This window comes from Dermacentor andersoni, unplaced genomic scaffold (assembly GCF_023375885.2).
Source record: "Dermacentor andersoni unplaced genomic scaffold, qqDerAnde1_hic_scaffold ctg00000033.1, whole genome shotgun sequence".
NCBI lineage: Eukaryota > Metazoa > Arthropoda > Arachnida > Ixodida > Ixodidae > Dermacentor > Dermacentor andersoni.
In genome coordinates, this window is record NW_027314755.1 from 3,399,955 (window position 1) to 3,472,043 (window position 72,089).

Genomic DNA, 72,089 nt, shown 5'->3' on the forward strand with positions numbered 1-72,089 from the left:
AACTTCACCCTGACTGTCAACCAACCCACTCGTGGTCCCAACATGTTAGATTTAGTACTGAAAACCAACCCTGAAAGAGTTCAGCAAATAACTTGGATGGTTTTAGCGATCGTAATCTAATCCAATTAACCCTTAGTATTCCGTTACCATATACGGGTATAGGGAAAAAATTAATTCGAAACTATAACAAGGGTGACTAAACTACCAGCATTGCTGACCTAGATTTTTTTTTCAACAATGCATTTCTCCCTTCCTTTCAAGGTAGAACGGTCGAGGAAAACCGGGTACTATTTCGAGACAAATTTCAATCATTACCAAACCAGCACATCCCATTAATCACAATATCCAATGATAAATCAAACCCATAGTTCACCTGTTTTCTTCGGCGTCTTCAAAACAAAAAGAAATGTGTATACAGTAGTGCTAAACCATTGGACACCCCATCGGCTTGAGAAAAATACAATGAGTGTTTAAAAAACTACAACTCCGCTTTATCCACTGCTAAAGATAAATATTTTTTACATGACCTTCCATCTCTTCTCAAATCTAACCCTAAAAAGATCTGGCAGATTATCTCTCCGAACCGCGACACTAATAACATTTTTTACATGGTAGCGACCACGTGCCCCTTCCAAAGAATGAGTGTCCTTCATGCTTCAACACATATTTCTCATCTATATTTAGTACTGATGATCACTCCACTCTACCTGATGTTCTCGATTTGGACTATCAGTACATAACGCCCATCTACATTACTATCGACGGCATTGTATCTCTTATAATCAATCTTTAGTTATCGAATTCTTGTGGCTTTGATGAGATTAATTCCAAAATACTAAAGAACACCGTTATTACTTCTAGCAAAATTATATATCACATTCTGAGGCAGTCACTAACTTCAGGAGCGCTCTCGTCAGATTGGAAGACTGCGAAAGCAGTTCCCATATTCAAAAATGGTCACAGATACCCACCAGATAAATACAGGCCAATTTCGCGCACGCGTTTTTGTTGTAAAATGCTCGAGTCTATTCAAGACGATGAATTGACTCGAGCATGAATAAAATGCTCGAGTCAAATTCAAGACGATGAGCAAAACGTGAACAAGGTGAATGCAGGAGCCAACGTTTCGACAAGTGGACTTCTCTTCTTCAAGGCGACGTACGCTTTACTCGCCACAGTATATATAGGTGGGGTTCTTCTAAAGGGGAGAGGGTGTGAGGCGGGAGAATGCGGTAATGAGGGAAGGTGTGTTAGCGTGTCGAACTGAGCGTAAACGAACGCTGTGCGCAAGGTCAAAGCCAGGGGTACCCTCACCCCGGTCTGTCAACGCACGCGTGTTAGCCGGCGTGTCAAGGGCGTCCTGCACGCCGGCTGAAAAAAAAGAAATGCAAAGGGAAAAAAGGGAAGAAAAAAAGAAAATGGGGGGAGATACGCCTAGAAATCAAACTAAGTGTTGTTGCCAATAGTTTGAAGTTTAGCATAGCGAGTAGATTCTAAAGCTCCCTTTGAAGCGTTTATGCCTATTGGTTGCAATGTCTTGAACTTATGGATAAGGTAGGATACACATGATATGATATCCTTTGATATTCTATATTGATATTCAATGATATTGATATTTTAGCATTTCCTTTGATAAATTCTAGAGTCAACGAGGCATTGCCGGAAGCGCAAACATTTGACCCCAGCTCAACACCAAATCCTTAAAGAAGGAATGATAGGAATGATAGTGTAATAAAACCAGCAGACAAAGGCGGCTGTATCGTAATCTGGCCTATTGAAAAGTACAAGAATGAGGCCTCTAAACAATTGAGAAACCACACCCATTACAGAATACTCGACTCTAACGCAACTTCAGGTTACAGCAATATTGCAATAAACACAATGCAAAGCTCCGGTCAAGGGAACTAATCACGCAATCCAAATATCGCTTCATGATGCCCAAGAACAAAACAGCAGGCCGCTTTTATCTTCCTAAAATACATAAAGTTCTGGTCGAAGAAATATTTACACCAGAAATCCCAGGTTGGCCTATTGTGTCTAATAACAATACACCTACTGAGTCACTATATAAATTCTTAAATCAGCACCTGTCAAACATACCCACCACCCTCCCCTCTATCGTTCAAGGCACGCTGCACTTCCCTCTAATTATCGACGGCGTCAACGCCAACCAAATCCTTTCCGACCACGCTATTCTAGTCACTTCGGATGTTTCTGCCCTTTACAACAACATTCCCATGAGTGAAGCAATTGAAGTCGTTTCTAGATCCCTCGCAATCAATCCCCAATCGCACGCTCCTGAAGTTTACTTATCGGTCCTTAGGTTAGTTCTCACGGTCAACTATTTCGAATTCGATTCTGTTCACTACCTGCAAATTGTTGGCACTAGCATGGGTACGCCTTTCGCTCCCACGTATGCGAACATTTTCATGGGGCAGCTTAAAGCAGACCTGCTGAAATCCTACCCTTTAAAATCCCGCACCTATCTTCGGTACATTGACGACATACTTATAATATGGGAAGACGGCACAAGCGCCCTAACTGACTCAATCAGCCATTTCAATCGGTTTCACCCGAGTAATAAATTTACTGCTCACCACTCTCCTTGCCAGATCAACTTCCTGGACACGACAGGGTAAACAGAAAAGGGAAAACTGAGAATGACACTTTACCGGAAGCCTACAGATAGCCAGCAATATTTGGACTACAACAGTCATCACCCGCGACATTGCAAGCAAGGAATTTTTGTCGGACAAGCGAAACGTATCAGAAAAATCTGCAGCGAAGACCACGATTATACCACCACCTATATGACGTTAAAACAACGCTAGCGGAAAGGAACTATCCCCAAGTTGCTCTCGATAGAGCTCATGACGCCGCGTCAAGAATGGGAGACAGTCGGAATTGGAGAAGACACAGCCCACACTGGAATCTGACAGACCGCCCGCCTTTATAACAAAACATTCTAATGCACTCCCCAACATGCACTCCCCAGCCACTATACTCCTCCATAAAGAAAGCAACAAAATCCCAATAAAGAAAGGCGTCAGGCAGGGAGATACGATCTCTCCAATGCTATTCACAGCGTGTTTACAGGAGGTATTCAGAGAGCTGGATTGGGAAGAATTGGCGATAAGAGTAAATGGAGAATACCTTAGTAACTTGCGCTTCGCTGATGATATTGCCTTGCTTAGTAACCCAGGGGACCAACTGCAATGCATGCTCACTGACCTGGAGAGGCAGTGCAGAACGGTGGGACTAAAAATTATTCTGCAGAAAACTAAAGAATGTTTAACAGTCTCGGAAGGCAACAGCAGCTTACGATAGGTAGCGAGGCATTGGAAGTGGTAAGGGATTACATTTACTTAGGACAGGTAGTGACTGCTGATCCGGATCATGACAGTGAAATAATCAGAATAAGAATGGGCTGGGGTGCGTTTGGCAGGCATTCGCAGATCATGAACAGCAGGTTGCCATTATCCCTCAAGAGAAAAGTGTATAACAGCTGCGTCTTACCAGTACTAACATAGGGGGCAGAAACCTGGAGACTTACGAAAAGGGTTCTACTTAAATTGAGGACGACGCAACGAGCTATGGAAAGAAGAATGATAGGTGTAAGGTTAAGGGATAAGAAAAGAGCAGATTGGGTGATGGAACAAACGCGCGTTAATGACATCTTAGTTGAAATGAAGAAAAAGAAATGGACATGGGCAGGACATGCAATGAGGAGGGAAGATAACCGATGGTCATTAAGGGTTACGGACTGGATTCCGAGGGAAGGGAAGCGTAGCAGGGGGCGACAGAAAGTTAGGTGGGCGGATGAGATTAGGAAGTTTGGAGGGTCAACATGACCACAAGTAGTACATGACCGGGGTAGTTAGAGAAGTATGGGAGAGGCCTTTGCCCTGCAGTGGGCGTAACCAGGCTGATGATGATGATGATAATGATGGTGATAACGTACAGATTGGTAGCATATTCTTTGACTTTCCCATGGCGTTAGATCGCGTAGACATTGCCAGATCATTTCAAAGTAAACCGCACTAAGATTGGATTCACTGACACTAACTTTGCTCCCGTACTTTCTTTCTAGTCGCCGACAATTTACAGTCGGTAACAGTCTTTCTTCGCCTTTTTCCTTACGCAATGCCTCGTACGAGGCCTGTAACGACGTTTTAAATCAAATATATCAAAGACACACATTAAGGAGAAAAATTATCAAATATTATAAATGCACCTATTGAAACTGAAAGCTCCTGACCTGAAGCTTTCAGTTTTTTAATAGGTGCGCACGCAGAGTCGCGCTCAGCGCGGCGGTCAGGGGCACTTTCAAGGTAGAACCGCTTCCGAGAAACGTCCACCCGCAATTCAATGAGGGGCGCCGAAAGGCGAGGACCCGAGCACTGCTGAAATCGACCGCCAACTGTCCGGGACTGGTGGCATTTGTAGACGTGGTCCAGTACGGCGCAGCGACCGGTACGCGGCCGTCTCGATACGCTGGGATGGTACGATGATTAACGCAGCATCGGTCAAGGGGGTAACGTCCGAGGTGGCCGAACAGGTGGCAATAGCCATGGCAATGAGGGACCCCGAACGTCCTTACGTATACACAGATTCGCGATCGGCGGCCGAGAGCATTCGCCTCGGGCTCGATATCGCGGAAAGCGGCGGCCGTCCTCGGCAGTGAGGGAGCCGCGGGTCATCACATCCTCAAATGGTTTCCAGCCCACATGGGGGCCGACGTGCACCCCGACTTTCCCAACGCCAACGAGCTGGCACACGGACGCGTGCGAGGATTCACGCACCGCGGCGATCGTGGTGAGCGAAGTGGCGGGGAGGGAGGGGAGCATAAGAGACCCGCTGCTCACCTTCAACGAAATCACAACGCATTATCAGCTGTCGAGGAGGAACTTCCCGCTTCCCCACGCTAAACTCACTAGACCACACTCATCTAAATTCAGAATGCTGCAAACAAGTTCGTTCGCCTCGAGAGGCAGAATGAGCCTTTATTCACCGGACGTAGAGCCGCAATGTCCGGATTGCGGCGAATCTATCGCACATGCTTTGGCAAAGCTCCGCGTTAAGCGGCACCGTGTTCAACAAAGAAGAAGAGTGGATGGACGCCCTGCGAAGCGACGACCACCAGACCCAGCTCCGGGCCGTCCAGAGGGCTCACGAAAGGGCGGAGGCTCACGGGCTTCCTGTCCCAACGTGGGTGCGGCCCGCGACCCCTGCCGACCACTAAACCAAGAGTGGGTGGGAGGGGGTTCCTCAGGACCCAATAAAGTTCTTTCCTGCTCCTCCTCCTCCTGACCTGAATAAGCCTGTTTCTTTTAAAAGCTGGGCCAGCACCCGGTGAGCAACTCGACTTTCCGAAAAAAAGAATCAAGGCAATTATTGAACGTTAATAAGAACAGTGTTAGCGAAAATACATGGCATATGTACTCAGACTGTATCGGGGAGACCGGAAAGTCTTTACCAATGCAATATCCGTTGTTTGTCTAGCGATCTCCTTCAATGAGCCAGCAAGTGAAATGAAATAGAAACATAAACTCTAGTCGAATAGAATTTGCTATTCAAATCGTATTCGACTTCAGAATTCACTACTAAAATTATCAAATAGCCGTTTCCGTTCTAATGTAACGCATACCAGCACAATTGAAGTCTCGAAAATGAGAGGCCGAAGCAAGTGAGGAATCTTATGCCGAATGATTGTGCTGCTGGAGAGTCGTGGATGCTGTGCACAGGCGCAACAGTTCCTGAGAGAGTTAACGCGCGGGTGCCAACCGGTTCTGTTGAACGAGTTCTTATAGCTGCCATTCAATACAACCTCCCTCTTTCGGGCTAGCCTGTAAATCTGCTAACTTGATTCAGGAAAACATTTCTTGACAGTACCACCTTGTTTGCAAGCCATTAAAGCTGGATGCCTCATGTGGTGCTACGCTTACATTCTTCAAGGAACGCAGAAAATCTGCAAAAATATCTACCGGTATGTGAGGCATACGGTTCCTCTAACTATTTCAATATTGTTCTTGTAATATTGCGCCGGGTAACTGAAAGCAGCTTTTTATAATACAGAAGCAGCTTAGTTGAGCGGACGTACACTTGGGAACGGCATTAAATTTTTTTATGAAATTTAAGATAAGCGCAGCATGTTTTTCTCAATCAGACTCGAGAATAGCTTCTTTCGTTTACAACCCCGAAAAAAGCCAAAGGACGCAGCTCTCTCTTTTTCTTGCATATTTTCATTACAACATTGCGGCATTTTAGCTCTGCCGATATGACTAGGAGGCACTCTGTCCTGTTGTCATCACCTGGGATTATTTCATTATGCAAAGAAAGGTTCTTTAAGGCGCACCTAAAGAGAAGGACACGAGTGTTTTTTTTTCCATTTCGTTACCATCGAATTCCGTGACCTCGTTTGAATCCGGGCGCTCGAGTTTAGCAGCACCACAGCATTACAAGTATGTAGCCTCTAATTATTATACTACGCCGCCTATCATGTTTTCCTTGTTGTTAATCATGGACTGGACAAAAAATTACAGACGGCCTACGTGCCAAAGATGAACATATTTAATGGCTACCTACAACTGTTTAGGCGCCCGAGGTTCGACCGCAATAAAAGAACCCGTACCAATTACTTCGCATTGTGTTAGGCGAGGAAGACGGAAGCATAAATCGAATATTGCACTGCAGTATCTTTTTTTTCCTTTTTCTGTAAGAATACTTCCTGTAAATCTGAGCACAGGGCACCGGATGGGGCTGGTACGTTTTATTCGTTTGACGAGGCAAGCAAGACGCTTACATATGGTTTTTTCGTCAGCGTTTCACAAGACCTGCTGATGGAAAACTATATGCGAAAAAATACACAAGAGAGATACATGCTGCTTCAAGAACAAGAAAAATATTCGTTCTCCAATGGGAAGCACACAATACCACAGTATAGAATGAAAGCCGACACTGCGGCCGGAACGCACGCGCAATCACCGTGAAGCATAAAAAATAAGAATGGAATAAAGAAGAGAAATAAAGGCATCTACTCCTAAGGCATAAATACATGTCATATGCAATTATAAACACCGTTTGAAGGGTCTGAACGCATATACCAGCTCGCGAAGGAGTAGAAATGATCCTGACGAGAAGAATCGCCACCAGTTTCCAACGGCGCGACCTGGGTGTGGCTCAAACTTCAATCGCAGCGCCACCACAGTATTTTTCATCGTCGCGCGCCTCACTGCAAGGCAAAATTTTCAGATTAGCTAATCTAAAATCTTCGCTGCAAGGCATGCGCCGCCCCAGCCGCTCGTCCCAATCAATCGTATTCTAGTGTACCAGGCTCGGGCTACACGTTCGTCCTGGTGTGACTGCCTAAGCTGTTGTGCTTTCCCGTCGGCGTCATTCGTGGCCTCCAAAGCCGTGTCGGACTTTGTCAATATCTGAGCAAGTGAAACAAGTTTGAGGAGATGTATACAAGAATGTAAGAAAAAAATATAGATATATTAGGTGCCAAAATAAATCAAAAGGCTAATTCACTATGTCACCACCGCGTTTCAAAGGGGATGCCAGTAAGTCATTATCATGAGCATCGTATCGTGCCACTTGCCTTGCGATGTGAGATGCACGCCGCGTAACGTCTATACCATGCCCTTTACATTGCAGTTGCATATTACTACACCAGGTGGCATTCCATAAATTACCTGCATAGGTGGCGGTACAAGGTAGATAGAGAAGTCTTGAGGAAGAAAAAAAAAAGATTATGGAGATTCATTAATATTGAGGTAATCAAAATATGTATCACATGCCTGATTAATTCAGCAGGCTAGGTGAGTCTTTGTTACTGTCTAGTTTCAAAGGGAGTGACATAAAATCATCTTCATTATGGGCATCATTAGTACCATTTGACACGCGATGCGACATGCGCGCCGCATTGCGTCAGAGACGAACATTACCAGAACGTTGCAACGACAGACGTATTAAACAATTGCCAAAAATTTACTAATTAGCATCAGAATTAGTTACCGTATGACAAAGATTGCAATTTACGCAATATATTCTAATTGCGCATATACTTCAATTTAGACATACATGTGGTAAACACTGTCATTCAGCGAGAACATCTGTGTCCTACTGTAGATGACATCATAGTAGCACTCAATGAAACTAGTCTTCTTGAACCTTGGCTTCAAGAATGGTTTCCACTAGTTGGATCTGTAGATGGCATCAGGAAAGTATACAAAGTTTTCTACAGACGCGGGCTTGCTCCCGCATAAGCACCTAATTTGTCGCAACATCAGTGCAGCTGAGATTTTGATAATACAATTTGTCAAGCTTTAGCAGCATACAGAATTTTCAGAACATCAGCGATGAGCTTCTTGTGTTCGACAAACCAAAGAAGAACACGAAACCTCCTGACAAGCTGTCTTCCGACGTCTACGCCAAGCAGGACTGACACTTATTCAAAATAAGTGCAACTTCTGCCATCACGAAATCGCGTTGTTTGGAATCGTTTTCTGCTCAGCGAATAATCGACCAATCTTTCAGAAAACTGAAAATTGAAGCAAGAAAATCAAGCAGAGTCCCCTCAAGACGTGAATTTTGTCCTTCGCATGCTCAATTATTCAGGTCTAATTTTGGTAACCTTGCAGGTATCACACAGCCACTGCGAGAGCTCGCTTTGAAACATACAACTTAGCAGGCGACCCAGCTTCATCAAAATGCTGTCACAAACTCAAACTATGGGTAATGTATGAGTGTTTGTCTGGTTGATTCCATCGAAGCCTACTGAACTTACTGAGTAGCCGAAATCGTCCACATCGTTCTGAATTTAGCGCCTTGCCTTTCACCCACAGCAGTATGCATCTGAGGTCCGACCCACTTCACTGAACAGCAACCTATCCGGCTACCTCTCGAGGCATGCACTACTCCAGCATGAGTACTGTACTCCGAAAGCGCAAGAACAGACAAAGGCACAAAAGCAATTACTTATGACAGTCCTTCAGCAACCTGGCCAAAGGGACTGGTTATGTCCAGAATTCAGAACCTTTGCCACAGTTCGGGTAGAACTCACAACAACCAGGAAGGCTTTATCCTTCGAGGAACATGCTTAATTTTGCCTTGCACTCTGAAGAAACAGGCCGTGCAGCTTGGGCACCGATGTGACAAGGTATCGTTGCTAATCAAACAACTTCTTCGAGAAAAAACCTTGTTTACTGGCATGGACAGCCTCCACAATGGCGAAGAGTTGTTCTCCATGTCAAGCTACAGTGCGACAACGAATTCAAGAGCCGCTTGCTTTTATTGCGATAGCATTTATATGGGCATTCCAGGCGTATTTCCCCCGTCGCCGTGGCTGTGAGGTTCAGTAAGGGGGAAAGAGTGTGAGGGTGAGCCGGCGAACGTGGCTCAACAGAGATTTTTAGAATAGGGGCCCCAAACGATGGCCCCAAAAGATTGTTAACGATTGTATATTGTCGGCGATTAGAAATATATTTCCGGAGCCAAGTTAGTGTCAGTGAATCCAATCTTAGTGCGGTTAACTTTGAAATCAGGCGTCAATGGCTACGCGATCAAATGCACTTGGAAAAAAGGAGTATGCTATCAATTTGTACATTATGGTCCATGTCTAAATGCAAGTCAGTCGTTAATTCTAAAAGCGATGTATCACATGACAAACCCTTTCTGAACCTGTGCTGATTAGTGAAAACAAAAGCTGTTTGTTTCCAGATGGTCTTATATGCGAGTAGCAATTATATACTCAATCATTTTACAACAAATACACGTGAGCGAAATTGGCCGGTAGTTATCTGGTGAGTATCTGTCACCGTTTTTGAATATAGGAACTACTTTTGCAGTCTCCCAATCTAACAAGAGCACTCCTGAACTTAGTTACGGCCTGCGAATGTGATATAGTATTTCGCTAGAAATCATAACGGTGTTGTTTAGTATATTAGAATTTTTCTCCTCGACGCCACACAATGCCGTCGATAGTAATATCGATGGGCGTCATGTACTGATAGCCCGATTCGGGAACATCAGGTAGTGTGGAGTGATCTTCAGTACTAAATATAGATAAGAAATATGTGTTGAAGCATTGTCTGGAAGGGGCATATGGTCGCTATCATGTAAAAAAAGTTATTAGTGTCGCGGTTCGGTGAGTTACTCTGCCAGGAACTTTTTAGGGTTGGATTTGAGAAGAAATGGAAGGTCACGTGAAAAATATTTATCTTTAGAAGTGGATAAAGCGGAGTTGTAGTTTTTTAGACATTCATTGTATTTTTCCCGAGCCGATGGGGTGTCCAATCGTTTAGCACTACTGTATACACGTTTCTTTTTGTTTCGAATACGCCGAAGGAAACAGGTGAACCATGAGTTCGATTTATCATTGTAAATTGTGATTTATGGGACGTACCGGTTTGCTAATGACTGTAATTTGTCTCGAAATACTACCCAGTTTTCCTCGACCATTCTACTGTGAAAGAAAGGGAGAAATGCATTCTTGGAAAAATATCGAGGTCTGCAATGTTGGTAGTAAAGTACGCTTGTTATAGCTTCGAATTGTTTTTTTTTTAATTTACCCTTATAAGGTAAAGGAATATTAAGGGTTGATTGGAGTAGATTATGGTCGCTAAAACCATCCAAGTATGTTATTTGAAAAACTGTTTTAGGGATGGTTGTCACTACTAAATCTTGGCCTAAATAACGATATCTAATGACACTCGACAGGTAGACGTTAGCATTGCCCAGTCAATGTGTGGAAAATAAAATCCCCTAATAAATAAATTATATCCGCTGGGCAGGCTTTAAATGTATTAACAATACTGTTGCGAAGGTCGGTGGCAGAAGCCAAGGTAAATCAGGAGGACGGCAACAGGCACCAATGAGTACCTTCTTAGAACGGTTTAGACAGGCTGCCCAAGCGATCTCGAGATTCGAGTCTGAGGTAACGTAATAAGATACAATGGTTTTTTTAATCTCAAGATAGTCGACACCACCTCGCTTGTCAAGGCGGTCGTGCCGGTAGATATTGTAAGTGCTGGCGAGGGAAAAAAAATTCTAATCAGAAATATCTGGATGCAGCCAGGTTTCAGTGAGATTTACTATGTCAGAATCAGCAACTTCAAGGAAGGAAGAAACCACTTTATGCTTTGATATTAGGCTCCGGATATTAGTAAACAACAGTTATATTGGTGTTATAATGGGAGAAGATCGCCATTCTTGACGGTCCTGAGTGTACGTGCGCCTCTCATGCTATCTATTCCACCGCACAACAGTTTGTGTTGCAATATGATACACATATGTCATTGTACCAATGCTCAGCCAATCAACGGATAACATACACGGTTTGTTTAGCGTCTTAGCAAACTCTATGTGTTTTCTTCTGGCTTGTCGAGGGGTAAACGAGAAGTCTTCGCGTATGAAAAATGATGAGCCTTTTAGCTTACGTGCAGCTGCAAGTACAAGTTCGTGGTCTTTAAAAAATGTGAACATTGCTATGAGGGGCCGGTGCTTGTATGCAATGTTTTTTACCGAGTCGATGTACATGTCCATATTGTGCGCCAGATATGTTTATGTCGAGCTTTTCTGCGCAAAACTTTATTATTTTCTTCTCCGATGCTGCCTAATCATCTGCTGACGGCTAAAGCTTAATTTCTTCAACGTTTAGTCTAACACGATAGGGCTGAGTCAATGTTAAACGTTACCTTGCTGGCCGCACTGCTATTTGTCTGCGTAGTAGATAGAACACAAAGGGAGAGGTGTTTGCTTGAGGCGTTGTTGTGCGGCATATTTTATAACCATGGAGAGGATTGAATATTTTCATCGCTTCTCATGGCATATCGCTTTGTGGCGGAAGTATTAAACTTGAATTTTATTATGGGACTGTGGGTGCCAAAACCACACTCCGATTATGAGGCACGCCGTAGTGGCAGACTCCGGATTAATTTTTACACCGTGATGTTCTTTAATGTCGCCATCTACCTGCACAGTTTCGCGGCCTTGGCGGCGCAGGTCCGTAAGGGGCGTCAGACGTTCCATGACGCAGTTTACAGAAGTTTCCTGTGGGACCCGGTAGCGTAAATGGTATCTCGAGGCAACCTTGGAGGACACACCTACTGCCGAAGTAGGAGGCAGCCATAACCAAACGAGAGCATCTGGCGAAAACTGGTTGGTAGTGGGGGTGCCCTTCGTCAGGACAAAATTTTCCCACCGCTTGTTCTTGCGTTGTGAGCATGCTAGTTGTCGACATTCTTCTGCATACCGGGGGGCTTCGGAAACCGGTATACCCTCTGACAAGTCGGGACCGTAAGAAAAAATTGTGTCAATGGGAGATGCATTTATCGGCCATATTGTAGAAAGGAAGGAGAAGTCGTTACCTGGGGTGCCGCATTTTAGGCGTATTTGATATAGGGAACAATGAAGTGCCAGTTCGTGTGGTTGGAGGCGACATACATCGAATGTGTGTCGCCAAGAGGTCGGTTTTAGCGCTCCGTGAAGACGTGTGTTTGCGGGCGATATGCGGTACTACAGCGATGAATTCTGCGGCATTGAGGGAGAAGTTTTTGAATGACATCGGTAAGTAAGACGCGACCTCGGGTGCTCAGGAGTTCGCGGGGAGTGCCGTGACGTAAGACGAAGTGTTAAAGGAGGAAGGAGGCAACGTCACGAGCCGTTGCGGCTGGCAGAGATGCAGTTACTGCATACTTCATGAGGTGCTTTACAACCACAGTCACCCAGCGATTTCCAGAAGCTGTGTATAGCAGAGGCCCGTATAGGTCTATCTCAACTCCGTATAACTATTTCCCCGCCATTCCTGAAATCAAAGATAAAAATAAATGTGGGGGAAAACCTGTCCCTGCAAAAGCATACCTGGTTTAAAGCCAATCGAAATTAAATGAGTAGGGGTTTTTAATAATTACCCAAAGCGCATACTAACGTAACGACATAAAAGTAACGACATAGAAGGACTGGACGTACAGGCATTGAGAAAAATTTATGGCAAGATAATCACTAGGCATTCCCTTTCCATGACCGAATAATTCCCTTCAGCTTTCGTGAGAGTGCGGCTGGTGTAAGCAACAACATATTCTTGGTAGCCGGGCGTCCGTTTGGCGAGCACAGTGCCAAGACCAACACCGCTAGCATCAGTACGAATTTCTGTATGAGCAGTTGGATCTTAATGGCGCAGTATAGGTGTTGTAGTGAGCAGCAGGCGACGTAGCATTGCATAGGCATCATCAGAAGCCGGCTACCAGGTGGAAAGATTTGTGTCTCCGCGAAGAAGATCAGTCAGTGACGCCATATTAGAAGCGCAATTTGGAACCAAGCGGCGGAAGTACGAACAGCGGCAGTGAAATTGCGCAAGTCTTTTAGAGACGTAGGCCTCGGGAATTCTTTAATATCACGTACCTTAGCGGCATCAGGGAGAACGCTGTCCTTCGCATGACATGTCCAATAATGGCCAGGTTTCGTTCCCCAAAGTATCATTTCTTCAAGTTTAGTTGGACGCAAGCCTCACTGAGACAGCGTAAAACCCGCTTCAAGCGATGAAGGTGAGTAGAAAAAACTGGTGCAAGTACTCGAAGTCATCCAAATAACACAAGCACGTGTTCCATTATAGGCTTCCGAGAATGGTATCCATCATGCGCGCAAGTGCCGTGCTCGCGTTGCAAAGGCCGAATAGCATCACACAAAATTCGCATCTGGTGCGATGAAAGCAATTTTCGGCTTATCGTCTGCAGCCATAAACACCTTCCGATAAGCAGAGCTTAGATCGAAGGAAGAAAGGAACTCTGCACCTTGTATGCTGCCTAGCATCTCGTCGACCCGCGCAATGGTTAAACATCCTTTCGGGTTGTTTTGTTTAGGCGACGGTATTAGAGGCCCTGTGATTACTGTTCTTCCAACCACGTGTTTTCTCACGCCTGTCAGGTTGACAAGATACACCCTTGTGACATAAAAATCTGATTTATTATCATCCACGGAGCTACACCACATTGAATTCCCTTGGATCAGGACATTTTGCAAAAGCAGACAAACAGAAGTAACATTAACGTGACTGCGATGTCGAGTCCCACCCCTAAATTTATACATGCACCAATCTGGTATGGCAATTTCGAATTTGTGCCATTTCTGCAAAGCATTAGAAATGAATGTGAATTACTTACAGGACTGCCGTTGTTTTGCCTCCCATTGGAAAAAACAGTGCGACAGTTCGGCCTGCCATTGAGCAATTGGGTAGTGCTGTCATTCGGAGCGTCTGTGCTTAGGCACTTACATAGGAATGTATGCATCGCCTTACAGAAATTCATTATTGATTCAAACAGATTTCATCGTCAAACGAAGTACCCATTTTATTCTTCCCTTGTTGCATCATTTATAAATATTAAACACTTTTAATGTTGAACGACTGTTTAGGGCCCAAACGTAGTCCATCCTCCAGTCTGTTCCGCCCTCTTCCACCCGCGTTAGGATGGCTCTCTAGTGGAGAGGGACGAGCGGTAGCAACTTTCCCGTTCACATGGCTGCTCGTCTCTCATTGGCTGGTCCTAGTGGGACTGTGTCGGTTATCGTCACAGCAAACATGGCGCTTGTTCGAAGCGAAGCGGGGACGCGAGACCTAAGCTACAGCGGCGTCAGAAGCAGTCTATTTTTCTCCTTGTTATGACTTTTACTAGAGTTATCTGTCACCCACGGAGATAGTCACCGAAGCCAGCAAGCGGGCGTACCCTTCTAGGCTTCGTAAGTGCGTGCCATCGCCGAAAGAAACAGACGGAGCACCGAGTGTGTTGTGTTTACGAGAGCGTTGGAAGAAATATTTGGTGCTGTCGACTTCCTGATTTTTTTATCCATGGTACGCGTGCGTGTCGCAAACGAGAAGTCCATCCTATACACGTGCATTCGGAGCAGGATACATGTTCAGTGCTTGGCGAAATAGGTAATGTCCGATTGGCGCACCCAGCGAACACAATTGGTATCTGTTTGTGTATGCGGTTAGTGTCCGCGAAGTGGTTAATGCCAGCCCTTCGCAACTTTCCGAAGTAATGATACGATCAGTAGCGATAAGTTTTTATTGCATTGTTGTTGTTGCCATTCAGCGTGTCAGCCTTTTTGCCGGCTGCGATGCGCTGAGGTAACCGGGACGTTCGAGCTGCGTTCTTGGTTTTACGAAATGTGTTCGAAAGCTGCAAAGCGTGATACATATTTGCTCGATGTGCCGCAACGTTGCTGGGTGTAGAAGGGCTCGTTCTACGCGATGTGCGTGTGCTCAGAAGTGAACTGTGCAGAATAGTTGCCGATCGCGTTTTCATATTTAGTACCCTTACATATAAGCCCTATCACACCGGCCTTTTCTGCTCCGTGCATGTATCGTTTGTTTCAGAAGATGTTACTGCTATTTTGAAGGTGGTTCTGTTGTGGGGGAGTTTAGGGATCACCATAATGTTTACGTGAGTCAAGACATACAGCCTTGTCAGGAATTGTGGACACGGCTGTCAGCACTAATGTCATGAATGAAAATTTCGGGCCGCCTTGCTTTTTATCATGTGGGCATTGGTGTGAATAGCAAGAATTTGTCGATTTCACGAAGTGAATTGCTTTATATTTTGTTATGCAAGCGGCTTGCATAAACCCCAAAATACTAACTGCTTGTTTTTGCCTGGTGACTAAGCACAAAGTCTGTTTGTGATGACACTAGTGGCGTTGTAGATGAATACGTTAGAGGTAAGAACTGGGTGAGAACGAGGAGGGGTAGTGCATCCTCGGAAGTGATCATAAGAGTACTAGTCTAGAGTTGGGAGCGCGGCTCAAAAGAGAACAACTCCAGGTTGGACATCGAACATATAACTACGTGAAGAATTTTCTTACAGGTCGCAAGGCCACCATTGCCATCGGAGGGTTGCAGTCGCCAATCATTCACTTCGGCAGCAAAGGCATGCCGCAAGGATCAGTTCTATCCCCTTTTCTGTTTAACGTGGCCTTGCTCGGACTACCGCCTGCATTAGCTAACATCCCCAACCTCAAGCATAGCCTCTACGCAGACGATATCACCCTGTGGGTCACCGGGGGCAGTGACGGGGACATCCAAGACACGCTGCAGCAAGCCATGAACGAGGTCGTTGCATACGTAGAACCGCGCGGCCTGGCGTGTTCCCCACAGAAATCGGAGCTCCTTCTGTACAAGCCTACTTGGGGAGGTGGACGTCGAGACCCTCACCCACCCGAGATAGAAATCAACATGCGCCAGCAACGCATACCCCCAGTACCTAGCATTCGTATCCTTGGCTTACGCATCCAACAAAACGGCAGAAACACGGAGATCCTCAAGCAGTTAGATAATCACATACACCAAACCACTCGCCTCATTGCACGCATCGGAAATCGACATCACGGCATGAAAGAAAGCAAACTTATACGCCTGGTAACCGCCTACGCCCTGAGCAGGATCACCTATGTCGCCCCGTACATTAGCCTCAATGCAACTGACAAGCTCAAACTCAATACCATGATCAAGAGGGCCTCTAAACATGCCCTACATCTTCCCATCACCACCTCTAACGAGAAACTGGATGCCCTAGGCATTCATAACCCCATAGACGAGCTTATTGAAGCGCACCGTATTAGCCAATACGAACGACTTGCCAATTCCACCACGGGCAGGTACATTCTAGACACCCTAGGCATAACCTACACCACTCAATTCGGACCAAAAGTACCCATCACTCCAAACATTCATGCTTAGCTAGTTATCCCGCCCATACCTCGCAATATGCACCCTGAACACAATCCGGAGCGACGTGCAGAAAGAGCTAAACAACTACAAAAGCGCTATGACCAAGCCGCTGACGCAACCTACGTGGACGCAGCAGAGCACCCCAACCAAAACGCCATGGCGGTCGTCGCAGTCGCGGGTTCGCAGTACCACTTCTCCGCGGCCACATCAATATTCGCCACGCAACCCGAAGTAGGAGAAGAAACGGCCACCGCTTTGGCCTACGCGGCTACTAATGCACACTGCATCATCAGCTATTCAAAAACGGCCATTCGTAACTGCGCAAGAGGACTGATAGCACCCCCAGCTCAGAAGATTCTCTCTGGCACTCCTTCCCCAAGGCAACGCCGCGTGCAAATCATCTGGGCACCTGGTCACTCGGGTCTGGCTGGAAATGAAGCCGCCCACGATGCCGCCCGAGCTCTCGCACACCGGGCGCATCATCCTTTTCCTGCGTCTTCCGATCCTGACCAGCCCTCTGTTCTGCATCGCGGTCACGCGCGGGAACGAATGATAACGTTCAGAGAAATTCTCCTGCACTACCGCAGAGAGCGGTTACGCTACCCCCCAGCACACAAAACACTGAATAAGTCTCAATCCACCACTTGGCGACTCCTTCAGACATGAACTTTTCCGAACCCCGTGCTTTACAACCGCATGTACACCGATGCATACTCAGCACTCTGCAAAGCGTGCAAGGCCCGCGCTGACCTCAATCATATTATCTGGCAATGCCCCAAAGCCTCACCCACCAACACCTCCTGCACTAACACACGAATCATTAGTACGGCCGAGCAGTGGGAGACATTGCTGCTCAGCTTGGACCCAGAGGATCAGCTCTGGGCTGTCCGGATGGCCGAAGACGCTGTCAGAAAGCATGGACTGGCCGCCGTCTCAGGAAGGGGGGGTTAGGGGTTAGTCTTCCTACGCCCGTCACCCCTTAACCCCATCAAGGACACAATAAAGTTTTATATATATCTCTCTCTGCTAAATAACTCAGCTATAACTGAGCCAGTGCAGTTCACAGCGTCATCTCCCTCTAAACATTTTCTGTCGGCAACGTAAATCTGTTCCTGCTTTCTATGATTCGCTTTACCTGGCCAGCTTATATGGTTCGAGAATTTTCCTTACCCCTTCCCCCCTTACTTGCATCGCGAACTTCAGCCAGCCAGCCATTAATGATGGCTCACTAACGTACCATATAAAAAGTTGAAATGGTTACATCCCCCAACTCCCCACACTGTGCGTTCTATCGATTGGCCAGCATTTCGAGAATCTGTGAATAACGCATGTCAAGCCACCAAAGCACCATCCAATGTTGAAGATGTCATCGCGACAACATTATGCGACACAACAAAACACCTTAGCGCACCTTCACCAACATCACCTATTGATGACCAGTTCGAGCGACTTCGCGCGATACTGCGTCGAGCAGAATGGAAATACAGAAGGACCAAATCACCATTAGACGTCAGTGCATCACGCCGGGCCCAGCCTCATGTCCAGTGCCACCTTGGCAAGCGTGACAAAGCTGGGGATCATTCTGTGGCTCTCTGGAGTCGAGAAAACCTCCCTCAGGAATTTGGAAAATGGTGCGAATTCTTCGATCGCCACCACAACAGCTGCACCCGTTCAGCGCTGTGGCAATACGGCAAGGACTGCATGATGTTGAGGTCGCCGATGACTTCTGCAAATTACCTGTGAGCTTCATAACGATATACCAATGCAATAAAACTGACTTTCCCACCATCTAGTGATCACCATGTGAATGCGCCTCTTCCTATGCACGAGCTTGACGCTGCGATATCTCCTTCCCGCTGGTTAACTTGTCCAGGAACAGAAGGAATTACATGATGCACGATTTGTCATGTTGAACTAGAAGCTCGAGAGATTCTCCTGACGCTCTCCAACTCTACGTGGGACACAGCAACTGTGCCTAATCACTGGCAGTGCAGTCGTCTTCTGGCTTTGTTAAAATCTGGGGAATGCACACATGATCTCTCGCATTATCGACCAATGGCTTGGCAAGCTTTGTCGGTAAAGTGATGAAGTGGATGCTACTGAGCAGACTGGAATGGTTACTCGGGAAAAGTTGTGGACTTCCTGATTTTATCCATGGATTCAGAAGAGGCTGATAGTCCTTTGACGGTGTGATCCACCTAGTATCGTTTGTTCAACATGAAAAGAGACGCCGTCGTCTGGTATGTGCAATATTTCTGGATACCAAAGGCGCCTACGACCACCTCTTGCACCATTCGATTCTTCGAGCTCCTGAGAATATTGGAGTTGGTGGCCGGATGTATGCATGGCTCCAGAGTTGCCTCAGTGGCCGCACTATTTTCATGTCCACTTCGGATGGCGAGACTGATTGACATGACGTTCGTAGGCGTGTTCGGGCAGGGTGGCGTCCTAAGCCCAATATTCTTCAATGTCATACGGGTGGGCCTTGCCGACGAGCTACATGTCACGCAAGCATTATTCCTGCAAAGTTCCTTGCCACCAACATCCCCACGACACTTCCACGGACACTGCCAAGACAACCAGTAAGGCTTCAGATACCCGGAATTATGAAGAAATCAAGCGTTTCCTTTATTGGCTGGAAACTGCACACCCCGTCTCATATATGTACATTATATAGTGGGAATGTACAAGTATATACCGATGGTTCCGTCACGCCATCTGCCACAACGGTCGCATTTGTCGTCGCACAACTTGGAATTACTCGACGATCTCGATCAGACAACAAATCGGCATCTACAGCTGAGGAACTTGCGAGAATACGGGAGGCAGTCCGTTCTATGAGAACGCAGACACGTCATAAGCGGACGGTATTGCGCGATGCTAAATCACCGCTACAGGTGCTAAAATAACTTTTAAAGCAAGGACCATACTACCTGCTCGTGCTGGAATTCGCCTAACTTCATCACAGTGCCGAGTTAAGTAGCCACGTGATCACTTTTCAATTGGTGCCTAGATACTTTGGTGTATTTGACAATGAACTCACTGACAGTGAGGCAAGATGAGCCTTCTCGTCCTCTGATGAAATACGGATTGCCTACTCGCGACCTGACACTAACTCCATGATTAATGCACTCATGCAGGAACTTACAAAGGCCTACAGAGCCCACGATGACAACATTCACAGACGTGTACATACGATCGACCCAGACGGTAAATTCTGTTTGCCCCCGAAGCTTACACAGAGCAAAACATTGCTACACAGAATTTGGCTCGGCGTTGCTTTCACCTGTCGCTACGTCACCTCATCGGCCAATCGAACAGCCCTGACTGTAAACACTGCCAGATACCTGAAACACTGGAATACGTACTGTGCGATTGCCCAGCATATATTCTGGAGCAAAGAACGTCAGAAAGCTTCCTAGCCAGCGTTGGCAGGCAACCGCTGTCAGAAAAAGCTATCTTCGGCCCATGGCCTGACACTACAATTTCAATGCGTGCAACTAAAGCGTTGAAGTTTCTGCTGGACACCAAGCTCATCGAGCGGCTCTAGCAAGACAACTGCCTCATGAACATAAGCACTAACCACTTCCCTTATCATCATCATCCATCCTAGTACTTTCACTCCCCATTCCTTTTCCCCAGTGCAGAGCAGCAGACTAGGGCGCACTAGCTCAAGTGGACCTCTCTGTCTCTGCTACCAATCAATTCTATTAAATTCTATATAATATTGTTACGTGTGGAAAGACACAGAATAAAGAAGCTATATGCAGGTTATTTACACTGGAGCCCGATCACCAGGCCGACACTCGCTCGCGGCCAAAAGTCACAGACACACTTCGTCGTCGTTCTCGCGGCGGCTCGTACCTTCAGCATCACTCGATGATATCGTAATACTACCCCCCGGCGGCAAAGCGCCGTCACGGTGCTGGTAAATATCCAAGGCGCGTGGAGAGTTGTACGGTTTGAGTCGGGCGACGTGGACAATGTCACTGGCTGTCACAGTGGAGGACGTAGTGGGCGTGGCTAGAGCGATTTCGTAGGTGACATCGGATACTTGGCGAAGCACGCGATATGGGCCTGTGTAGCAGGAAAGCAGCTTTTCACATAGCCCAACTTTACGTGATGGTGACCAAAGCAACACGAGGGTGCCGGGCACAAAATGGACATCACGGTGACAGAGGTCGTAGCGTTGCTTCTGTTTGCCTTGAGAGACTTGTAGACGAGTGCGCGCAAGTTGGCGAGCATGGTCAGTATGGACGATAGCGTCACGGGCATAAGCGCTAGTTGAAGCTGTGGTGAACGGAAGCACAGTGTCCAGTGGTAGCGTCGGTTCACGGTCATACAAGAGGTAAAAAGGCGAAAAGCCAGCAGTTTCGAGACGGGAAGAGTTATATGCAAATGTAATGTAAGGTAGAGCCTGGTCCCAGTCACGGTGGTCGTCTGAAACGTATTTGGATAGCATGTCTGTAAGGGTGCGGTTCAAACGCTCAGTGAGGCCGTTCGTTTGAGGGTGGTAGGAGGTGGTAAATTTATGCTGTATTGAGCAGGCACGCATGATGTCGTCAATGACTTTGGCTAAGAACGTACGGCCACGGTCTGTTAGCAATTGACGCGGGGCACCATGAATCAAAATGATATCATGCAGGAGGAAGTCCGCAACATCAGTTGCGCAACTTGTCGGAAGAGCGCGGGTTACGGCATAGCGCGTCGCGTAGTCCACCGCGACTGCAACCCACTTGTTTCCTGATGTAGATTCCGGAAATGGGCCGAGAAGGTCTAAGCCGACACGATGGAAGGGCTCGGCGGGGATGTCGAGCGGCTGCAGGTAACCAGCGGGGAGCTGGGAAGGCTTCTTGCGTGGTTGGCAAAGTTCACAAGCGGCGACGTAACGCCGTACAGAACGGGCAAGGCCCGGCCAGAAAAGACGACGTACAGGGTCATAGGTTCGAGATCCGCCGAGGTGTCCTGCTGCTGGTGCGTCATGAAGTTCTTGGAGAACGGTTGAGCGGAGGTGCTTAGGTATGACAAGTAGGAACTCAGAGCCGTCCGGATGAAGGTTACGACGGTACAGAGTACCGTCGCGGAGGACGAAGAGGCGTAGAGTGGCGTCGGCCGGAGAGTGTTCAAAACGGTCGATGAGTGCTCTGATGTAGGCGTCACGACGTTGCTCGTCGGCGAAATGAAGCAGCTGCGACACAGAGAATACACAAGCAGCACTGGTAATATTGGAGGAGTCAGGGTCGTCAACAGGGTAACGCGACAAGCTGTCAGCGTCTTGGTGCAATCGGCCAGACTTGTAGACCACGGAATATGAAAATTCTTGTAGCCTCAAAGCCCATCGACCAAGCCGGCCTGTAGGATGTTTTAGCGATGAGAGCCAGCAGAGAGCATGATGGTCAGTGACTACGGAAAAAAGGGTGACCGTAAAGGTAAGGACGGAACTTCGCAACCGCCCAGACTACAGCAAGGCATTCTCGTTCCGTAATGGAATAGTTGCGCTCCGATGGTGTGAGGAGGCGGCTTGCATAAGCAATAACACGATCCTGGCCACACTGACGCTGGGCTAAGACGGCACCTACGCCATGACCGCTGGCATCTGTACGCAATTCTGTAGGGGCATCAGGGTCGAAGTGGGCGAGAATGGGTGGTGAGAAGAGAAGAGTGACGAGACGAGAGAAGGCGGCGGCTTCTTCAGTGCCCCACAAGAATTGTACGCCTTTCTTCAATAGATTAGTCAGGGGTCTAGCAATTGCCGCAAAATCTTGAATAAAACGACGAAAGTACGAGCATAGCCCGACAAAACTTCGAACGTCTGCGGCTGTCTTCGGAACCGGAAAGTCTCGCACAGCGCGAGTTTTGTCGGGATCAGGCTGTACTCCGGAAGCGTCAACGAGGTGGCCCAGAACAGTAATTTGGCGGCGGCCGAAACGACATTTGGACGAGTTAAGTTGCAGGTGCGCCTTTCGAAATACGTCAAGGATAGCTGTTAGACGCTCAAGGTGAGTGTCGAACGTGGGCGAGAAGAAGATGACGTCATCGAGGTAGCATAGACAAGTGGACCATTTGAAACCACGGAGCAAGGAGTCCATCATGCGCTCAAAGGTGGCAGCGGCGTTGCATAATCCAAACGGCATTACTTTAAATTGGTATAGGCCATCAGGTGTGATGAATGCATTTTTTTCTCTGTCCATATCGTCAACAGCAATCTGCCAGTATCCAGAACGAAGATCAATGGAAGAGAAATAGCTGGAACCGTGAAGGCAGTCAAGGGCGTCGTCTATACGTGGGAGCGGGTAGACGTCCTTCTTAGTAATGTTGTTCAGATGGCGGTAGTCTACACAGAAGCGCCACGTGCCATCCTTCTTCTTAACCAACCCTACAGGTGACGCCCAGGGACTGGAAGACGGCTCAATGATGTTTTTGTCTAGCATCTTGTTGACTTCACTTTGAATTACTCGGCGTTCAGACGCAGAAACTCGGTATGGTCGTTGGTGAATAGGAGTAGCATCGCCAGTGAGAACCCGATGCTTGACCGCAAGCGTCTGGCCTAAAGGGCGATCGTCGAAGTCGAAAATATCTCTGTAGGACGACAACACTTGGTAAAGGTCTTCAGCCTGCGCAGAAGACAGGTCCGTCGCAATCATTTTCAGTATCTTGGGGTCGGCGGCCGTGGCTGGCATGATGGGCCCCCTAAGCTCGCAAGAACCATCGGTCGATAATGTTGCCACGTGATGGTCGCCGAGACAATCAACGTTGGCAAGGCAAATACCTTGCGGTAGAATTTGCTTTGCCAATCCAAAGTTACAGATAGGTAGGAAAGTGCGGTTCGCCGTAATAGTAAGGATACTGTGAGGCACGGTAACGTCATACTGTAGCGGAATGTTGGGCAGAGGAGTGACGAGGTACTCGCCATCAGGGACTGATGGGGAAGACAAGAGTTCAATATAGGCTATTGATTTTGGCGGCAGGCGAATAAAGCTGGTGAGGCGTAGGCGGCACTGGGGTGCGTCAGAAGGTTCTGTGAGAATCGGCAACTCAAGGCGAAGGGTACTGGCAGAGCAGTCAATAAGAGCAGAATGCGCGGAGAGAAAATCGAGGCCGAGAATAAGGTCGTGGGGGCAATGAGCAATCACGGTGAAGAGGACAGGAGTGTGGCAGCCGGCGATGCTGACACATGCCGTACACATGCCGATGATAGGCACAGTACCGCCATCCGCAACGCGGACGACGCGTGCCGACGCTGGGGTGAGGAGCTTGTTCAGTCGTCGTCGGAAGGCAGCACTCGTAATAGAAAGATGTACGCCTGTATCGATGAGTGCCGTGACAGGATAGCCATCAACGTCAACGTCAAGAAGGTTTGGTTCGTGTGTAACGTCAGCAGAGGATTTGAGGGCAGAGTGGACAAGGCAGCTTCAACCTCCAGAAGCTGCAGTGCCTAGTTTTCCGGCTGGATCCGGGAGGCGATAGGCGACGGAGAGAAGCGACGGGGTTGGGGCGAACGAGACTGATGGCGTCTAGGTGAAGGGGAGCGGCTGTAGCGAAGGTTCGGGGCAGGAGAATCAGCGGCGATGGGGTCATGGCGGGTGGCATAGGGAACAGAAGGTCCAAAGGGGCAGGAATGAGCGGCGGTGTATGTCCGAGGAGGTGGTGGCCATCGGTTGCGGCAGTGACGAGCGACGTGGCCGATGCGACAGCAGTGAAAGCAAATCGGCCTGTCATCAGGGGTACGCCATTCGGATGGGTTGCGGCGCGGTGTGGGAGAGAAAGGCTGCCGGGGACGAGGAGGGCTGCTAGAGATTTGGGGAACCGTTGGTGTAGACGATGGACACACGGAGTTGAGACCCATGTTCTCAAATTCCTTTCTGACGACGGCCTGAATCAGCGCAATCGTGGTTGCTGGTGGATCGGGAGGCACCGCGGAGAAACCTGGCAAACAGGCGGCCTCGAGCTCACGGCGAACAAGACGAGTTACACAGGGGGTGGGTTGACGCGGGCGACCCTCACATGTCGACGTAGCGGCAGTGTTGGGGAGCCGCGTGATGTGATGTGTGATACGGCGGCTCTTAGCTTGTTCAAGGCGACGGCATTCTTTGATGATGGCGTCGGTAGTCGAGACGTGGCCGAAAACAAGCAAATTGAAAGCATCGTCGGCGATGCCTTTTAGCACATGCGACACTTTATCTGCCTCAGACATAGTATCGTCAGCTTTGCGGCAGAGAGCCAAGACGTCGAGGATGTATGAAACGTACGGCTCTGTAGATGTCTGAACACGAGACGCAAGAGCCTTTCTCGCGGCAGCCTTGCGCCCAATGGGGTCGCCGAACAGTTCCCTGAGCTTTTCTTTGAAACTGTCCCAGCTGTTTATCTCGTCGTCATGCGTTTGGTGCCACACGCGTGGGGTGCCGCCGAGATAAAAGATGACATTGGCGAGCATGATCGTTGGGTCCCACCTGTTATTAGCACTGGCGTGTTCGTAGAGCTTGATCCATTCTTCAACATCCTCTACCTCCAGGCCAGAGAACACACCAGGGTCGCGATGTTGGGCAACCGTGATAATTGGAGCAAACGGACAAGCCGAAGCCGTTGCAGAGGCTGTCTCGTCACCGGGAGGCATGGTGACAAGCTCGATGTACCGACCACTCCGGAGTTCCGTGGTGAGGACGGCGATCGCCGACCTCCACCAGAATGTTACGTGTGGAAAGACACAGAATAAAGAAGCTATATGCAGGTTATTTACACTGGAGCCAGATCGCCACGCCGACACTCGCTCGCGGCCAAAAGGCACAGACACACTTCGTCGTCGTTCTCGCGGTGGCTCGTACCTTCAGCATCACTCGATGATATCGTAATAATATTATTCGGTATATAAAACATGCACAGTATCTATAATCTTATGCCCACCTGCTGTGGTCTCGATATGAGACTGGCAGTATTGTAAATGAATAAAATAATTCAACAAATAATTCAGCCAGCCACCGATCAGAGGACTCCTTTTTTTTAGCCTAGACGAGGACCATCACTTGTTTCTTTTGTTGATAAGATTCCCATATTTGGCCTATTTCCTCTTCACATAACTGCGCCCTCATTACTTTTCTGTGTTCCCGTGATGCCAACTGTCGTTATTCGATGGCCTCCCTAATTTCGTTATTCCACCAACATCGTGCCTTCGTCTTTCCGCTCCAGCGGTTTCCTCCTTTTACTTCTTTTATTTTTGTATTAATGAGTAGTTGTCACTGATTATAATCCCACTTTTCCATGGGATGTTTCTCTATTGCTTCCTCTACGTGGGCAGCTAGTTGCGCTGTGTTCGTCATTTAAATTTGCGTACTCTCTTTGACTTCGCTGCGGTTCTCTTTTGAGCCGCGCTCCCAACTCTAGACTAATACTCTTATGATCACTTCCGAGGATGCACTACCCCTCCTCGTTCTCACCCAGTTCTTACCCATAACGTATTCATCTACAACGCCACTAGTGTCATCACAAACAGACTTTGTGCTTAGTCACCAGGCAAAAACAAGCAGTTAGTATTTTGGGGTTTATGCAAGCCGCTTGCATAAAAAAATATAAAGCAATTCACTTCGTGAAATCTACAAATTCTTGCTATTCACACCAATGCCCACATGATAAAAAGCAAGGCGGCCCGAAATTTTCATTCATGACATTAGTGCTGACAGCCGTGTCCACAATTCCTGACAAGGCTGTATGTCTTGACTCACGTAAACATTATGGTGATCCCTAAACTCCCCAACAACAGAACCACCTTCAAAATAGCAGTAACATCTTCTGAAACAAACGATACATGCACGGAGCAGAAAAGGCCGGTGTGATAGGGCTTATTTGTAAGGGTACTAAATATGAAAACGCGATCGGCAACTATTCTGCACAGTTCACTTCTGAGCACACGCACATCGCGTAGAACGAGCCCTTCTACACCCAGCAACGGTGTGACACATCGCGCATATATATCACGCTTTGCAGCTTTCGAACACATTTCGTAAAAACAAGAACACAGCTCGAACTTCGCGGTCGCCTCGGTGCATCGCAGCTGGCAAAAAGGCCCACACGCTGAATGGCAACGATAACAATGCAATTAAAACTTCACGCTACTGATCGTATCATTACTTCACAAAGTTGCGAAGGGCTGGCGTTCACCACTTCACGGCAACGAACCGCATATAGAAACAGATACCAATTGTGTTCGCTGGGTGCGCCAATCGGACATTACCTATTTCGCCACGCACTGAACATGTATCCTGCTCCGAATGCACGTGTATAGGATGGACTTCTCGTTTGCGACAGGCACGCGTACGATGTATCAAAAAATCAGGAAGTCGACAGCACCAAATATTTCTTCCAACGTTCTCGTAAACACAACACACTCGGTGCTCCGTCTGTTTCTTTCGGCGATGGCACGCACTTACGAAGCCTAGAAGGGTGCGCCCGCTTGCTGGCTTCGGTGACTATCTCCGTGGGTGACAGATAACTCTAGTAAGAGTCTTAACAAAAAGAAAAATAGACTGCTTCTGACGCGGCTGTAGCTTAGGCCTCGCGTCCCCGCTTCGCTTCGAACAAGCGCCATGTTCGCTGTGACGATAACCGACACAGTCCCACTAGGACCAGCCAATGAGAGACGAGCAGCCATGTGAACGGGAAAGTTGCTACCGCTCGTCCCTCTCCACTAGAGAGCCATCCTAACGCGGGTGGAAGAGGGCGGAACAGACTGGCGGATTGACTATGTTTGGGCCCTAAACAGTCGTTCAAGATTAAAAGTGTTTAATATTTATAAATGATGCAACAAGGGAAGAATAAAATGGGACGGCGCCTTCGATTTGTCCCCTGGTTTGCCCACCCGCTGACAGGTGTCACATTTCCTCACAAAGTGGTCTGCGTCCCGAAAACATCCTGGCCAATAGTACGATCCTTAGTTTTCTTAACTCCTAGGTGTCCGGACCACGAACCCCCATGCGACAAGCGCAACATATCCTGACGGTAGCACTGAGGCACGATCAGCTGATCAAACTCCACTCCCCTGCGGTCTAGATACTTCCGGTACAGGACCCCACCTCTTTCCACAAAACGAGCATTTTTCTTGGCGATACCTTCCTTGACAATGCAGCGTATGTTTTCTAGGCTGCCATGCTTTTTTTGCTAGGCTATCAAAGCCGACCGGCTGACTTTTAGCAACCTATCAAGTCCGTCTGACGTAGGCGCGATGAGCAAATCTGCAGATAGCTCTTCCTAGTTTACCTTACCGGGCATTTCCTCTCCGGTATCTGGTGCCTTCAACGCTACAGGCTCAATTTTATTCAGTTCGGACGTGCTCTGAATATCAGCTTGCTGCGCCTCTGACCCTTTCTCATTGTTCCACAACGTCGGCCCCGCAACTACCGCCTTTGTAGCGAGCTACCGAACTTTCGATCTGTTAAGGCCTGAAGGCTAGCCTCACCAAACAAAAGCCCCTTCTCGCGCAGGAGGTGATCGGACCTGTTCGAAAATAGGTACGGGTACTCGGGGGGCAGCATAGATGACACTGCGGCCTCCGTCTCAAGTGCTCCGAAAGGTCCTTCAATAAGCATTTTTGCTACGGGCAGACACACGCTATGAGCTTCCACGGCTTCCTTGATCCATGCGCACTCGCCCGTGAACATATCGGTTTCTACGTAACAGGGGTGAACTACATCCATTGTAGCTGCGGGATCACGAAGCACTCGGCACGCTTTCCCGTTCACGAGGAGGTCTCGCATGTAAGGCTCGAGAAGCTTCATGTTCTCGTCAGTGCTGCATAATGACAAAAACACGACTTTTGCTTTTGTTTCTGGACACTGCGCCGAAAAGTGACCCGGCTTCTGGCACGTATAACAAACGCGCGCTTGCCTCGTATCGAACCGCTTTCTGCGTTCGCCTTCGGCTGCCGCCGTCTCCTTACGTTCGGTCGGACTGCTTTCACTCGCATCCGCACTACGCGGGTCCCCCCTTGCTCTCACGGGAGTGAACTTCGGCCTCTCAAACTTGGAGCCAAATTCACCCTTTTGACCGTCCTTAGCTCCGCGAGCCCGACGCGTCACAAGCTCTTCGGCTAGCTCAGTGGCTCTAGCCACCGTACTAACGTCTGGCCTATCCAAGACCCAGTACCGAACGTTCTCAGGTAACCGACTATAAAACTGTTCCAGCCCGAAACACTGCAGAACTTTCTCGTGGTCACCAAACGCTTTCTCTTCTTTGCGCCACTCCTGCATGTTTGACACTAGCCTGTAGGCAAACTCTGTATATGACTCACTTCTGCCTTTCTCATTTTCCCGAAACTTCCGACGGCAAGCCTCCGCTGACAGCCTGTACTGTTTTAGCAGACTCGATTTCACTTGGTCGAAATCCTCTGCCTCCTCTCTCTTCAAGCGAGCGACTACGTCGGCCGCCTCGCCGGGTAACAAAGTAAGCAAGCGCTGTGGCCACGTTTCACGAGAGAACCCCTGCTTCTCGCATGTTCGCTCAAAGTTAACCAGAAACAAACCAATGTCCTCTCCAAGCTTAAACGGCCGCATCAGGTCAGTCTGTTTGCACAATACTCGTTCTCCTGCACCGTGTGCCTGTCTTCCATTACGAGCGCGTTCCATCTCTACCTCGAGACGCTTCATTTCCAAAGCGTGTTGACGGTCGCGCTCTTCTTTTTCTTTCTGCTCTTTAAGTTCGCGCTCCTGTTTCTCTTTTTGCTCTCTAAGTTCGCGCTCCTGTCTCTCTTTTTGCTCTTTATGTTCGCGCTCATGTCTTTTTGCCCTCTCCTCAATGGTCTAAAGGCATTCCGACAGCTCGTCATCAGAATAGCCCTTAGCAGTTCTGGTTTTCTGAGTTTGTCTGAGACATCCAGACCCAACTCTCTTGCAAGCTCCAGCAATATCGGTTTGCGCAACGACTTCAAATCCATGGCTGCTCTGAATGCTGCTTTCTCTACTGCCTACTATTGTCTTGCCGCAAACTAACCCGGCAGCAACGACAACCACAATTACCAGCTCTGTTTCTGACACTAACAAAAGCCTGGCAAAACTCAGAAGAAGAAAGTCCCGCACTCACCAAATCTCGCAGCCAAGAATTCAGCGCAGTCGTTCCGCTGCAGGCAACCAGTCATCACACAGGGCTCGTTGCTCTGCTCCCGGATGGTCGTTGTGCTGCTCAGTGTACAGTCAACTGCATATCTTCGCTGCTGGCCTCCGTTGTCGCGATCTCACCGCTGGCAGACAGTTGTTGGAATCTCAGCGCTGACGCCCGTTGTTGCAAATGGGTCGCAAGCCCCAAGGGTAGCGTTGGCCTGGCGGCCTGGGGCACAACTGGAAGCATCCGAAGGTCCCGGCAAAGCATGAGTCGACTGCTAACAGAACAACTTGTTCATTCTAGCATCGCAAAAGAACGGGCGGTCAGGTCGACCAAAGTGGAGAGACGGGAGAGCACGTAACTCAACGGAAGAAATCGGAGCCTCTCTCGGCGTCCGGGAGCAGCTGCTCTTATACTCTCGGAGTCGAGGGGAAGAAGGAACGCCTCGTCAGAGGCGCACGTGATCCGCGGCACGGACAGGCTGAAAGACACGTTGGGACGAGTGTAGTGACGCATCCGCCGGGCCGGCGCCGGTCAGACCTCCTCGCTTCACACTTGGGGAGCTCCTCTCCCCGGCTGCCGCGCTTTGACAAGCGTGGGCACCAACATGCACACACACACACACGCACACTTCAAGACATGTGGCATTGAAACATGCCTGGACTCGCTTGGCGGGGAGGCGTATCGGCGGCGCTGAACGGGCCAAAATGTCCGCCGCTTTGAACGAAGCCCCGGCGTCCGTTCCATCCGCGCCGGCTATACCGCACGTCGTAGGCGAAACGTAACAACCCCTGATGATCCAGCAGGGAGTTCGAGCATGGTAACGATGTAGTAAGGGTCCACAGTGCCGAGAGATTTGCCGCGAAGCGAAGTAATTATGAATGGAAATTGGTTGTATACAGTCAGGTGAGTAGCACCAGCTTGAAGGCCAAGCAGCGTGGCCGGGTGTCGTGAGAGGTGGCGATGAACGAAAGTAGTGGAAGGTGTGAAGAGTATGGTAGAGTCGGAGGTAACGGAGCAGGATAGACGTGACAGAACGGATCTTTGTGGATTTAGGTGCATGTCGACAATCAGGGACAACTTGGCGCAGGAAAGAGAAACATCGTCAGATATGGCATTGCCAAGCGAAGAGAAGGCGACTTCTGCAGGGAAGCAATCAGTGACAGCTTCATGATGGGAGAAAAAATCCCAGCCTAAAATAATATCCCGGGGACAGTGGGGAAGAACAATTAAATTGACTCTGTAGAGTACTCCTTGAATTTCAAGTCGGGCAGTACACACAGCCACCGGCTGGACCTGCAGAGGAATAGACCCAAGAGAGGTGTTGTGACTTTTTGTATTGAGCGGCATAGTTTTTCGGCAATTACAGATATGGCGTCAGATGTGTAAATGAGGGCAAGCACAGAGACACCTTCAACAGCGAGATCAATAATGCTTGGTGACGTAAAAAGAGGTGTTTAGCTTAGAGACCATTACGCATTTCTTGCCTCGAGAAAGGTACCACTTAGTTTTCGGTGTCAGTGGTAGAGGGACGTCGACGCATCGAGGAGAGCGTGCGACGACGGCGAGAAGGAGAACGCCGGTCCCAAACAAGTCGTTGGCTTGGTCGGAGAAGTTGTAATTCTTCGTCTGGAGCGCAAGACAAAGGAAGGTCGTACGCAGTTGTCCGTGGTTCGTCACGGGCAACGTGATGTCCCATGTACTCGACCCAAGCGTACAACGCGTCCGGGAAGACAGCAGAAATTGCAGATAGGCTGGTTATCCGCTGTGCGCCAGGGATAAATTACTTGGTGGACTGTAGTTCGTGGGGTCATTGAAGGCGAAGCCCGGAAGTATTGAAGGCGACGCCCGGAACGTAGGTGGTAGCGCGACGGCGTCGACGGCGTAAGTTGACGAAGCAGTGACCTGAGGCACCCACACCTGTGGAAGGTGCTCAGAGACTTGCTCTTGTACGAGGTGTCATAGGGTAGGACTAACAGACGAACTTCACTCTGGTGGGTTGGAAATGAGAGAGAGCTGGCCAACAACTTCTTTCCGCACGAAAGCCTTGATCTGCGAGAATAGGGTAGGAGCTTGAGAAGGTGGGGTTAAGCCGGACAACGATTCTTGATGTGGAACTGGGAAGCGGGTTAGGAGGCGTTGTCGACAGAGCTCGTCATAGCTTTGGCACAGCTCAATAACATGGGCAATTGTAAAGGGGCTCTTCGAAATCAGCATCTGAAAGGCTGAAGTATATGCTTGATTTAATTTTCTCGGTTATTGACGCATCAACGTCCTTAGAGAGGTCGATGACCTCTTAGAAATCGCTGGTAAAGGTCTCATTAGGTTGCTGATAGCGCGACCACAGACGCTGTTCGGCATAAAGCTTTCGAACAGAAGGGTGGCCGAAGACCTCACTGAACTTTGTCTTGAGCACAGTTCAGCTTCGGATCTCGCTTTCGAAGCTCCGAAACCACAAGTGGGCCAATCCGGTGAGGAAAAAATGGACGGTGGTTAATTTTATGGTATCATCTTATTTGTTGTTCACATTGACGCGTGCATAAGATGACAGCCAGTCATCAACTTCTTGGTCGCTAGTGCCGCTGAAGAATAAACGGTCAGGCTGATGGAGTGCGGCGGTGCATATGGAGGACTGGGGAGCAGGTGGTGGGGAGCTCGTGGTAGTTTCGGTGTCACGTGGCGCGGAGAGCCCGGCAGAGCTATTCCAGGATTACAGGAGACTCCGCACTTCCACCAATAACGACTAAGTCCGACACGGCTGTGAACCCGATTAGTGAACCGCCTGTTTAGAAAAGTCAGTTTCACATATGGTACTATGCGTGGCGTGTGGTGCTACGTTGCATGGTTTATAAGGGTTGGTATTTGTTGAAATAAATAGTTGAATTTGGTTTGTTGTCAACTTTTTCCTTCTGTGCTCCTCCACTAGCACTATAAGTATCATCATATTTGGAGTACCACATAATACACCAAAGCAATTTTATATTGCGAAGTCCGAAAAGCTTTTCGTCTGAATAATCTTCACATGCTCCATAATCTCGTTAGAAACACTAAATGTGCCTACTCAAAATAAATGGCAACGTACGGCTCTCATGTTGCGCGCATTACCACAAAAGACCGGTTGAGTGCCAACTGAATCTCTCTAGCTGTCTAGGCCTAAGTACATTTTCACGTATAGCTTGGCAATGCGTCCAATATTGATAACCTGCCCTGATCACAGTTTTAGCATGACCAGTATCCTCGGGTGACGAGCAAACATCCTCAAGTCTTGAGCTGTTAGCAAGGCCATAGATAATCACCCCGCCCAATTTCGTTACACTGCGACTAGGTCACTAACTCGCACGCAGCACTTTTGCTTGACTGACCACAACCCACGTCAGTGCCGTTGTGCACCCTCCCTAAAGGTGGCGACCAACCAGGGCTACATTGAACCATCGGCACAGGGTAACTGTCCATGCCTCCCAGCCCTGGCGCATCTACGAGATCGCTCAGTGCACTGGCGACTGTAGTATTGTAGTAAACAGATTATAAACATGGCGCCGCGCGCCAGGAGCCCATTTAACTACCTTCCTTGATTCAGGTAAATTTATTAACGACGCATGCGCCCTATACTTTTCACTGCGACAGCTATTCGTACTTCTAAGGGACCAATGATAATTTAGAAAGTCCAGACCAGACCTGTTCGTTAGCTCAATACTTCCTATACGGACCCACCTCCAGCAGCACTGGACGAGACGACAGCAGGGACATGACACCGGGAAGTTCAACAATACTAAAGAAGATGAAGGCGAAATCATGCGCGCTCACGATACATTCATCAAATAAAAAGCTTCCATTACAACCACGGAAATATTCAGACTCTTTATCTTTGTGCGCCTCACTTACTGCCCCGCGGTGAGTCACACATATTGCAAACTTTGTACACACTGGCTCCAGGTCATTTGTGGAGTTTACGATTAATATGGGTACCTGGGCATAAAAGCATAATCATGAATAAAGGGGCAGAGAGCTTGTTCAAGCAAAGGGCGTCTATTAGAGGCCCTGTGCTTACCTTTCATCCAACTACGGGTTTCATCACGTCTGTCAGGTTGAGAAGACACACTTTTGTGACATAAAAATGAAATATATCATCATCGACGGAGCTATAGAACATACAATTCCCTGCGATGTCGAGTCCCACCCCCAAACTTATACATGCAACAATCTGGTATGGCAATTTCGACTTTGTGCCGTTTCTGCAAGTCATTAGAAATGAATGTACAATACTTACAGGACAGCCGGCATTTTCCCTCTCTGAGAAACATTGGAAAATAAAGTGCGACCGTTCGGCCTGCCATTGAGCACTTAGGTACTGCTGTCATTCGGAGCGTCTCTGCTTAAGCACTTACATAGAAATGTATGCATCGCCATAGAGAAATTCATTATTGATTCAAAGCAATTTCATTGTGAACTAACTACCCATATCATTCTTCCATTTTTGCCTCATTTATAAATATATATACACTTTAAACATTGAATGACTGTTCAGGGCACAAACATAGTCAATCCGCCCGTCTGTGCCGCCCTCTTCCATCCGCGTTAGGATGGCTCTGTAGTGGAGAGGGACGAGTGGTAGCAACTTTCCCATTCGCATGGCTGCTGGTCTCTTATTGGCTGGACCGAGGTGGACCATGTCGGTTGTCGTCACAGCAAACATGGCGCTTGCTCGAAGCGAAGCGGGGACGCGAGGCCTAAGCGGCAGCCGTGTCAGAAGTAGTCTATTTTTCTCCTTGTTATGATTTTTACTAGAGTTATCTGTCACCCACTGAGATAGTCACCGTGGCCAGCAAGCGGTGCACCCTTCCAAGCCTCGTAAGTGCGTGCGATCCCCGAAAGGGCGCCGAGTGTGCTGTGTTTACGAGAGCGTTGGAAGAAATATTTGACGCTGTCGACTTCGTGATTTTTTGATCCATGGTACGCGTGCGTGTCGCAAACGATAAGTCCATCCGATGCACCTTCATTCTGAGCAGGATACAAGTTCTGTGCGTAGCGAAATAAGCAATGTAAGATCGGCGCACCCAGCGAACACGATTGGTATCTGTTTGTATATGCGGTTCGTTGCCGCGAAGTGGTGAACGCCAGCCCTTCGCAACTTTGTGAAGTAATGATACGATCAGTAGCGTGAAGTTTTAATTGCATTGTTATCGTTGCCATTCAGCGTGTGAGCCTTTTTGCCAGCTGCGATGCACCGAGGCGACCGCGAAGTTCGAGCTGTGTTCTTGTTTTTACGAAATGTGTTCGAAAGCTGCAAAGCGTGATATATATGCGCGATGTGTCACAACGTTGCTGGGTGTAGAAGGGCTCGTTCTACGCGATGTGCGTCTGCTCAGAAGTGAACTGTGCAGAATTGTTGCAGATTGCGTTTTCATATTTAGTACCCTTACACATAAGCCCTATCACACCGGCCTTTTCTGCTCCGTACATGTATCGTTTGTTTCAGAAGTTGTTACTGCTATCTTGAAGGTGGTTCTGTTGTGGGGGAGTTTAGGGAACACCATAATATTTACGTGCGTCAAGACATACAGCCTTGTCCGGAATTGTGGACACGGCTGACAGCACTAATGTCATAAATGAAAATTTCGCGCCGCCTTGCTTTTTATCATGTAGGCATTGGTGTGAATAGCAAGAATTTCTAGATTTCACGAAGTAAATTGCTTTATATTTTGTTATGCAAGCGGCTTGCATAAACCCCAAAATCCTAACTGCTTGTTTTTGGCTGGTGATTAAGCACAGAGTCTGTTTGTGATGACACCAGTGTCGTTGTAGATGAATACGTTATAGGTAAGAACTCGGTGAGAACGAGAAGGGGTAGTGCAGCCTCGGAAGTGATCATAAGAGTATTAGTCTAGAGTTGAGAGCCCGGCTCAAAAGAGAACTGCAGGGAAGTAAAAAGGAGTACGCAAAATTAAATGACGAACAAAGCGCAACTAGCTGCCGACGTAGAGGAAGCCATAGAGAAACATCCCATGGAAAAGTGGGATTATAATCAGTGAGAACTACTCTATAATACAAAAATAAAAGAAGTAAAACGAGTAAACCCCTGGAGAGGAAAGGGCAGCCACGAAGTTGGTAGAATAAGGAAATTAGGGAGGCCATCGAACAACGACTGTTGGCATCATGGGAATACAGAGAAGCAAAGAGGGCGCAGTTGTCATAAGAGGAAATAGGCAAAATATGAGAATGTTATCAACAAAAGAAACAACAACAGCAGGTCCTCGTCGAGGCTAAAATATAGCAATCGTCTGATCGGTGGTTGGCTGAATTATTTACTGAATTATTTTATTTATTTACAATACTGCCAGTCTCAAATCGATCCTATAGCAGATGGGCATATGTATATACATACAGTGCATGTTTTATCTTATCATCATCATCATCATCATTTATTGTCCCTTAAAGGCCCCTGTCGGGGTATTACATAAGGGGGGAGCGTGTACAAGGTAGAAAAGAACAAAGGTCAAAAACATAACAATCAACACAGGGACATAAAAAGAAGCAAGGAACGCAATAGTTAACACGGTGCTTGCCAATATTGCCTTGAAACCACAAGCGCCACACATGTCGGCGAAAGGTAAGGGCAGCAGGGCGAGTACACAATGGCTACAGGGAAGGAAAAAAAAACTCAATACACGAAAAGGGATAAAATTTCATTAACACAAAACGGAGCAAAAAGAAGCATGTCAACCCAGATCATTTAACAGCATCGCCTTAAACCTTGTCGCATCGTGCTCATTAGTTATTGAATCGGGCACCAGGTTCCATTCTTCAATTGCGGTCGGAAAGAAGGACTTGATAAAAGCATTAGTGGAGCCATGTAGTCGTTGGACGCTATTAGAATTGAATAGGCGGCGCGATGACGAATGGGAGGAGATATAAAGGAACCGCGCAGATAGGGGAAATTGAAATATACCTTTTGGAATAAACACAGGCGTGCAACTTTTCGTCTGAGAGCTAAGGAAGAGAGGCCAAGTGATAGTTTAATGGAGCTTACGCTGGAATGAAAGTTGTATGTCGACGATATGAAGCATGGTGCACGGTTCTGGACGGATTCAAGCATGTAGCAAGCATTCAAGCAGAGACAAAGAGGTCGACCTGAGCTAGTGTGCTCTAGTCTGCTACTCTTCACTGGGGAAGAGGGAAGGAGAGTGAAAGTACTGCGATGGATGATGATGATAAGAGGAATGGTTAGTGCTTATGTTCATGAGACAGGGGCCATGCTAGAGCCGCTCGATGAGCTTGGTGTCCTGCAGAAACTTCAACAACCCTTTGGTTGCACGCATTGAAATTGTAGTGTCGGGCTCTGGGCCAAGGATACCTTCCTCCGACAGTAGTTGCCTGCCAACGCTGGCCAGAAAACTTTCTAACGTCCTTTGCTCCAGCATATATGCAGGGCAATCACACAGTACATGTTCCAGTGTTTGCGGTATCTGGCAGTGTTCACAATCAGGGCTGTTCAATTGGCCGATGAGGCTCGCGTAGCGACGGGTGAAAGCAACGCCGAGCCGAATCTTGTGTAGCAATAATGTTTTGCTCCGTGTTAGCTTCGGGGGCAAACAGAATTTACCGTCTGGGTCGATTATATGTATACTTCTGTGAATGTTGTCATCGTGGGCTCCGTATGTCTTTGTTAGATCTTGCACGAGCGCATTGACCATGGAGTTAGTGTCAGGTTGGTTAGAGTCAGTGTCAGAGTCAGTCAGTATTAGAGTCAGTGTCAGTTAGTGTCGCCGCCGCGGCGGAATATTTTTGGCTGGGTGCTACTAGTGGCGTATGCGCAGTAGTGACTAAGGAGCGAGGGAGAGAGAGAAATATTCGCGGCGAGGCGCGTGTTCTGACGTCATGTTCCTCCTTGGGGCATCACCACGGCGAAATCGCAAGTTCGTGGCCAGTAAAGCTTTCGCTTTAAGAAACGTAGTGTTGAGCAAGATGATTTTTTTTCGGTTTTGCTCGCTTGGAGTGAAGTGCGTGGATATCATTTGAGCGTTCGCATCGCCTATCAGGACCGAGGCCACGTGCAGCCGTGAGGGACGATAACTCGAAGCATCCGGCACTCGTATAAGATAAGCCCGGAACGCAATCCAGCCGTGGACCACTGTGACCTGCGACTGCGCTGAACTTCACAACGTGCTACCGTCGTTGCCTTGGCGGGGGGCGTGTGTCTTTACTCAACGCTTCTGCGTCTGCGCCGGGAGCCACTTGAGGCTACAAAAGCCGTAGTCGTCGTTGGAAGCGGTCACTTGGCTGCAGCGAGACGACAGGAGAAAGCGCAGAATTAAGCGTGTATCTACTTTTTCGCCCTCCAGGTTAGTTGGTTTTCATAGTGCAAAGCTTGTCCGAATCTGTTTCTTTCCCTGTCGTACTCGCTGCTCCCAATAATTTCTGTCGTGTTTGGCCGGTGCTGTATGTGAAACACCATGACTTCGCGTTTTGAAGAAATAAGAGAGGAGTACCGAAGGGGAATGAAGGAATTCAAGAGTAAGCTTGAACGCGATGTACGAAAAGAACTTCGCGAGTTTGAGAAAAGCCTTGACAATTTCAACGCGAGGTTTGAAGAGGTCATGAAAAAGAATGAAACCCTTCAAAAAGAAAACCAGGAGTAAAAGAAAGCCAATGACACTCTCATGACTGAATGCACTAAAATTAAAAAGGAACTAGAGGAGCAAGAGCTCAGGATTACAGCTAATGAGGAATATTCCCGGAACTGCAACGTCGAAATAAAGGGAGTGCAGGAGAGCAAAAGTGAAGACCTTGTACAGACAGTGTGCCAGATTGGAACATCGCTTCAGCATAAGGTTGAACCGGATGATATTGAAGTCGTGCACAGGGTGAAAACTCGCAACGATCAGGCGCCATCTAACATTGTCGTGCGGTTTAAGAGCGACTGCAAGCGTGACGCATTTCTACAAAAGGCGAAAAAGACTAGGCTCACCATGCATGACCTTGGCCACTCCTCAAATGAACCCATTTTTGTAAACGAACATTTGTGTCCACCATTGAAGCGGCTTCTGGGCATGGCCATTGAGAAAAAGAGAGTGTCAAACTGGAAGCTCGTGTGGGTCAAAAATGGTCACATTTCCGCGCGTAAAGATGACGACTCCCGAGTTGTCCGAGTGACATGTGCACGGGACGTTGATAAGATTCAGTAAGCATACATAACTGCATTTCTTTGCTCGGTTCAGAAAGGAATGGCCGTTACACCCGATGACGTAAATAAAATATTTGTATTAGAAAATATTAAAGGATTCACATGTTTCCACTTGATTGTAAGGTCGCTACGGAACAAGGAAGATCAGTTAGGTATTCTGTTAAACTCTTTCAATTTTAACTTTGACTTCATATTCCTAACCGAAACATGGCTTACTTCAGAAAGTGACAGTCCAAAACATGAAAATTACACCAGTTTTTCGAAAAACAGAAGTAACCGAAATGGTGGTGGGTTGCTTATGTATGTGAAAAGTGTCAGATGCGATTTAATGGAAAACTATTCGTTAATTACGAATGACGTAGAGAGTCTTGTTGTCCGATCCAATGATCATATGTTTGCTGTCATGTACCGCCCGCCTGATGGGAATTGACTCAATTTCTTTGCCTACCTTGAAGATCTGTTCATGTACGTAAACCAAAATGAACTGACACTTGTCCTTGGCGGAGATTTTATTATTAATATGTTGGACGCATCCACCCCGCGGCACATGTTCGAGACGCTTTTAGATTCGAATGGTTTTCACTGCACGGTTAACACGGCAACACGCATTACATCGGCCACAAGCAGATTAATCGATCTATTCATCACCAATTTAGCACCGCATGATAATATATGTGGTGTTCTCGCATCCCATATTAGCGGTCACTTACCTGTATTTCTGCTTATTAGGTCGCCGCACCATAAGATTGCCACACAACATTCAGATAATCGGAAAATTCAAAACATTAATCGAATCACGCTTGAAACATTTCGCTCTAAGTTAAAAAGGATAGATTGGGACACTATATATCACGCAGATACAGTTGATGAAGCGTATGATACATTGTTACGTTTGTTTAAAGAAGCCTATATTGAGTCTTTTCCTTTATTTACTATAAAAAAATCCAGCCGATCGCGGAAACCTTGGATTTCGAACTTCTGCCTTAAACTGATAAAAAAGAAAGACAAACTTTATAGAAAGTTATTGTCCACGAGAAACCCTGATGACTGGGAACAATTTAGGCAACATAGAAACAATACAACCGCCTTTCTTCGTAATGCGAAAAGGGAATACCTATTTACATCTTTCAATTTGGACCGTAATTCAAAGGCAGATCTAGTATGGAAAAGGATAAATGAATTATTGAATCGTTCACCTGCGGCTCAAAGTGCTCAAGAGATAAGCGTAAATGGTCTGGTTTTAAAGGGCGGCCAATTGGCTGAAGCATTCAATGATTTTTTTGTCAATCTAGTGAACACGTCCCACTATCCCGAGGCTGTTAATCAAATCCAGAGTAATAAAAATAGTATCTATCTGAACCCTACGAGTGGGCATGAGGTTAAAATGACATTTAACCTGCTCAAAAATAGTAATGTCTGCGATCTGGATAACCTAGAATAAAACCTGTTAAGTACACCATTGATATAATTGCAGCACCACTCGCACATATTTATAACCAAGCGATTAGTACTGGAAATTTCCCCGAGCGGATGAAGCTCTCTAAAGTAATTGTTATTCACAAAGGAGGTGATAAAAACCAGTTTTCTAACTATCGCCCTATTTCCATTCTTCCAGTATTCTCAAAAGCACTAGAAAAAATAATACATGGTAGAATCGAAAATTTCGCCTCTAACTTTACCTTAATAACTAACGCTCAATACGGCTTTCGTAAGGGCTCAGCAGAACTCGCTTTATTAAACCAAAAGGAAGTAATTTTAAAAGCTTTTGAAGAGAAGGAATTTATAGCTGGTATATATATAGATTTTTCAAAGGCCTTCGATCGCCAAAACCACTTAACGTTGCTAAAAAAACTCGAGCTGCATGGTATACGAGGCACACCCCTACGACTTCTAACCTCTTACCTAAAATTTCGTAAGCAAGCCGTAGTGATAGGTGATTGTCTTTCCTCATTTAAAAATGTGAATGCTGGTGTTCCCCAAGGGAGCATCCTTGGTCCCCTTCTATTTAACTTTTACATTAACGACATAATTAAGATAAGCGCGAAACTGACATTTGTTATTTATGCGGATGACACGACACTACTGTTCCGAAACTCTAACACTACGACACTTCACCTCGATATAAACGATTGCCTTGACAAATTGAACTCCTGGAGCAAGCTAAATTCATTGGAGATAAACGTTAATAAAACAAAGGCAATCCCGTTTTCACCCAAACAATCACGTGCTGTGCTAGAAGGTAATCTTCTCCTCGGTAATGACATTGTAGAAGTTGTCGACTCTGTTAAGGCACTTGGTGTCCATTTTCATAAATAGATGTCCTGGGATCTACACATCAATCACGTTATTACCCGTATTGCAAAGTCTGTTGGTATTTTAGCAAAGTTTCGATTCTTTTTACCACAAGAGGTTAAACAAAAAATTTACAATGCTCTGTTCCTTTCTCATCTTAATTACTGTATCCTTGTCTGGGGGAAAACCACAACAACGAACTTAAATCGCATATTCGCACTCCAAAAGAAAGCTCTTCGACATATAGTCAATGTAGATTACCACGCTCATACTAAACCACTTTTTCATCGTTTTAATTTAGTTTCTACTCACAATCTTTACTCATATCATCTGGCGATAACATATAAACAAAGCATCAACAATCCTGGAAATTTATTAACTTCCCTTGCAGACCTGACAATTCGAACGCCGATACATGACACTCGTAACACGGAACCCTGGCAAATACCATTTTCGAGAACATCCTATGGGGAGCAAATGCTTCGCTGTTCTCTTCCTATGCTAATAAATTATCTACAAGAACCAACATTAACGATAAAAAATAGTAATAGAACAAGGCTCCGCAACTTTTTTGTACATGTCGAATAACAACTTTATAAGAAAATGTAAAATTCACTTATATGTTGATAAGACTGTTTTCTTCTCATTTGTACGCCTGTGCTATTGTAAACTAGTTGTTATCTTGTTATGTATAATTGATTCTATTGTTTATCTGTCGACTTGTCATCTTCGCTGTGCCTTGTAAAAGGGGGCCCGAACCCCCGTCAAGTGGACTAGCTTCCACTTTTTGTTCGGGCCTCCTTCCAAAGTTCTTTGGAAAAATAAACATGATTTTGATTTTGATTTTGACCTGTGCAGATATGATGGGTACGATACGACTCGAGAGTAGCGCGCTTCCTCGCTATAGACTCAAAGCGCTGCATGAGTGGAGGTCTGTCACTGGCGCCTGCTGTGAATCGCACCCACACGTCATCCACGCGCTGCCTCTCTCGATCCCCGAATTCGAGGCAAACGCGCCGCACTTCACTGCGTTTGGAACTTACCGCGCGAGACCAATTGCCCGCGCCAGCCAATATATTCCAAAATGAAATCACGTATGGAGCTGCACCCAAATCTTGCGTTAGGGAGAATCGTAATCATCGGTACAATTTTTAAATGCGAGACATTTCTTGGCGAACACTTGTCACATTGACAGTATCTATCTATCTATCTATCTATCTATCTATCTATCTATCTATCTATCTATCTATCTATCTATCTATCTATCTATCTATCTATCTATCTATCTATCTATCTATCTATCTATCTATCTATCTATCTAGACAGCTAGGTAGCTAGCTAGTTAGCCACCTATATTTTGAAGCTCTCAAGTTTTTTTGTTAAGTTGGTATTTACCAAAGTTGGCATAGACAACAAGTGTGTATGACGACCCTAAATGGTCGCTGATGACATGAATATAATGACAGGTGCGTCCTGCATATCACGCAACAGCCGCCTACGTCTTGGTGCTCTCCACGTCTGCCATGATGTTCAAGTCATGAACGATCAATTATTTTCGTCATAAACTCTACCCAAATTGACACAGTATAGGGCAAGGGTGTTTGACGAAGAAAAATGATAGGCTATGAAGTGAAAATAATGACGTGTTTGTTATGTAGTTATTAAAACAGGCGCCTACGCGTTGGTGACCTCATCGTTCTTTCATTAACTTGGTATGTACTATGACAAGAGTGATTGAGGAATATAAATGACGGGTCTTGACAATTGTGTAATGTACGTGATGAAACAGCCACCTACGTCTTGGTGTGTACCAAAATTGGTATAGCGTGACAAGAGCGTTGGAAAAACATAAATGATAGGTCATGTTGCTAAGTCATAAATGATACGGACATGTTGATAGGTAATGCTGCTGCTGCTGCTTGTTTCTGCTGCTTGCTGCTGCTTGCAGCTGCTGTTGCTTGCTGCTGCTTCCTGCTGCTGCTTTCTGCTGCCGCTGCTGCCACCGCCGCTGCCGCCGCTGCTGCTGCTGCTGCTGCTGCTGCTGCTGCTGCCGCTGCCGCTGCCGCTGCTGCCGCTGCCGCTGCCGCTGCTGCCGCTGCCGCTGCCGCTGCCGCTGCTGCCGCTGCCGCTGCCGCTGCTGCCGCTGCCGCTGCCGCTGCCGCTGCCGCTGCTGCCGCTGCCGCTGCCGCTGCTGCCGCTGCTGCTGCTGCTGCTGCTGCTGCTGTATTCAATAGAATACATATAACTAAAGTGCAAAAAAGATTGCCATCTTCCTGGATGTAGCTCGATGCTACAAAGTAACCCCTACAGGTTTCGCGTATGGGTTCCTTTCTACCTTCGTAATATATAAGGGTTGATAACAACTCTTCCCTTTCATGATAATTCCTCGAAGTTGCGGGATTCCGCTGAACAAATCTGCCATATTCCGTGTCCGTGCTTCGCGTCGTCGTTTATTTCGCCTTTACTCTGATACCGGCAAGCCTCATGGCTATCTCAGATGGATGTTAGAGCGCTCGCGCCGGAAAGGCGTTCGCGCTGGGTTCGAATCCAGGACCAGGGTGAATTTTTTCTCAACTGCGAAACGTTCTTTCTGTGAAGCCCGCATAGGCTTCCTTTGTAGTTTCAATGTGCATTCGTTTGGACGCCAATTTTTTTTCCTTTCATGATACTTCCTCCAGTTTACGTTAATACACTGACCTGATTTGCCAGAATAGTCGTTATTCGGGATTGCCAATTCTTATAAGTTCCAAGCATTTTAAACCGGCAACTGTTCACACTCGAACATTAAATTGGAGCAAAAGTACCCTAGCATTTGTCCCATGGGCATTGTAAAGGATAAAAACATGAGTACGTGCTGGAGGAAGCATTGCCACTCAGGGAGTCTGACGTTGCTATATATGAAGTATTTATTCGCAATCTCAGAACAATATTGCTTATGCGAACAGCATATTTATTTTTCCCACTATTTCGCACTTCTGTTTTAATAAAGTACGCTTCATAACGTGCATCGTAATGTGGAAAAAATATGTGTAGTGTTACGCACAAAATCACGATCTGTTTTTGAGCCACGTTGGAGTATGAGACCCAGAATAATTTTCGACCTCGTGGAGTTCCTCACCTCGCAGCGACCCTTGCAGACTCGAATGTTTATGCTTTTCACCCGCATCGTAAATCAACCGCCACAAATGGGACGGAAATGTTGAAATCCACTTCAACAGCTAAATAACATTTAATCTACAACGGCTACTTTTAATGACAGAGACACGCTTACGCTATAACTTTGAAAATGCCAAGATAATCATTTGATGCGTTTGGCATCATTACGGCTCATGACGCGCTTACAGGGTTCTGTTTCTTTGTTCGTGTGTTCAACCGTATCCCCGGCATCTTGGGTGACTGCGATATGTTCAGTACTTTAGTGTTCCTCTTTCACGCTGATTGAGTCCCTGGGTGTTTCGCACTGGTATGTAGCACTGCGTACGTGACGCTGTTAAATGAAGATGTTATAGACCAACTTGAGTCACTCTGTTTGTGTCCCTGTCGCTAGGTGTGTGGCTGTTTACTGAGGCTTTTCGACGCTAACTTGGGTAACTGAGGGCTTGCTACTACGTGTACCCAGTTAAAAAATATCCTTTAAAATGTATTCGGTGCTCGGCGGAACAGAATGCTCGCCTCGCGGGAAGTTCTTGGCGGCGCGACTAGATGTCGCAGCGTGTGCAGATTGAAGTGCAAGAGGAGTTCAGCCGCACGAATGTGTTTTGGCGTTGACGATGCGGTGGGTCGGTGCTTCGCTTCAATGGTAATCTCCGCGACGTCGACAGTCATTGTGCCACGGCGTCGGCCGGAATACAATTCGGGAAAGTGGCTGTTGAATATTTGACAAATTATTCAAAAGCATTATATAATGGATTTGGTTTGGTTCCGGCCACAATAAATATTAAGTAGACTCTGATTTGAAAATTACTGCCCACGCGCCTCCATTTGGTATCACCAGATCAGAAACCAGCGATGGGCTTACAGGTTTTCGTGAAATATCTAGAGCATAATGGTGGAAAGAATTCGTGGAGTTTCGTCCCCGAAGGTGACGTAGGCTTTGGATGAGGTTTAAAATATTTACACAAGAACCACTCCTATGTTTTTTTTTCTGCCTACATGCACCAAAATCTTGAAATGGCTCTTTTACAGCTGGAGTGGGCGAAAATGCAAAGGTAAGCACGGTAAACATGCTCGGAGCACAGCATCTCCCTGATTCATTGGAGCGAGCCCAGGGTATTAACAATACATACGTACAGTAAAAAAAAAGTAAACAATTGAATTGCGTGCAATTAAGATATCATGGTGGTTGATGAGCAAGAACAACGATCTGAATATGAGGCACGCCGTTGTGGGGACTCGTGAAATTTGGACCAACTGGAGTTCTTCAGCCTGCACCTGAATCTAAGCGCATGGGTGTATTCGCCATGCACCCCCATCGATGTGCGGCCGCCATGCCCGCGATTCGATACCGCGACCACGCGCATGACAAACCAACATAACAACCACTAAGCAACCATGGCGGGCTTGCACGCATTAGTGTTTGTTATATTTAGCGGAGAAATGCAATTGTGTGACTCGAGAGTGACCGCCCTACATACGAAAACTAGTGGATGGCCTTCGCGCCGCTTTGGAGCACTTAGACGATCGCCCTTTCACAAATGAGAATACCTTGCACCCATGGCCTCATGCGCCTGCCATGTACAAGTTCACAAAGGCACTGGTGAGTTTATGGAAATGCACCACCCTGTATGAGCGCCTCTCATTGATTCAGTAACGAACGCTTGAGTTTGTAACAGTGCAAACTGTGAACTCCATCCTTCCTTCTCTTTCGATCCCCTTTGCCATTTTTCAGTGCAGGGTAGCCTACCGCGTTAAGCCTGGTCGACCTCCCTACTTTTCCCTTATGACTTCTCTCTCTCGCTCTCTCGTGTGGACAGCACAGTAATACGACAAGGCTGGTGCAACAAGGCAATTCACCTACAACCGGTTGATCTTGTCGCCAGGAAGAGCTTATTATATACGTGATGTACATTAGTTCTAACAAAAAACATAAAGCACAATATAAACAAAAACCTGAATAAAAAAATACAGCGGCACCCAAGACCAAGCATGAATTCGTTTTCACTGCGACAGATAAATCTGACAGATTCCGAGGGCGTGATTACGCACCTGCTACTTCTCATACGAAGAACAAGTGGTTCGTATTCTTTATGCTTTCTGGTATCAGGGTATGTGCTCACCCCATTGTGGTGACTTAAGAGTGTTATGAGAGTGCGCCCATTTGAAGCACTGTTCTGCTGAACAAGCCGCAGTCGAAAGTCGCTTTCAGTGAGGAAACATTTTCTCGCAGCCTGTCTTGGGCTTTCATCCATGCACCGACCAGTTTGTCTAAGATATGTGCGTCCGCATCTCGAAAGGATGCTATAAAACATTTATTTATGCGTAAGAATGCCTAATCAAATGCACTTTACTATGCGTTAAAACATGAATTCACCTATGCGAGCAGTGTTGTGCAAGTGGCCGCTTCCTTCATTGACTGAACTGCAAAGGCTTCTTAGTCCGTTTTATTGTGAAAGCAATTACACGGATGCGCAAGGCGCAATTTTCTTATTTACAAATACTGCTGTCTCCATTTCTGAGACATAGCAGGAGTGAGTATAGAATAGTGAAGAAAAGGCATTTACAGGTACATTCAAACCAATTCACCAGAATACAAGAAATTTTCAACACAATAAATAATTACGTAATTCTTTTACGAAGTGCTAAGTGCCGAGTCTGCGCAGAGACCCATCGAGTTTATTCCATAAGTCCACCGTCCGCGGAAAGAAGGAAAACTTAAAACAATGTAGATTCGACCTGAAGGGCACAACGTTTAGGGGATCTGACCATCGAACACAGCGTGCGGAAGCTGCAACAAAAGAAATGGACGCCAGAACACTCAAGTCGGTGTGAACTATCTGATGGAGAAGGATAACACCATCACAAGTGCGCCGATGTTCGGGATATTGCAGCGTTAAAACGTGCGCTTGCGAAGTAGAGAGAATTGCCCGTCATAGCGACGAAAAATGAACATGACTGCTTTTTTGTTGGACAGCTTCTAACACAGCTATGTGGTGTTTGAGGTCAGGTGACCAAACAACCGATGCAGATTCTAGTATGGCCTTGACCAAAGTTTTGTACGCAGTCAGTTTACATTATCTTGTCTAGCTGCCTAACATGCGTTGGAGATACCAAAGTTTTCGACGAGCCTCATTGCAGATTATTTCAATGTGCTTGCACTATTTAGAATTTGATGATAGAGTTACACCAAGGTTCTTAAACTCCGTAACATTATAAGACTTACCCCGTAATTAGTATAAATAAAACGAAGTGGCAGTTTCTTGTTTGAAAAGGTCATAGCTACAGTCGTTTTGAAGTTAATAGTCATTTGTAGGTTTAACTCAAGTTCAAGAACAATGAAAACACATTCAGCTCAACCTAATCATGAGCATCACAGATGATGTTGTAGATGACGCCGTCGTCCGCACACATTCTAAGTTTAACTTGAGCATCACCGATGAATTTTGCTATTTCATCTATGAAAACAATGAACAAAAGGGGCCGCAGCACCAAGCCTTGAGGCATCCCAGATGTAATCTATACCTATGATAACTTCGCATGGTAAACCTAACATACTGAGAACATGACCGTAAGTAATCAGCTATTCGATCGACCAGCTCACTGTCACCTGAAAATGTACGAAGTTTAACTAAGAGCTTAGCATGGCAAACCGAATCGGAGTCCTTAGAATAGTCAATAAATATACGCATCAAGCTGTCCTCGGTTGTTAAGGCGATGTTAAGCAATGTCGTGCGTAAATTCAGGCAGCTGTAAACAGTGAATTAGCCAGCACGGAAGTCGTGCTGCGATCGGGAAAGAATATTGTTTGCCTTTAGGTATTCCACAAGGTGCTTGTGAATAATGTGCTCCAACAGTTTGCAGCTGGTGGAAAATAAAGTTATTGGCCTATATTTTTATTGATTTATTTATTTATTTATTTAAGATTCCTTACAGGTTCCGTCAGGAACATTGAGTAAGGGGGGGCGATTGAATAACGCATAAGTTTAACACAAGCAACGCAGACCACACAATACAATGTGACTACATAGCACAAATAAATAAAAGAAAGTTGAACATGGCACAAGTACACTATAGTTACAAAAAGTTATTGTTTGCAAAGGCACGATAACGCAAGAATGTAAGATACATAAGGGGGAGACAGCATGCTCAATGGGCTGGAAATAAGTGCATGACAACAACTGGTAAGCTAAAAAACGAAAAAAAGGCGACAATACACTCCCACGTATTCACAACAAAACATAGTTACAGTATTTAGGTGTTTGCTTGTTTCCATACCTAAATACAGGCACGACTGTAGCCAATTTCCACAGCCGGCGAAAGGTTGTAGAGTTTATTGATTTAATATTACACTTAGATAGCTTTCGCATCATTCCGAGTACTTCTTTATGAACACATGTGAAATGCGTATGTCGGCCCTGACGTTACATCGTCGTAATTTCACGATATCGACGCGTAGCCAGTCGTAGCCCACGCGTAGCGGGTTAGAATATATTCAAACAAACACAGTGTGCTAATATTTAACTGCGATAAAGACTTGCCCTTGAGCCATGATTCTTGGTGTGTATATGTGTATTATATGTGTGCTGTGAGGCCTGTGTTGTGTATGAATTCCAGCAATGTTTTGTGAAATCTGTTGTCATGTATCCAGCGGTCATACCTGGTTGTCCCACTGTAGCGGAGGCAGGCTTGCAGTACGAGACGCGAGCGTTCCGATTTTGAACCAGTACATGTCCATATTAGGTGGTGTTTTGCCCACTGAAGCGATGAAGTTAAGTGAATGCACCGTGAGATTGCTCTCCCCTGGCTTACGCGAAGCCGAAGGAGCATTCTTTCTATCGCTACTGGCATGATCGCTTTGCGCACACGCACACTATCGCTCTAAGCACTTGTATAGAAACCACAGCGTCATGCATGTACTCACCTGCACGTAATGCAAAGTAAACGTATAGCTAAATTAGTGTAAAGCTTTTAGTGCGATATTAGTTATATGGACAGACGAAGCGCATTTCTAGCTTCACCTTGAGGTTCCGCATAAAGCAAGCGAGATAACACCGTCGCTGCGCTCCCTACGCAGTATGTGCGAGTGAAAGCTTGTGAGGGAATTTGACGATGGCGGCTCAATCTCGTCCACGCCGATGGGAGGAAAGCGTGGAGGGATCACGCCGTCTTCGGTCACGTGAGAAGCATCCAATGTTGCGAGGGACTGGGGGAAGGCTGTTCGGTTTCCTGCTGTCGCTGCAGATGTGTTATTTGGCGGCTGCGCTCGGCCGTATGTCGAGCGCGATCTGCGTTGGGGGCTGTGTCTAAGCGCGTGTACGGCGCATTGTGCGTGATGCGTGTTCTCGGTGCTCACATTGCGTTGAACTCATAGATAACACGAAACTCACCTTGCTGGCTGCTGCTGCTGGCGCATTTCCTCACGCCAGCATTTTGACATCGGCTGTGATGCGTTAATGTTTATTGTTCGCGCTGGCACCGGGCTTGTTAATTTTGTTAGCAAGCGAACGTTTACAAGTTGCTACTGACGATAAATGTGCTGTCCTGACTTCATACGACTGCCTGGTAATTTGCTATCGCAATCGATGCTTCAAATTTCGGGCGAAACTGCAATTTTTTTCGCGTGGACTAATATTATGGTTTCCGGTCACTCTCACCTTGTGCACTAACCAGATATGACTTCTGCATATTCAATGGCGATGCTCAACACACACACAACTATTCAAGGTACCTTCAATACTACGCACACCTCGCCACCGCTTTCAATGATTCGCCTCCGCACAGAAGCGCTTTTCTCTTGAATTTTCCTCGTGCCGAGCGAGAATGATGGAGCAGCAATGCAACCGGTGGCAGGCCAAGCGTGAGTTGGCAAACGCCGAAGTAGTCGGCAAGCGCCGGGTAGGAGCTAAACTACAGCTGGAAAAAGCCGCGGGCAATGCGTGTCCAGGAGATTCCCGTAGAACGTGCCCTGTGGCTTGCGACAATGCGAGTGTCAGGCAAGCCGGCATTGCCTAAGAACTCCAGGACAGCACAGCAAACCCTTGCAGGTAAGGCGCCTTCACGAAGTGAAACGTCCCTATAATTTTTTCGTTTAATAATGATTTAAACCTCGATATTGTCACGATATAAGTGCGGTGAAGAACACAGTAGCAATAAGTGCGAGTCGCGATACCTAGTCTTTATTGGGTGAACCAGTTGCCGAAAAACAGAATGCTAATGCTGAACGCATGCGTTGATCAAGGAAAAGCTGATCTGCGGCTCAAGCGCTTAGGCCGTTTATATATGACTCGTCGAATATACAACGTAATCGCATGTGCTCGAGCACCTTCCCGAATGTAGAATACTAGAAGCGTCACACATGCAAGTTGATAACAAGAACTCATGAGATACTATGAGGCACAGACACTATCAGCGAGAATGACAGAATTTTCGGATACAAGCTCGTCACGCACCAAGCGACAATTTAAAATTTTGTAGCCGGTGAAACGCGTTTACCGGAAAATGTAGCCGTGTCAACGTCCCCATCTTAAGGAGTATCGTCCGGATGTTATGTGCACCAGACGACAGCAAAAAAAAAAAGAAAAAAAAAAAAAGAAAAGAAAAGAAAAGAAAGAAAAGAAAACAACTCGCAGTGAAGAACAGTAACAAGGCATCGTAGTCCCAGAGTTCGTTAGGTGTGGTAGAACGGCTAAAGGCGCACAACATAGATGAGTTAGAGGGTTGAGCGGCACCGCTCAAATGCGTTCCCCCCGGCATACCTCAGTCCCTTGCGCATATTAGACGAATTTTCTTAGAGACTTCGAAATAACATACCTTTTTACTATATCTACGTCTGCTTGTCCGAGTGACGTTCAACAACACAGTAAGAACAACCGTGTGCCATGAAGCACTCAATTGAGCGAACGTGAACACACAAAACAAAATGCATTCGGGCCGGTGGTACCGAGCACATGCGTAGATCGCCCAGGAAGTGATTTACGGTCGCATATTCCTACATGATTCATCGAAGATTCCTGAGTAATCGTTGGTGCTTGCATGCATTCCAGAATGCACAAGTGTATTCGCGTTACGCGTGCAATTTCACTGCACAAAGTTCGACAACATAGAAAAAATATACAATCGACGAGAATGACACCACGTTCTTATACGCGCTCAACCATCATGCGCTAAGCGGTAACTTAACATTTGTTACCTGCTGATACGCATTCACTGGAAAAAATATATACAAGTACGCCTGTCAATATGCCTAAAAACTGCATCTCAAATTTCCTCTTATTGCTCGCACAGATGCGTTTGTCACATCAGGCTAAAAGGTTGTACAGCTGTAACTAGAGAACACTGCGAGTCTTAGCAGATGGCTTCCAACTGAATAAACGACTGCCCTTTACAACTTTACACAAAAACAACTAAAATTTTTTTGTAGCGGGAGGGCATACGATTTCGTCAAGCTCCTAATTATTTAAATATATTGCAGTCGCACTGCTGTCATCATCTTAGTCGATGGTATACAAGAAATAATTTCGGTTTGAATACGAGAGCCAAAGTGAGCCAAAACAGTCCATTTAAAAATTTAAAAATAAGATTATTAGCTTAGAAATCAAAATAAACTTAAAAAATATAAAAGAACTAAATTTTACCATGAGTACAGTGTCTCCAATATATTGTCGTAAAAGCTGTCTCTGGAAGGCAACAGGCCGTAAACGCCTTAATAAATGACAGAGATAACTTGTCAGTTGCCTAGAAAACAGCGCCTCCTTTTTAAATGCTTTCCAATGAAAGAAGTTCCCTTCTATCCACACTGAAAAATCACGGTGCAGAGGCTCCATTAGAGCTTGTTTACTGGCCCATTTTCAAGACGACTAAAAAAATAATCTCCAATGCAACGGGGAGTCAAGGATCTTGTGCGGGCATTTAGACCTATTTACACAAAACACAAACTTGCAGCCCATGAGGGTTTGTCCTCAAATAATTTTGCTAAACCAAATAAGTTTGCTACCAGCACATGAAGTTATGCAAACAGTAAGCGCTAGCCAGGGTATGCTATATACTTCCACTTTGAAGCACCCCGAATAATTCTGGCAACGGTGTCTTGTCTAGTTATTTGGAGAAACCAGGTGGCATCGTTCACATCATGCACTTCACTCAACCATCTTAAAGGTCGAAAGAAGCTGGTCTCTGCACAGGATGCGTTTCATTAGTTTCTCACTCCTCGTAAAGTATGTCGGCACTGTTTCCCTGCACGACTTCACTTTCATGTTCTCATGCAAAAGTTGCGGGTGATTTACTTTACTTGCGCATTCGTGAGAATACTACCGCTTCACACACCTATGCATCAAGAGGTGAGTAATCAGTAGAACCTCGTCTAGAAATGCATCGGTACATAATTGGCACGCATTATTCTGGCACAAATGTTCATCGAGGGTATCTTTCTCTGTGAAACGAAATCCACACTGAATACGCTCATAGCGCGTTTTATCCCCTTGCATGCTTTCGCGGTGATCACCGAGACCCGAGTTGTTCATAAAGAATAGACATATTGCGCCAGCGAAAGCTCCGTCCTTACAAGTTGAGATGTCTCTTGAGTTCATATTTGATTATGGATGACTTAGTACATATTTTGCAGGCACGGGGTTTCACTTCTGGTGAGTGCGTTGGTGTCGGGAGAGATGCGACACCTGAGTGAATGAATTACCACATGTTTTGCAAATGTAGGGTTTCTCGCCTGTAGGCGTGCGATTATGTCTACCTAGATGATTCGACTGCCGGAACGACTTATTGCAAATACGGCATTTGTAAGGTCTCTCGTCTGTATGTGTGCGTTCATGGAGCTGAAGACGACTATACCATGGAAACGATTTGTTGCATATTTCGCATTTGTAAGGTTTCTCGCGTGTGCCCGTGCGCCAATCTACATCTAGATTACAAGCATGGCGGAGCAATTGGCCACAGGGTGCGCTTTTGTGGTTTTTGCCTGTTGTATTCCGGCATTGTTTTACGGACTCCGAATTATTCACAGACGTTAGATCACGTGCTTGGTTACTGTGGGCTCTATCACCCGCGGGTTCGTTGGCGTGCCCAATTAAGGCATCCTCTCTGATTGAAACATTACCACAGTCGCGGCACAACTCTTGCTGTTCCCTTCCTGCGGTCCCAGTAGCATTCCTGCAAATAGACGGACAATGGGGCTGAGTGGACGACTTTCGTTACGTGATGACAAAACGCATTTTTGCCAGTTGAAAGTTCGACAAACTCAATCGCGTGTTTATAGTACGGTGATTTGCATTACCTGAGCACGCACTTGCTACAATTACATATTCAACGCTCGAATTGGCCTCTAGATTGGAAGAAATTGAACACTGGAGCTTCTGGTCGTCTATGACGTTACACTTGAAAACACAAACTATGGTCGGTAAGTGGCAAGTAATACAAAAGTCTTGTTTTATTTATTACATCGTATATACGCTAAATGTAACCGGTGCAGGCGAGTAAAACTATTTGGAAACCATGGTTAGATATTAAACCTACAAGGTCCCAAGATTAAACATACTTCTGCATCTTCGATATGATAGCGTGGAGTGTTCGGGCGAAAGTCAAGAAATATGCCCTCGGAAGTGGGACATTCACCATCAAAACAGGCTGTGTTGCCTGATCTAAAACAGCTCTGCGTTTTACAGGACTCATTGTATGTCAGAAAGAGTAATGCGATTGGAAATGCTCCAAAGGCGTACTACACTGGTCACGTTATGTCTGATAAATGCTGCCGGACTCGTCAGAGGCCTCGTCAGACATCGTGTACCATAAGGCTATCTACATATCCAATACACATTGAATGATACACAATACTTAAAAGTTTTCGCTCACAATCGATAAAATACGCTGCCGAGGTAGTCCTTTTTTAATGTTTCTGTACAAATATACTGTAAACGCTCATTTGAATGTTCGTCAATAACATATAAAAGTTTTTGTATTTCTCCTTTCTGATTCCTCGGGCATGATATTTTTCTGCGTTTATTTTTCAACTTTGGAAGCGCTGACTGCCAGCATTGATGCCACGACATCATTCCTACCATTTAGGGCAGAAGTGAAAAAAAAAATGCCGACACAGTAGGAAACATCCGCAAGTGCCTGGTGCATGAATCTTCCCTGGTGTTTTTACAATTTCTGCCCTATGCACTAGATGAAAATTGTTCGCGCTGGTGCCATCACTGCGCCATTTATTTGTTTACCTACACCTGTTCTCGCTATTGTTGAAGTGACTCTTGCAATGTTATGCTGTGCTTCAGCTCATGTGGTATAGGCTTGTACGTTTTTTCTAATCGTGCCCGCTTGGCCCGTATCTGGTCCTGATTATGTACATAAAATATTTTTTCTATGTAAAAAAATCAAATGAATAAAGAAATTGAAAATAAATAAATAAATAAACAAGTTATACTACAATAAATATAGAAGTAGGGAATTAGTGGCCACAGCAGCGGCAGAAGCCTTTGCAGAGAACCGGTCTAGGGGGAAGGAAAGAATATTTTATTGCCTTTCGTAGCAATCAAACATAACTGATGACATTTGATTCAAACAGTGAAATGCCAGCAACTGCATCAATCACAATTAGGATCAAGGTTATCAATTTGGAAAAATTCTCAAACCACTAAGTTAAGAAAAAGAAAAAAAGAAAATTTTTGAAGTGCACTGCACCTAAAAGTATACCGCAGTATAATTAGCCGTAACTGTTACAGTCCTAGGCGGACAACTTTCTTTGCAATAATTTTGTTTGCGTAAAGTTTCCGTTTGCCAGGGTTTCTAGAGGATCTAATAAAATGGTACATTTGAGAGCGCTGTGCAAAACATGAATTTTTTGCACTTCAGATGAGTTATTTGGTGCACTTTAGAGAATCGGGACGTTGTATTTATTGCTGAATTGTTTCTTTAATTTTCTAAGGAGTATGCCACAAATCGAAAACACAACACCTACAATTGAAATTTTATCAATTTTTTTTAAATGATAGAAATTTCAATGCTGGTGCAGTGTGTTGTCGAACAATCTGAGTTTACTTCTTTTCCATGTACTTAGGTCCTGAGCTAAAGCTTCCCGTTTAAGCCAGCGTCAGGTTCTCTGAACTGCAAATGACATTTGACCTTTCAGGCAACAACACTTCCATCCGCCCCACAAGTTCGTCATTGTAAGTATACTTGAACTATAGACTGCATTCCGTGTTGTCTTAGTGAGTTGCTCCTTCTAAAGGAATTGATTCAAAAGGCCTGGGGTGCTTAACAGTGGTCGAACAAAGAGTGTAGCTGAAGCAAGTGTTTCGAGAGGAAGATGGAACTCACGAGGACAAGTCCCCTTCCGGAAACGGTTGCTTCCACAATGCTTCAGGCGCGCAGACATATTGCTCTGAGGCAACATACTGCGAGCTACGAGATCGGAATGCAACGGGTGTAATAAAGCGGAAAGTTGGGCGAGTTGTTATGCATTCATATCCGTAAAAGCTTGAAAAGAACGACGCAGTGAAAGGACACAGCATGAACGCTGACTCTGTCCTGCTTGTGTCAGCGCTCGTACTGTGTCATTTCACTCCGCCGTCATTTTGTTCGCGCTGTTCCCACTAGGAATGAAGTAGGCCTTGAGACAATATAGACACACTCTTTGCGGAATGGCTAAGCTATTACATCTATCGCATAACATTACAACAATAAAAGTAAGCCTAGTAGTATTTAGACAGAGCATATTCCAATAACGGCTCTCGTGTTAACGAAACACATGTTGGCCCATGTTGACTTCTAACATGCGTGGTCGTCATAAAGATGGCGTGCTGGAGAGGACCGGCAGAAGTGACTGCAGGAGTTTGTCCCAAAGGGAGCGTTCCCTGATACCGTTAACCTGTACAAGTGATTTCCGAAGCACAGATCAAAAGCGCAAAGCCGTTGCGTACAGATGCGCCACACTTCTCTGTTCGACGTGCCTTGTTCACCCTCCCTCCCGCGGAAGTTCACGTGACTTACGTAGGTCTGCTTGGGCAGCGCATTTGCTATGACACATAGGAGTGAACGATGGTAGCGACGAGGCGAGAATGTCTGCAGAATTCCAATCATGTTCTTTCTCACAATACCAACTACAGGAAAATTTAACGCCACCGTGCATGCGAGTTTCCTAACGGGTATCGTGCCGCCTTGGTAATTCTGGAATATGGTTGCTCGTGACATCGTCTCTATGGTGGCATAGCTTGAAACATGGTCGTGACTTCATAGACAAATAAATTAAAATGAAATATTCGCAAAATGTTTTCATTGATGGGCTCATTATTTTTCGATAAAGTTCACTCGTCTACAGTAGATAAGCATAGGCTGAGAAACTGTCGCAATGCTTATGCACATCTTGTCGGTTGTCCAAGCTCTACGGCATGCAATCAATTTGTACATTTCATATAATTGTGCATCCAAGCACAAACGATCATGATTGACAATAGAAAATTATCGATTGAAAAGAAAAAAAGAAGGAAGAAAAGGAGTTTTTGTTCTTTTTTGTATCGCGCGCACTGACCGCTACTGACTGGGCACTGACTGGCTATTCTAAAGCCACAAAAACATGCCGCCAATGACACCCTTGAATTCTCCCTAACCTGTCAATTCTCGAACACCCTCTCATGCCCTTCTTTTCTTTTCTCGCTCTTTTTTTCGTCTTGTGCTTCTTTTCATGTTTTGTTTCTGGCCAAGCGCGGGAATGGTTCGTCGGCCCATATCGGGAAAACTAATAGCATCAACCGATGGAGGTGCAGTTGCTGTTCGTCAAACTGACGAAGATGCTCCGCCGCCGACGAAGAGGTCGAAAAGGCTATCTCGACGATGTATCAGGGAGACTCCGCCAACTCGACAAAGCCTAGAAGAAAGGAATACGCCGAAAAAAGATCGCCTGACGACGCGACGTTCCAGCCACACGTCAACACGACGCCGTCATGATCAGACGCCTAGATGTAACTGCAACACATCAACAACCACCGACCTTGACGTGCTCATCGAGAGCCGCGCAGTCATCGCCTTAGTGGACACAGGAGCCGACTACTGCGTCATAAATGAACCCATTCGCGACGAGATGAAATATAAGACTGCATGGGAAGGCGCTTAAAATCGGACTGCTGGAGAACCCCTAATAACGCCAACTAGAATGTGCACAGCAAAAGGTGCCGTTCGTGACAGGATCTACCGTGCAAGGTTCTCATCGTCCAGCAGTGTTCACGAGACGTCCTACTCAACATAACTTCCTGAACCAACGTGGCGCAATCATCTACCTGAAGTCAAAATCAAGAACGCTATCCGAAGGTCAAGCGATACCACCGGTAGAGCACACGTAGTCGCCATGCCTTTAGTAATTGATGACCAAGTGGGCATCTTGCTTCGCGCCAACATTGTCATCTCCGTCGGTAGCGAAACACGCACAATAGGCGTCATCGAGGGCGACCAACGTCTACTGCTCGGCCGTGAAATTATGTGGCAAGAAGGATTGCTTAACTGCACAGAGGGAAAGCGAAAGTGATTTCGACAAACTTCAGCCACGAGTTGAAGCACAACAACAAAGGCACGATGATCACATAGATCGAGAAAATATTGGAAACGAAAAATGCGTTTGACGTGTCGGATTCGGCCAAGGCTACCCCGACGACCGTAGCTTCTGAGCCACATTTCGACATAAATCCAAGTCTTCCTCTGAGTAAGCAACAACAGCTCAGACGTCTTCTCCGACCATAAAACGACTGCTTTTCGACGTCATCGAGGGTTCGACATACACCAACTGCAAAGCATCGCATAATAACCGAAGAGTGCGCTCGACCACTCCATCCGAGCATTTATCGAGTTTGCATACGAGATCGTGATGCTACAAAATACTGCGCGACGACATCTTCCAGCCATCGAAAAGCTCGTCTGCATCTCATGTGGTCTGGAAGAAAATGGACGGAACCCTACTTTTCTAGGTGCATTATGGTCGACTGAACCATATCACGAAGAGGACGCATTGGATCGACTACGCAACGCAAAATACTTCTCTTCGATGGATCTGTAGACTGGCTACTAATAAATAAATGTCGAAAGAGGGATCGAGCACAAAACCTCTTCATCACGCCAGACAGCCTCTACGAGTTCAAGCACATGCCATTCTGTCCGTGCTCTGCACTTGCAATGTTCCAGCGCGTAGTAGACACGGTGTGAGCAGGGCTTAAGTGGCAGACCTGCCTACTTGCGACCGCCGTTTTCGGCGGGAATTTGGGCGATCACCTTAGGCGGCATGTGACAGCACTAGAGGTCATCAAGTCATCAGGGCTCACTCTGAAGCCAGAAAAACACCGTGTCGCTTGCGATGAACTTCTGCTCGTGGACCACGTCATCAGCAAGTGTGGAGTCCGCCCCGACTCACAGAATACTACTGCCATCGCGAAGTTCCAGCAGCCCATCGAAAGAAAAGCAGTGCTTAGATTTGTTGGCATGTGTGCCTACTACAGGCACTTTTTCAAAGGTGTTTCACGCATCGCTGAGCCCCAGTGACGCATGTAAATAAATGTGATGTCGATTTAAAGTGAGAAACGCCACAGATCGACGCAATTCAAGAAATGAAGCGACGCATGCAGTCGCTACCAGTATTGCGTACTTTCATGAGGATGTCGGTACAGAAATCCGCACTGACGCGAGGAGCATAGGCCTCGGCACCTTCCTAGTCCAGAGTAAAGTTGTACTTTAACGGGTGATAGCTTACGGGAGCCAGTCATGGTCAAGATTGGAAGGCATTTATTCTACAACCAAGAAGGGATTCCTCGCCATCATTCGGGTACATCGAAATTCCGCCCGTACTTACATGGCATGCCATTCGAAGTTGCTTCCACAAAAATCCTGCCTCAGGAAGAAAAACATCAGTAACAAAAAACTCTGAGGCTGATTCCTAAGTTAGGGGCTTCGACTTAAGCCATCGACGTTACCGTTGAGACTCCCCTTTTTGTAACGCACCTCAAAGGAATATTGTTGCAAAGCGAGGCTCCAGCGCAGGAGGCGGCCATTTGTGGAAGAGATGGTCTGCAGCCATTGGAGAGGGCAATGATCCGTCTCGAAGCATGCGAAGCGGAGATCGCAGCGAGCGACCATACACTAGCTCAGCTGGCGAAAACCCCGTAGCCGCATTCGGCGCGGTACTTAATGCAAACATCACCCCAGGCAGACACAGCTCCCAGTCAGTTTGTTGTGCAAACCACAATGCTCTCAACACGAGCTTCATGACAGAGTGGAGCTTCTCAACGGAATTCGACTGTGGGTGGTACACTGAGCTGTGTAACAGCTTTACCCCGCACCTTTCGAGAAAGGCTGTCGTCAAAGCGCTAGTAAACACTGTGCCCTGATCTGACTGGATTTCCGCAGGAAAACCAACTCGCGCAAATATGGACAGTAGTGCGTTGACTATCTCAACTGAGCTGAGTTCTTTAAGCGGCACTGCTTCAGGGAACTTTGTCGCTGGACAGATCACAGTCAAAATGTGTCTGCACCCGGTGGCTGTTACCGGCAGAGGTCCCACTGTATCAATAACGAGCCGTCTGAAAGGCTCCGTAATGATAGGTACCAACTTCAACGGCGCCCTCGATTTGTCCCCTGGTTTGCCCACCCGCTGACAGGTGTCACATGTCCTCACAAAGTGGTCTGCGTCCCGAAAACATCCTGGCCAATAGTACTCTTGCAAGAGACGGTCCTTAGTTTTCTTAACTCCTAGGTGTCCGGACCACGAACCCCCATGCGACAAGCGCAACATATCCTGACGGTAGCACTGAGGCACGATCAGCTGATCAAACTCCACTCCCCTGCGGTCTAGATACTTCCGGTACAGGACCCCACCTCTTTCCACAAAACGAGCATTTTTCTTGGCGATACCTTCCTTGACAATGCAGCGTATGTTTTCTAGGCTGCCATCCTTTTTTTGCTCGGCTATCAAAGCCGACCGGCTGACTTTTAGCAACCTATCAAGTCCGTCTGACGTAGGCGCGATGAGCAAATCTGCAGATAGCTCTTCCAACTTAACCTTATCGGGCATTTCCTCTCCGGTATCTGGTGCCTTCAACGCTACAGGCTCAATTTTATTCAGTTCGGACGTGCTCTGAATATCAGCTTGCTGCGCCTCTGACCCTTTCTCATTGTTCCACAACGTCGGCCCCGCAACTACCGCCTTTGTAGCGAGCTACCGAACTTTCGATCTGGTTAAGGCCTGAAGGCTAGCCTCACCAAACAAAAGCCCCTTCTCGCGCAGGAGGTGATCGGACCTGTTCGAAAATAGGTACGGGTACTCGGGGGGCAGCATAGATGACACTGCGGCCTCCGTCTCAAGTGCTCCGAAAGGTCCTTCAATAAGCACTTTTGCTACGGGCAGACACACGCTATGAGCTTCCACGGCTTGCTTGATCCATGCGCACTCGCCCGTGAACATATCGGGTTCTACGTAAGAGGGGTGAACTACGTCCATTGTAGCTGCGGAATCACGAAGCACTCGGCACTCTTTCCCGTTCACGAGGAGGTCTCGCATGTAAGGCTCGAGAAGCTTCACGTTCTCGTCAGTGCTGCATAATGACAAAAACACGACTTTTGTTTTTGTTTCTGGACACTGCGCCGAAAAGTGACCCGGCTTCTGGCACGTATAACAAACGCGCGCTTGCCTCGTCTCGAACCGCTTTCTGCGTTCGGCTTCGGTTGCCGCCGTGTCCTTACGTTCGGTCGGACACTGCGCCGAAAAGTGACCCGGCTTCTGGCATGTATAACACACACGCTTGCCTCATCTCGAACCGCTTTCTGCGTTCGCCTTCGGCTGCCGCCGTGTCCTTACGTTCGGTCGGACTGCTTTCACTCGCATCCGCACTACAGGGGTCCCCCCTTGATCTCACGGGAGTGAACTTCGGCCTCTCAAATTTGGAGCCAAATTCACCCTTTTGACCGTCCTTAGCTCCGCGAGCCCGACGCGTCACAAGCTCTGCAGCTAGCTCAGCGGCTCTAGCCACCGTACTAACGTCTGGCCTATCCAAGACCCAGTACCGCACGTTCTCACCGCACGTGGTCACCAAACGCTTTCTCTTCTTTGAGCCACTCCTGCATGTTTGACATTAGCCTGTAGGCAAACTCTGTATATGACTCACTTCTGCCTTTCTCATTTTCCCGAAACTTCCGACGGAATGCCTCCGCTGACAGCCTGTACTGTTTTAGCAGACTCGATTTCACTTGGTCGAAATCCTCTGCCTCCTCTCTCTTCAAGCGAGCGACTACGTCGGCCGCCTCGCCGGGTAACAAAGTGAGCAAGCGCTGTAGCCACGTTTCCCGAGAGAACCCCTGCTTCTCGCACGTTCGCTCAAAGTTAACCAGAAACAAACCAATGTCCTCTCCAAGCTTAAACGGCCGCATCAGGTCAGTCTGTTTGCACAATACTCGTTCTCCTGCACCGTGTGCGTGACTTCCATTACAAGCGCGTTCCATCTCTACCTCGAGACGCTTCATTTCCAAAGCGTGTTGATGGTCGCGCTCTTCTTTTTCTTTCTGCTCTTTAAGTTCGCGCTCCTGTTTCTCTTTTTGCTCTCTAAGTTCGCGCTCCTGTCTCTCTTTTTGCTCTTTATGTTCGCGCTCATGTCTTTTTGCCCTCTCCTCAATGGTCTCAAGGCATTCCGACAGCTCGTCATCCTCAGCTTCTAACCCAAGAATAGCCCTTAGCAGTTCTGGTTTTCTGAGTTTGTCTGAGACATCCAGACCCAACTCTCTTGCAAGCTCCAGCAATATCGGTTTGCGCAACGACATCAAATCCATGGCTGCTCTGAATGCTGCTTTCTCTACTGCCTACTATTGTCTTGCCGCAAACTAACCCGGCAGCAACGACAACCACAATTACCAGCTCTGTTTCTGACACTAACAAAAGCCTGGCAAAACTCAGAAGAAGAAAGTCCCGCACTCACCAAATCTCGCAGCCAAGAATTCAGCGCAGTGTTTCCGCTGCAGGTAACCAGTCATCACACAGGCCTCGTTGCACTGCTCCCGGATGGTCGTTGTGCTGCTCAGCATACAGTCAACTGCATATCTTCGCAGCTGGCCTCCGTTGTCGCGATCTCACCGCTGGCAGACAGTTGTTGGAATCTCAGCGCTGATGCCCGGTGTTGCAAATGGGTCGCAAGCCCCAAGGTTAGCGTTGGCCTGGCGGCCTGGGGCACAATTGGAAGCATCCGAAGGTCCCGGCAAAGCATGAGTCGACTGGTAACAGAACAACTTGTTCATTCTAGCATCGCAAAAGAACGGGCGGTCAGGTCGACCGAAGTGGAGAGACGGGAGAGCACGTAACTCAACGGAAGAAATCGGAGCTTCTCTCGGCGTCCAGGAGCAGCTGCTCTTATACTCTCGGAGTCGAGGGGAAGAAGGAACGCCTCGTCAGAGGCGCACGTGATCCGCGGCACGGACAGGCTGAAAGACACGTTGGGACGAGTGTAGTGACGCATCCGCCGGGCCGGCGCCGGTCAGACCTCCTCGCTTCACGCTTGGGGAGCTCCTCTCCCCGGCTGCCGCGCTTTGACAAGCGTGGGCACCAACATGCACACACACACACACGCACACTTGAAGACATGTGGCATTGAAACATGCCTGGACGCGCTTGGCGGGGAGGCGTATCGGCGGCGCTGAACGGGCCAAAATGTCCGCCGCTTTGAACGAAGCCCCGGCGTCCGTTCCATCCGCGCCGGCTATACCGCACGTCGTAGGCGAAACGTAACAACCCCTGATGATCCAGCAGGGAGTTCGAGCATGGTAACGATGAAGTAAGGGTCCACAGTGCCGAGAGATTTGCCGCGAAGCGAAGTAATTATGAATGGAAATTAGTTGTATACAGGAAGGTGAGTCGCACCAGCTTGAAGGCCAAGCAGCGTGGCCGGGTGTCGTGAGAGGTGGCGATGGACGAAAGTAGTGGAAGGTGTGAAGAGTATGGTAGAGTCGGAGGTAACGGAGCAGGATAGACGTGACAGAACGGATGTTTGTGGATGTAGGTGCATGTCGTCAATCAGGGACAACTTGGCGCAGGAAAGCGAAACATCGTCAGATATGGCATTGCCAAGCGAAGAGAAGGCGACTTCTGCAGGGAAGCAATCAGTGACAGCTTCATGATGGGAGAAAAAATCCCAGCCTAAAATAATATCCCGGGGACAGTGGGGAAGAACAATTAAATTGACTCTGTAGAGTACTCCTTGAATTTCAAGTCGGGCAGTACACACAGCCACCGGCTGGACCTGCAGAGGCATACACTCAAGAGAGGTGTCGTGACTTTTTGTATTGAGCGGCATAGTTTTTCGGCAATTACAGATATGGCGGCAGATGTGTAAATGAGGGCAACCACAGAGACACCTTCAACAGCGAGATCTATAATGCTTGGTGACGTAAAAAGAGGTGTTTAGCTTAGAGACCATTACGCATTTCTTGCCTCGAGAAATGTACCACTTAGTTTTCGGTGTCAGTGGTAGAGGGACGTCGACGCATCGAGGAGAGCGTGCGACGACGGCGAGAAGGAGAACGCCGGTCCCAAACAAGTCGTTGGCTTGATCGGAGAAGTTGTAATTCTTCGTCTGGAGCGCAAGACAAAGGAAGGTCGTACGTAGTTGTCCGTGGTTCGTCACGGGCAACGTGATGTCCCATGTACTCGACCCAAGCGTACAACGCGTCCGGGAAGGCAGCAGAAATAGCAGATAAGCTGGTTATCCGCTGTGCGCCAGGGATAAATTACTCGGTGGACTGTAGGTCGTGGGGTCATTGAAGGCGAAGCCCGGAAGTATTGAAGGCGACGCCCGGAACGTAGGTGGTAGCGCGACGGCGTCGGCGGCGTAAGTTGACGAAGCAGTGACCTGAGCCACCCACACCTGTGGAAGGTGCTCAGAGACTTGCTCTTGTACGAGGTGTCATAGGGTAGGACTAACGGACGAACTTCACTCTGGTGGGTTGGAGATGAGAGAGAGCTGGCCAACAACTTCTTTCCGCACGAAAGCCTTGATCTGCGAGAAGAGGGTAGGAGCTTGAGAAGGTGGGGTTAAGCCGGACAACGATTCTCGATGTGGAACTGGGAAGCGGGTTAGGAGGCGTTGTCGACAGAGCTCGTCATAGCTTTGGCACAGCTCAATAACATGGGCAATTGTAAAGGGGCTCTTCGAAATCAGCATCTGAAAGGCTGAAGTATATGTTTGATTTAATTTTCCCGGTTATTGACGCATCAACGTACTTAGAGAGGTCGATGACCTCTTAGAAATCGCTGGTAAAGGTCTCATTAGGTTGGTGATAGCGCGACCACAGACGCTGTTCGGCATAAAGCTTTCGAACAGAAGGGTGGCCGAAGACCTCACTGAACTTTGTCTTGAGCACAGTTCAGCTTCGGATCTCGCTTTCGAAGCTCCGAAACCACAAGTGGGCCATTCCGGTGAGGAAAAAATGGACGGTGGTTAATTTCATGGTTTCATCTTATTTGTTGTTCACATTTACGCGTGCATAAGATGACAGCCAGTCATCAACTTCGTGGTCGCTAGTGCCGCTGAAGAATAAACGGTCAGGCTGATGGAGTGCGGCGGTGCATATGGAGGACTGGGGAGCAGGTGGTGGGGAGCTCGTGGTAGTTTCGGTGTCACGTGGCACGGAGAGCCCGGCAGAGCTATTCCAGGATTACAGGAGACTCCGCACTTCCACCAATAACGACTAGGTAGTGACTACAGTGACGGGGCCCGGCACTTTAACATCTGCACTACGGTGACGGGGCCCGGTACCCTAACATGTGCACTACAGTGACGGGGCCCGGTACTTTAACATCCACACTACGGTGACGGGGCCCGTCGTTTTAACAACACTGCAGCGACGGGGCCGTCACTATAACGATGTTGGTATTGGGGCGAGGACGACTTACGGAGTCGCCATCTGTCAGAAGCGCCTCACATGCGTCGGCGCTAAATAACCATACTACGCGGCAGCCCTCCTGAACAATTTTGCAAGTACTCTCGAAATGGCAGTATTTTACCTTTAAAATAATAATGTTGGACAAACAGAAAGCACAGAATGGTTTACAGACGCTATCTCTTTACCTACTACGTACAGTAAGCTGGGACACTGCGCGCGGTCGCCGCGATCGATTCCCCCGAACCGGTTTGCGTGAAACGTAAACAATCGCTGAGAAAACTATGTGAAATATGTTCTTATAGTGGGAAGACTGTCTGTGTAACTAAATGTAGCATAACAGAATGAAACTGCAATGCAGCGATCACACGGGTTAGCGGTGACCGACTTCGCGTCTGCATGCATGTCCTCGCACAATGTTTCGCTTTCGCTCCGAGCACGTTTTCGCACCGTGCCGTGAGCTTTGTGCCGCAGCATATGAGCATTTGACAGTACGCAAGCAACCACTGTTGCATGGACACTATCGGAGCTGTTCAAAACTAATTTCGTTATAGCTAGGGTCTTCGACGCCTACGGCGACTTGTGATGTTCCGTTGCGATGATTCAGTCTTAATTTTCTTTTCTTCTAAAGTCTTGGAAGCTTCAATATCATTATTTTTCAAATTTCATATAACTGCATGTTTATCGGTCTTCTTTTCCCGCTGCTTCTTTTTCTTAATTCAGTAGAATATTCATTGTCTGGTGCTACACAAGCAGGAACATGTGCCGTGCCTTTTTTAATGTGTTTTTACCGTTCCCCTTCCATTACAGTGAACTTTCTTTATTATAATCATCATAGGTGGTACAGTGCATACGCAAAAGATTGTTGGACCCTATAACCGCAAGCTAGTGGTTGGGTCCGGATGCGAAATATAATAGACATTCGGTACAAGCATAGGAGGATCAATACAGAGGATGAAAGCAACAAATTAGCACATTAAAAACAGAAAAACAAATATATTTTTATTACACCATACATACAAATTATCACCAGTTACATAAATTATCAAACCGCAAAGAACAGAACGCCAAGCATGAGTACAGGCACCAAATCAGTGGTTTATAGCTAATAAATACGATTTCAGTGCTCTGCCGAAATTTTGTTTCTTTTATTTTGGTGGGTATGCTGTTCCATGCCTTAACTAAAACAAATTCAACTAGTCTTTTTCCATATACATTATGTACAGGAGGCAAGTCCAGCGGCAGTACTTCTGGTAGAACCTGAAAAAAAAATATGGACACATGGAAAGGATGATTGCGTTTCACAATATTGTTTACATAGATAGCTATATTACGCCTACGCATAAGATCGAATGGCAATGTGCTTAATTAAACAGCCTGCTGGGTGTATCGGTTCTTGAGTGCGTCATTATTCTTAATGCCCGCTTTTGTATGCAACCAAATGGAGCATAAGAGAATGAAGCTTCAATGCAGCGATCGCACGGGTTCGCGGTGACCGAGGCGCATTTGCATGCATGTCCGCGCACAATGTTTCGCTTTCGCTGCGAGCGCGTTTTCGCACCGTGCCGTTAACTATGTGCCGCAGCATATGAGCATTTGACAGTACGCAAGCAACTATTGTTCCGTGGACGCTATCATATAGTATCCAGCATCAACCTGTTCCTAGACCAAAGCTTCACGACAACCGAGAAGCGCGCGCGGACGAGCGTCTCAGTGGGCGCTTTCTGCTACTCATCGAACATCGCAGCCCGACGCCGTATCAGAAATCTTTCTCGGGGAAGTGCTTGTTGCACAACCGAGTTGTAGCCCATGGCTGCTTGCCGGTTAAGTTTCGCGCAGCTTTCTGTCCTGCGGGTATGTCTGAAGGCTGACACAGGGGCTCCGTTGTGTACGTCCGGCACTGCGGCACCGAGCAGTAGCCTACCAAGTTGGGCGCCTTCAAAGGCAGCCACTACCTATTATAGTACTTTGTTGTCAAGCATACACCCGAAGCGGGAAAACCTCCCCACTAAATCAGAAGCGCAGCCGCAGGTGGGGACTTTAAACTTTCGTTTTCAGCTCGCTTAGGCGCTTCCGAAGCAGTCGCCGCGGCCACTGTGTCCACGTGAGGCTTCATACCACGTCACGCCGATGGCAGCGTCAGCTCTTCCATTGGTGGAGCTCGCCCCCAATAGTGACGGGTCTCTTCCGAGCACGTGCTTCGCCAGTCACAACGGACACTTCATCCTTACACGTGTTTTGCCAGTTACAAGAGCAATCTGTTCACTGCACATGTGTCGTTAGTCAGTCGTTTTTTCTTTCGTTCTTTTTTTGTTCCTCCACCTTTCCACCCACTCTGTGGCAGTTGCCACGGCCGTATTACGGGCCACGTATAGTGTACCCGTCGTTAAGTGATGCAAAACCTCGCTGTTTTACCGAATGGCCCGTCCGACGTGGGAGCGACGTTTTCATCTTACGAAGACCTGCAGGCTGCCATCCGTCAGTACGAAGACGACAATTATGTCCAGTTTTGGGTAAATTCATCGAGAACTATTGCAGCAGCGAAGAAGAAAGGATTGAGAAGAGACGTGGATCCGGCTCTGAAGTTTGCTGAGATCGAGTACGTCTGCACTAATGGTCGTCGGAAGTTTACTTCAAGATCAACAGGTGAACGACCAAATCAAAAGTGAGTTTCTTGCCAAATCAACTGTAAACTTAAACTACTTCCTTAACGCGTGAATTTTCTGATTCACCCGCCGTGGTTGCTCAGTGGCTATGGTGTTGGGCTGCTGAGTGCGAGGTCGCCGGATCGAATCCCGGCCTCGGCGGCCGCATTTTTATGGAGGCAAAATGCGAAAACACCTGTGTACTTAGATTTAGGTGCACTTTAAAGAACCCCAGATGGTCGAAATTTCCGGAATCCTCCACTACGGCGTGCCTCATAATCAGAAAATGGTTTTCGCATGTAGAACCCCATAATTTAAACTTTCTGATTCACGGCCTTCGTTATTACAGGACGACGAACATCGGCTGCACAGCCAGAATAATGTTCCTGACATCCCAAGACGGCCATGCCCTTCAAGTTAAGGCAATCGAGACAGCGCATAACCACATTGTTAGCAAGGTTAGTAGCGGGCTATTGTACATTCTTGTATTACTAGGGCGTGTAAGAAACAAACATGGAACAATTTTTAAGCACCTCCTGCAAAGTCGCGACCAATTATGAAGTAAATGAGTGGCTTCAATCTGCATTGCTTTCGTTACAGGGGCGTTATGAACAACTGCCACGACAGCGTAAGCTAACTGGGCAACAAGTCAACAATACTGAGAAGAACCTCTCGCTAGGAGGGAATAAAAAGCTTATCCAGACTAACCTGCGGAGCAATGGCAAGGTTGTGCTGCTTCGGGATCTTCGTAATGTGCAGGCAGCAGCAGCAAAGAAAGAAATCTATGCTAGTGGAACACTGCAGTCCATAGCATCTATTGCCAGGCAAGCTGGAGGGACCCTTGATATCTTGGCCAGAGAGGAAGACAACCAGCTCATTGGGCTGTTTTATCAAGATGAAGACATGAGAAGTGCACTTAAAAACTACCCTGAGATAGTATTCGTGGATGCTATTCATAAGACTAATGACAGGAGGCTGCCACTGTACTTTATCTGTGTAGAGGATTCGAATGTGTACACCGAAGTTGCCGGATTCTTCCTGTGTGTGTCAGAAGATGAGTACACAGTTCGCTCACTCTTTCATCGATTTGTTGTACTCTGGAAGTGAGCACATGCTCAGAACGTCTGCAGTGATGACAGACAAGGATTTTACAGAGAAAAAAATACTTGGAGAAATATTTCCCAATGCAAATTTTTACATTTGCCTGTTTCACGTCCTGGGTACCTTTAAGTGGGAAATCACACCACAGAAAATGTCCATCACACCAGCTCTTAGAATTGCAATCCTGGAAAAGCTGCAGTCAATGTGTTATGCTAGGACAAACGAACAGTACTCGCAACTGCTGCAGAGCATTCAAGATATGGAGTGTCCTCTGGTGATGGCATACTTCATGAAGAATTGGCACCCAATAAGACATGAATGGGTGTCAGGAATGCAAGGGTCACTGACCTTAGGCAGTAGGACAAACAACAGGGTTGAATCTATTAACCAGAAAGTAATGCAAATTATTTCAAAGTATGAAAGCCTGCCATGACTTTTCAGTGATCTGATGGCACTGTTAACAAGCTTTCGTATTGAAAGGGACCACCGTGCTGAGGAGTCTTTGTTGAAAACACCTGCAATCTTGAACTTAACAGAAGACGAGAGCAAGTTTGCAGAGCTCTTCACACCATATTGCTTTAAGAGGGTGCGTGAACAACTGAGAGCATCTGACAGCATGAACCAAGTTGCTCCATCAGTGACATCAACTACTGACCAGTGCACATGTCCCACATACAGAGCTCTTGGAATGCCCTGCAAACATATGTTCCATGCGCGGAGATTGGAAGGCCTACCAGCATTTCAATTGTCTGGTATTGCTGAACGCTGGACAAAGGCATACTATGCCAAGACCTGCAGAGTTGCAACATCACCAGAATATGCACCTGGGACTGCAGCTGCCTTTGACTTGCACAGCAATGCAAGGCCAAAAATATTGTCTGAGATACAAAAATACAGAAAAAGCAGCGAAGCATTACAGAAATTGGCATCACGCATTGCTGAGCAGCCAATGTCTAGGTTTGAAGCTTTAATGACAGCGGCAAAGCAGTTCACCACTGCTGTAGAAAATGGGTCAGGAGTTGTCATCGTCGAATGCCCAGATCAAGAAGACGCATCAATGTCAGCTCCAGCTACATACAGCCAACATGGCACATCTGCTGCTGCTCCTTCACCTGCAGGTGAGCCATTTGCATGTATCCTCATCTCTCGTTAGCGGTTCGACACAGTTGTACATGTACCCATTTTCCTTCAGGCGGACACCAACAGCAGCCATCTGAAGACAGCACGTCTGCTGCAGCTGCTTCACCTGCGGGTAAGCTGTTTGCATGTATCCTCATCTCCTCGTTAAGGGTTCCACACAGTTGTACATGTACCCATTTTCCTTCAGGCGGACACCTACAGCAGCCATCTGAAGACAGCACGTCTGCTGCAGCTGCTTCAGCTTCGGGTAAGCTGTTTGCATGTATCCTCATCTTCTCGTTAGCGGTTCGACACAGTTGTACATGTACCCATTTTCCTTCAGGCGGACACCAACAGCAGCCGTCTGAAGACAGCGCGTCTGCTGCAGCTGCTTCACCTGCGGGTAAGCTGTTTGCATGTATCCTCGTCTCCTCGTTAAGGGTTCCACACAGTTGTACATGTACCCATTTTCCTACAGGCGGACACCAGCAGCAGCCATCTCAAGACGCCATGTCGATTGAAGATGTTATCCTGCCCACAACAATAAAACATCGTGGTCGACCGAAAGGGAGAGGTCAAACAGTTGTTGGCCTACCAAAGAAGGGAAGGTGTCTACGACCAACACCATTTGTAATGAAAGCCCCCCTTGAACGTGCCGTAATGATGCTTCAGTGGTTTGTTGAAGTAGGCGCAGCAAAAAAGGCTATCAGGGGACACAATATTGGTGAAGAAGAAATTGAAGTCGCCCCTGAGAAAGTTCCTTCAGCAGTTCTGGACGACAGAGTTGAGATACGTGAAATCCAGAACTATTTCACTGATGATGGGTGGGCCGCACTCACTGCAACAATTACTCAGAAGCGTAATCTTAGTTTGTGGACATGTAGTGCATGTCAGCAAAGGGTGCATGATAACGCCATTGTGTGTGGTGGGTGCCTGGAGTGGCTGCACTTTAAGTGTGCGTCTGTCACATCTAAGCCAAAAAGTAAGGTGTGGTTTTGTCGGAATTGCTATGTGTGAGATTTTTTGAAAATGTGCAAAGTTTTCTCTAACTAATATGGGCATGTTCAGATTACGGTAATCAAGGTCTCATGACCATTTATTGTTTTCAATGAAATGTTTGTATGTGATAGGCAAGTATGTTGACACAAAGGAATAACCTTTAGTTCTGCATGAAACGCTCTAGTTTTCTTGGGAAAAAGACTTGTATGACAAGAGGTGGAGAATGATATTTTTGCGATTTCGCAAAGTTCCAAGTTTTGGGCCCTCCTGCATGCGCAATTTATTTTTTTCATGCGTGAGTATTTTTTCATGCAAGCCTAACAGCTTGTACTGTTTAAGCACTAAGTAACATTTCTTTTGTTTCTTATTCTGGCAAAAAATCCTAAACGTTGCTCCAGGTGCTATGCGCTACAAAGAAGCCACTTTTCAGCCCAACCTTCACTCAAGATGTATCGAGATTTGATCAGCGATCACCGAGGAAATGGTCACGCACGCACAACAAAAATTTATCGTGCATGCAGGAGGGCCCCAAACATGGAACTTAGCGAAACCGTTTAAATGGTATACTGCACCTTTTGTCATATACGATCATGGTCATAGGGCGTCGATTACCGTTCTTATCTCAACATGTCCATATACGAGGACTGTTAGAAAAGTATCCGACCTTTGGCTGAAGAAAAAAAACTGGCATAACTGGAGGATTGGAAACCTAATCACCCTCAAAATGGTCTCCTTGGGACTGCACACACTTCTCCGAGCGGTGCTGCCATTCTTGGAAACATTCCGAGAAGGCCTCTTTCGGAATTTAGCTCAGCTGTCGTTGCAGCCATAATGTCCTCTCCTGTCTTAAATCGCGCTCCTTTCAATGACCTCTTGATTTTGGGAAACAGCC